Source organism: Heptranchias perlo, unplaced genomic scaffold, assembly GCF_035084215.1.
Source record: "Heptranchias perlo isolate sHepPer1 unplaced genomic scaffold, sHepPer1.hap1 HAP1_SCAFFOLD_47, whole genome shotgun sequence".
In the NCBI taxonomy this organism is placed as follows: Eukaryota; Metazoa; Chordata; class Chondrichthyes; order Hexanchiformes; family Hexanchidae; genus Heptranchias; species Heptranchias perlo.
In genome coordinates this window covers 7352349-7424437 of record NW_027139484.1, presented here as the reverse complement: position 1 = coordinate 7424437, position 72089 = coordinate 7352349, and the positions used below count along the sequence as shown (strand labels likewise).

The following is a 72089-nucleotide window of genomic DNA, read 5'->3' as shown; positions in this document are numbered from 1 at the left end:
AGATTGTCCCTGCAACTGAGTGAGGAATCATGCTGTGCATTTGTTTTTCAAAAATACTTCTTTGTTTTGGCTCCTTTAAATGTCATGAATTTGTTTTATTTCGTTGTCTAATTGGGAAAAGCCACAAACTGGAAGTTGACCACAAACTACAGGCTTTTCGTCACTGCTGATTAAAACAAGAGAAAAGAGCAAAGGTACATTTTGTTCACCTTTGCAAACTGCAATAAATAGGGATGAAGTAGCAAGAAATAGTCCAAGCTTTTTGTGCCCTGCTTCAAGAACAGAAATGGAAACAAACACAGTAACAGTTTGAGCCCTGCAGCAAATACAAGCAGACAGACTGGCACCTTATTAGGGAGGTGAGTGAGTGTCGAAGCAGGAGAGAAAACCTTGCAAACTTGTATGAGAGAGAGAGAAGCAACATGTGCTCTTCAGTCTGTCCCGAGTGTATTTCTCTCTCTCCCAACTTTCCTCTCTTCTCTTTAGATTCTCTGCTTTGTAACTGGGGATTTTATCAATGGTGTTTGCTGAGAGATTGCCTGTGGAACGGAATGAGTGTGAATGAGTGTGAGGGAGCTCTGGGCTCTTGCTGAACCTTTTCAATCCCTTGCTTTGTTTTTAATCAATTCCTTATTTCTCTCCCTCTCTCCAGTGGATTATTTTTGTGGAAATGCCGTAACATGAAGATGTGGAAAGAGAAATTTTGAGAGGAGGAGGAATCCTTGGAAAAGAAGGTTTCTCTCCAGAGCGGACTTACCGAGGCCTTCACCACAGGCTGCACCCAATGGAGCTCAGGTGAATTGTGTCTGGGTCACTGTGGGATCACTGGGAGCACTGTGGGATGACCGGGTCACTTTGGAATGACTGGGTCACTGTGGGATGACTGGTAGCACTGCAGTTTCACTGGGTCACTGTGAAATCACTGGGACACTGTGGGCTCACTGGGGCACTGTGGGATGACTGGGTCACTGTGGAATGACTGGGAGCTCTGCAGGTTCACTGGGTCACTGTGAAATCACTGGGACACTATGGGCTCACTGGGACACTGTGGCATTACTGGCTCACTGTTGGACACTGTGGGATCACGGCGACACCGTAGGATCGCTGGGGCACCGTGGAACACTGTGGGATCACTGGGACACTGTGGGGCACTGACGGCTCTTATGTTTATGATAGCCGCCATTTTTTTTCAGGTACACGGTGTTACAGGAGAAACTTCTTTACCCATTCTATAAAACATGGTATAATATATACAAATTTTATATAAACAAGTTTTTGTATATAAATATTGTCTCTCAATCTTTTACACAGTTTCAGTTTGGACACTGGGATCACTGGATGCACTATGGAATCACTGGGTGCACTGTGGGATCACTGGGTACACTATGGGATCGCTGTGGGATCATTGGTCACTGTGGGATCACGGGGTCAATGTGGGATCAATGTGGGACACATTGCGACCACTTTGTATCAATGTGAGATCACTGGGATCACTGGGTCACTGTATGATCAATGGGTCATTGTGGGATCACTTGGTCATTGTGAGATCACTTGGCCACTGTGATTTCACTGGGGACTATTGGGTTATTGGGATACGGTGGGAGACTAGGATCACTGGGACATTGTGGGATCACTGGGACACTGTGCGATACTATGGCATCATTCAGACACCGTGTGATCACTGCAACACAGTGGCATCACTGAGACACAGCGGGACAGTGTAGGATCACTGGGTCACTGTGGGATCACTGGAATGCCATGCACTCACTGGGACGCTGTGGGATCACTGGACACTGTCTGACACTGTGGGATCACTGGAATCTCTCCGACGCTGTGGGATCACTGGGACACTGTGGGCACTGTGGGATCACTGGAACACTGTGGCATCACTGGTACCCTCTGGGATCATTGTAGGATCGTTGGTTGCACTATGTATCGTTGGGACATCGTGGGATCACTGTAGGTTCATTGGGTGCACTTTGGATGACTGGGTCACTATCACTGGGTGCACTGTGGATTGTTGGGACACTCTGCGATCACTGTGGGATCATTGGGTGCACTGTGGTTCATTGGGTGCACTGTAGGATCACTGTAGGATCATTGGATGCATTGTGGGATCAATGGGAAACTGTGTAAGCACCGTGGGATACTTCTTTACTCAGTTGGGCCGAATGGCCACTGTTTTGCAAGCCGTATATGCGATGTCATTCTATATAGTATATTTATATATATATATATATATATATATATATATATATATATATATATATATATATATATATATATATAATTGTTGTAAAACACAAATAGCATTTGGGCCGAATGGCCTCTGTGCTGTATTGTGCTGTACTGTACATTCGATGTAAATTATATATAAATATATAAATATATAATTATATATTCAAGAAGTAGTTATTGTGAAATGGAAATAACAGGCTTTCCTTCAATCAATGATTGTGTTAACCCAGAACATAACTCACCTCTCTCAGGTCCATCCATTACCCAGCCTTAACATGCAAATTATCAACAAATGACGTCTGGTGTCGTCTCGTGTTGTGTTGGGTTGGCTGCATTCTCCCTCCCTCACCAAATGTGTCGCTCGCTCGCTCTTTAAGTTTTGCCTCTTCGCATTTCGTCTGTTATCATTTTACTCTTGTATGTGTATTTGAACATCTGGATTAGATTCTTAATAAAACTTTTTATTCTTTGGAACAAAGCACGCAGCCTCTTGAAATCATTCACCTTCCTTAAACACAGACAACAAATGACTGACAGACAGACAGACAAACACGCACTTTGTCCTTCCTGGGACAGGGTGAAGCGTGGCTCGGCTCGGCTCCACTCGGCTTGGCAACGTATCGGCGACCATTTGATGCGTGGCCGTTTAGGAATGTAGCAATAGAGGGAGCGGGGGAGGGAAGAACAGACGGACGATAAAAAGACCAAGGTCCATCTGGTCCTCCTTCTCTCGTCCCTGGGAAGGAGGGCATGAGTCCCACCATACAACAGTCAATAATGGAGTTCTGGACTAAACATAGCAACCCATCTCTTATCAATTCAAAGAAAGGACTTGCATTCAGAAAGGACCTTCGTTTAACCACCTCACCACATCCCTCACAAAGGACTTCACAGCCAACCATGTACTTTTCCAAGTGTATTCACTGTTGTAATGTAAGGAAAAGCTGCTGGCAATTTGTGCACAGCAAGATCCCACAAACAGCAGCAATGTGAGAATGAATGAGCAGATCATCTGTGTAGTGAATAAGAACTGAAGTTAATGGTAATATTAACTCAATCAAATATAGAGATTTTGGGACTCTCGTGGAATCAAGGGATATGGGAATCAGGCAGGAAAGGGGAGTTGAGGTTGTAGATCAGCCATGATATGATTGAATGATGGAGCATGCTCGAGGGACCTTATAGCCTACTCGTCCTCCTATTTCTTATGCCCTTATGACCCGGTACTGTACCACGGTTCAATGCGCGGTAGCCAACACATGACCGCCAGTCTCCAGGTGTCTTCTTTGGAACCATGTGCAGAGGTGACAGCCAGTTACTGCTTGAAGGTTGTATTATACCAAGCTTTCGCAACCTTGTAATGATCCGGTGCGTGACGCCATGGCCGAGCTGTGACGGGTGGTCCACGAGTGTCATTGTGATGTGTCATGGAGTGCTTGATTGACGTTTCACTGTATATCGGTCGAGTAATCTCGGCATATCCTCGAAGGAGGGTGTCTAAACTTGTGGTGTTTTCAGTTTTAACAAACATTGGGCTGATGGATGGAACACGTGAAGCGATACCTTGGACAGTCAGACTGGTCGTGGAATCAATCAATGAGCTTTCGATGTTTGATATCCACTAACAGACCGAAATGCCTCAGGAAATCAGCTCTGATGTTGGGTGTCTGGACGTCAAAACCCAACAGCAAACTCGGCGTAAACGAATATTCAGAGTTACTGACCTCTCTCCAAACGTGATGATGGAGGACTTGTTAGCCAGCTGTAGTGAATAAACGTTCGAAGTAGGGTGCCGGCGTTCTTCTGGAGTTGGAGGAAGAACATTAACCTCCTCACCCGTGTCTACCAAAAAACGATTTGCCAGAGTACTTGTCTGTGAGATAAAATAGGCGACTTTCATTGTCCTGACCAGCTGCACTCGTCGCCTTCAGCTACTGGCCTGGTCGTTTTCCTGACTCTGTCTCGGCTGGTCTCCATTCGCACAAAACACCAGTGGTACTAGCGTGCTTTGCCGGCCTGCTGTCGAGCACTCGGGCTAAGTGAAGACCATCTTTTATGTTCTTTCAAACCACCTCATTCGCGACCACAGCTCCGACGGTCTTCCTACAGCTGGCAGGTTAAGGCTTACTCTTGAGCTGTGAGTCTGTCAATTTGTGGGTTGAGTCGGTTCACCTCACTTCCAGCTGAAGTCGCTCCCACGAGAGATGCTGGAGTGGTCACTGGAGCGATGGAGGATGGCGGTACAGTGATTTCCAAGATTTTATCAGCGATGTTGGCAAGTTGTTTAATTTGACACTGACGGTGGTTGACGCCAGGATGAGCTGGACGTTGGTGGGCAACCTCTGTGAGATGAGATTCCTTACAATACCGTCCTCCGGAGTGTTCTGGCCTAACAGCTGCTTCAGGCCATGTCGGAACAGTGAACGCATTCGATCCCCAAGCTCCACCGAGAACAATATTTAGTGAAGACGTTTCTGCTCCGAAGCTGAAGTCCGTTTCACCAGTTGTTCCTTCAATACCTCATAAGGACGCTCCGTCGGAAGGTCGATTAGTCGATCTCCAACCACCTGAGTGATCTCAGTTTGCAGCGAGGCAATGACGGAGGCATACTTGGCTCCCTGAGCTGTTAAAGCTCTGGTCATGAACTGCACCACCACCTGGGTGAACCATATTGTTGGGTCGCAGGACTAAAAGAGCGCCAGTTTAAGGCTGACTACCGCCGCAGGAGCTTGGTGAGTGGAGGAAGTCTCTGCTTCCGACGCCATGATGAAAAAGTCAAAATGCTTCAAGCTGGACTAAAAGGTAATTTAAACTCAAATTCGTAAATAGCAAAAACAAACAATAATGTTTAAGCCCAGTAAAACTCTGGTAGGGTCTCGATCTAAAATCACGTCGATCACGTCGGCGTCACTAAAGTGGTGAATAAAGTATTTAAGCTAATAATAGAAGAATAGAATCAGAGAAAGTTACCACACAGCAGGAGTCCATTCGGACCATCATCCCCGTGCCCCTAGTTATACCCTCTCCTGTTGCCCATGTTTAGTAGATTGGTGCAATGTGAAATTTTGTTGGGTCTTAAACAGAGAGGGTGGAGTTAGACTGCAGGTACATGTTGAGACTAGTGATGCAGGGATTGTAGAGTCGAGTTATACTGCAGGCTCTGCATTGCCCTCTAGACAGTGATCATTTCTGGCAGGGATTCGCAATACAGGAATTGCAGTCAGTAATTCTCTAAACATTTTTGATACACAACAAACAATTTGGTTCGAATGAGTTTGCAGGATCTTGTTAAATAAAACCGATATCTTTACTGCAGTAAACTGTGGCCCGTCACATTGAGTTCCCATTGTGGCAGTAACTTAGATACCTGTGTGTTAGGCTACTGCAACCTCACCATTTGCCTGTACCTGTGCCAACGGCCATCAAAATGTATATTACCGTGGCTCTTCAGTTTTCCTGTCCCACTAGTGTGGGATTATATGAGTGAGAAGCTGGGCCTCGCTTTCATAAACGCAATTGTGGAGAAAAATGGTCTGTTGTTTTTAAAAAGAGAACATTTGAGTTATTGCTTGAGTGCAGACAGGCTTTTAAATCTTTAACACGACAATATTAGTGTCTAAAGCTGTTTGGCATTTTGCTGTCTGGGATAGAAGAAACTTTTGCAATTGAAGTGCCGCAAGCAACAAGGCTACGGACCAAGAGATGGGAAGTGCGATAAGGCTGGGTGGCTCTTTTTCCGCCGGCACAAACACAATGCGGCGAATGGCCTCCTTCTGTGCTGTAAATTTCAATGATTCAATCCTGTCCCTGTGCGGTTTGTAAACAGTGGCAGATCTCCCATGGTGATGGGCACAGTGAGCCTGAGAATACATTGCTTTTAATTACAGCTAACACCATATCATGTAACACACCATGTGGTCTAGCAAAGTAATCCCGTGTGACAGAATGAAGTTATTTTGTCTGAGATTGAACATGGTATTGGCTTCTTTAAGATATCATGGTATATAAGAGATTACAAACTAGCTTCACTCACAGAGATAATGTGCCATATTAATTTAATACACGCGATGTTGCCGGGTAGTTGCTGGGGGCACAACTCAAACATTTGATTCAGATACAAACCTCCGGGGTCATTTCTTCTCGTACAGTTTTGATTGGCAGCATTTTTTGAATTAAACAGACCATTGCTTAAAATGACTGGCTCCCAGTCACTGTTTTGAAGCCATTTATCAGCCTGTCTTTTTCAAACTGGTGAGTCTGTTTGGAATCTCTGAGAATGTTAATCAAGTCGACAGTTTCCATAGTTTATGAGAAAAAGACAACAAAGAACCAGGATGTTCGAAAGCTCGGTCACAGTTTGGTACAGCATTTGTGAATTATTTATTATTTTTTTCCATTAAGGATCTGGTTCAGCTTTACAGTAAAACTGTTGTCTTACTGCTACTATTCTGTTTCATCAATTTGTTTGGCAGTTAAAGTCTAAAACAAGCTCTAGTGTAGTGTGAATCTGTCACCCTCTGAAGAGCAGGCACTGTTCCGCACTGGATAGAACGAGTGAGCTGAGATAATCTGAATGGGTTTCATGGTTCATTACCTGGAGCCCTTCAAATGTTACATTGATATCAGGACAAGCGGAAACACTGAGACATTGGGAGTGAAGCCTCACCTAACAGAGGAGCTGCTTTTTCAAGCTTAGAAATACAGCTGATTTTAAATCAGCAATATTTCACTTCATTAAATTAGGTAAAAAGGCAACTATCTCTGAACTGTCTCCACTATCTGAAAAACACGGACATTTTACTGACCGGGGAATAATGATCTTGTTCAAAAAGTACAAAATAGAAATCAATTCTAATCTTTTTTAAAATAACGATCTGATATAAAGCATTCCCCAACCAAACAAAAGCACCAAGCATTCCCAGGACACTGAGAGATTAAGTGAGTGGGTAAAATCGTGGCAAATGGAGTTCAATGTGGGGAAATGTGAGGTCATCCACTTCGGATCTAAGAAAGATAGCTCAGAGAGTTTTCTAAATGGTGAGGAGCTCGGAACTGTGGAGGAGCAGAGAGATTTAGGGTCCAAGTACAGAAATCATTAAAAGCTAGTGGACAGTTACAAAAATAATTAAAAAGGCTAATAGAATGTCGGCCTTTTTTTCAAGAGGGCTGGAATATAAAGGGGTGGAAGTTATGTTCCAGCTGTACAGAGCTCTGGTTAGAGCCCACCTGGAGGACTGAATTCAGTTCTGGGCACTGCAGCTCAGGAAGGATAGATTGCCCTTGGAGGGGGTGCAGCTCAGATTCACCAGAATTATAGCTGGGCTAAAAAGGTTATATTATGAGGACAGGCTGCATTGACAAGGCTAGTATTCCCCTTAATATGGAAGAATAAGGGGTGATCTAATTGAGGTGTTTAAGATGACTGAAGGAGTTGTTAGGATGGATGGAGAGAAACTACTTCCTCTGGTGGTGAATCCAGAACAAGGGAGCAGAACCTTAAAATTAGAGCGGGGCCGTTCAGGGGTGAAGTCAGGAAGCACTTCTTCACACAAAGGGTAGTGGAAATCTGGAACTCTCTCTCCCAAAACTCTGTTGAGGCGGGGGGATTAATTTGAAATTTCAAAACGGAGATTGATAGATTTTTTTAGGCAAGAGTATTAAGGATTCTGGAACCAAGGCGGGTGGATGGAGCTAAGGCACAGATCAGCCATGATCTAATTGAATGGCGGAACATGCTCAAGGAACTGCATGGTCTACTCCTTTTCTTATGTAACAGGCTCGTGGGGCTGAATGACCTCCTCCTGTTAGTGTGTAACAGGCCCGAGGAGCTAAATGGCCTCGTCCTGTCCCAGTGTCATCGGCTTGAGGGACTGCATGACCTCCAGTTCCGGTATAACAGGCTCCAAGTGCTAAAAAGCCTCATCCTGTTCTTATCTAACAGGCTTGAGGGGTTGAATGACCTCCTCCTGTTACTGTATAACAGGTTCGAAGGGCTCAATGGCCTCCTGCTGTTCCTGTCTAATAGCCTAGAGATGCTTGCCGCCATTTTGTCGAAGATGGCCCCCTTCTTGCCGCCATTTTGTCCAAGATGGCTGCCGTAATTGCCGCAGTGCTGGCCGTGTCTAATACTCAGGAATCACTTTTGTTTGACAGGGTTTACTCTGGGATCCCCGGGTGCACTCTGGTATCACTCAGAGGTGACTGGGTGCATTCTGGGATCACAGGGTGCTCTCTGGGATCACTCAGGGGAGACGAGGTTCACCCTAGGATCCCTGAGTGCACTCTGAGATCTCTCTGGGGTGACTGGCTGTACTTTGGGATCCCTGGGTGCAATCTGGAATCACTGAGAGCATCTCTGGGTTAACTCTGGGGTCACAGGGATATTGTGGAGTCACTGCGAGATCACTGGGGACATTCTACGCGGCACTTGCCGACATTTTGACTGATAGCTGCAGTACTCGCCTCCATTTTGTCCAAGATGGCCGCCGTACTTACCGCCCCTTTGTCCAACATGGCTGCCGTGTGTAATTACTCTGGGAAAACACTGGGGTGACTGGTTGCACTCTCGGATCAGTGGGTGAACTCTGGGATCACTCTTGTCCAACATGGCTGCTGTACTTGCCGTCGCTTTGTCCAAGATGGCCGAACGATTTGTCACCATCTTATCCACGATGGTCACCGTACTTGCTGCCCCTTGTGTAAATACACATATACATATATACATTATAAATAGAAGTTGTTTTGTTGTAGTAGTTGTTGTGATGTTTTAAATATAAAGACTGCCACTTGGGATCTCTCTGGGTTGACTGGATGCACTCCAGGGTTAATTTGGGATCACTGGTACACTCTGGGGTCACTGTGGGATCACTGGGGACACTTTGCGCGGTGTTTGCCGTCACTTTGTCCAAGATGGCCGCCGTACTTGCGGCCATTTTGCCCACGATGCCCCCATGCTGGCCGTGTGTAAATGCATATTTAGTATATGTGTATTTTAAATACAAATTGTTGTTGTTGCAGTCGTAGTAGTGGTGTTGGTCTAATTATAAAGACTGCCAATCTGGGATCTCTGGGTGCATTCCGAGATCACTCTGGGGTGACTGGATGCACTGAGGAATCCCTGGGTGCACATTGGCATCACTGTGGTGTGACTGGCTGTATGCAGAGATCCCTGGCTGCATTCTGGGATTAATCTGTGTTGACTTGGTGCACCTTGGGATCACTCGTTTCACTCTGGAATCACTCTGGTATGACTGGGCGCAATCTGGGGTCACTGCGTGATCACTGAACACTCTGAGCGCAGTACTTGCAGCCATTTTAGACAAGTTTGCCACCGTACTTGCCGCCATTTTCCATGATGGCCGCCATACCTGCTGCCATTTTGTCCAAAATGCCGACACGCTGGCCATGTGCAAATTAGACAAATATAGTATATATACATTATATATTATCAATACAAGTTGTTGTTGTAGTAGTTGTTGTGGTGGTGGTCTAAATATAAATACTGCCACTCTGGGATCACACTTGGGGGGTCTCCATGCACTCTAGGATCCCTGGTGCATTCTGGGTGACTGGGTGCACTGTGGGATATATGGGTGCAGTCTGGGGTCACTGGGGACACGCTGCGCGGTACTTTCCGCCATTTTGTCCAGGATGTCGCCTTGCTGGCCGTGTGTAGTCGTTGTTGTGGTCGTGCTCTAAATATAAAGGCAGCCACTCTGTGATCACACTGGGGTACCCATTGCTTCCATCAGCGTGGACCGACCGAGGCCTCCTCGACAGCCTGCAACGAAATAGGGTCCACGTGAGTTCGGTCTGTTTATTGCCCTGGGCTTTAATTTCCTCTCTGGGCTCTGGTTTTGAGGCCTCGGTTTAACATGTTCCTGTTCGATTGTGACCGTTGTGATTTAACCAGGTTAAATCCTGGGGTTAAAGTAGCCCGGCCTGCAATGTTAAACAAACACGTGAACCCAGTGTGAGACAAAAGGGCCGAGAGGAGATTAACGTCTGAAACGTGAACCCCTGAACGGGCATCGAGGGTTTGTTATAATTTCAAAAAGATGCTTGTGTTTCGGGGAGATGGGACAACTCTAAGGGGACAGAGCGGCCATTTGAGGGATTTTGATGGAGTAAATAAGGAGAAACTGTTTCCAGTGGCAGGGGACACAGATTCAAAATAATTGCCTAAAGAGCCAGAGGTGACATGAGGAAGGATTTTTATTTTATGCAGCGAGTTGTAATGATCTGCAATTCACTGCCTGAAAGGGAGGTGGAAGCAGATTCAATAGTAACTTTCAAAAGGGAATGAGATAATTATTAGAAAATGAAAATGTGTTGGACACGAAGAAATATCAGGGTAATGGGATTATCTGGTTAGCTTTTTAAAAGAGTCGACACCGGCACGATGGGCCGAATGGTTTCTTTTTGTGATGTATCATTCTGTAATTTTGCGGCAGGTTCATGGCGGCCATTTTGCGTTGGATGTCGGGAGGCCAGATTGTGGGGTCCCAGCTGAGCTCTTTTGCTCACAGTCCGTCTCACCGTTTTGTGTAAACTGCACATCCAGCCTACCGGGTAAGACCCCTCCCCCCAACACACACACACACACACACACACAGTTCACTGGAACAAACAGTCAGGTCTGTGATGCCGCTTGGAGGAGGAGGGATGTAGTTTCCTGGATGCTTTATTCAATATTTTAAAACACTAACACCATTTAAAACAAATAACGAGACCAGGCCTGAGCTGAAGTAAGTGGTGGAGTTTTATTAACACAGCACACTGACAACAACTTACATTTATATTACACCTTTATAGTAGTAAAACGTCACAGGGCGCTTCACAGGAGCGATTCATGCGATACCGCGACTCACAAGGAGGTATTAGGACAAGTGACCAAAAGCTTCGGCAAAGAGGTAGGTTAAAGGAGCGTCTTAAAGGAGAGCGAGGAGGAGAGGTTTAAGGAGGGTATTCCAGAACTTAGGGTCCAGGCAGCTGAAGGGACGGCCGCCAATGGTGGAGCAAAGAGAGTGCGGGATGTGTAAGAGGCCAGATTTGGAGGAGGGCAGAGACTTTGGAGAGTTGTAGGGATACTTGTTACAGAGTCTGATTCCTCACTGGGAGGGACACATACTGCACAGAGGGACACTTGTTATTCTGAACACTTCCTGTCTGTGCACTGACCCAGTGTCCCACTGCAGCCCAGACTGAGCCCCACCCTGGGCCCTTCCTGTCTGTACATTGACCCAGTGTCCCACTGCAGCCCAGACTGAGCCCCACCCTGGGCCCTTCCTGTCTGTACATTGACCCAGTGTCCCACTGCAGCCCAGACTGAGCCCCACCCTGTGCCCTTCCTGTCTGTACATTGACCCAGTGTCCCACTGCAGCCCAGACTGAGCCCCACCCTGGACCCTTCCTGTCTGTACATTGACCCAGTGTCCCACTGCAGCCCAGACTGAGCCCCACCCTGGGCCCTTCCTGTCTGTACATTGACCCAGTGTCCCACTGCAGCCCAGACTGAGCCCCACCCTGGGCCCTTCCTGTCTGTACATTGACCCAGTGTTCCACTGCAGCCCAGACTGAGCCCCACCCTGGACCCTTCCTGTCTGTACATTGACCCAGTGTCCCACTCCAGCCCAGACTGAGCCCCACCCTGGGCCCTTCCTGTCTGTACATTGACCCAGTGTCCCACTGCAGCCCAGACTGAGCCCCACCCTGGGCCCTTCCTGTCTGTACATTGACCCAGTGCCCCATTGGGGACCATCCAGCCCCGGATATCCGGCAGAATCAGCGCTGTGGGACCGGGTGACTGAGTCTCGTGACCCTGTCGCTGGGCCTCTGACGTCACAACGGGAGACGACGCTCGCTCAGCTCGAGCGAGAAACCGTTGAAGGGGCGTTCGGATTTAAACCTGGAGCGCGGCCGGTAAAAGGGGAGGGACACAGAATCGGCCAAAAATGTTCATATAATGAGACCAGGAATGGTTAAAAATTGAAATGTTCATATAATGAGACCAGGAATGGTTATAAATTGAAATGTTCATATAATGAAACCAGGAATGGTTATAAATTGAAATGTTCATATAATGAGACCAGGAATGGTTATAAATTGAAATGTTCACACTTCCACATTCAGTCCGGGTCTCGTTCCCTGCAATGACTTCAGTTGATTCTTTCCGTTTGAACTGAACTGATTCTCCCCCAGCCTGAAACAGATTAAAGATTAAACAGGAAATAAACAGATTGAACAACAGTGTGAATAACAGGGAGACTGGGGTTAATATTTCAATAATAATTACAGACAAATATTATCCATAAAAGGCAATGAAACCCTTTGATATTTTATTTAGAACATTAAACATTTACACAGTATTATTTATATGATGATAGGTTGAGGAATGTTGATGTAAAAGGGACCTGGATGTCCTTGTACACCAGTCACTGAAAGCAAACATGCAGGTGCAGCATGCTGTTAGGAAGGCAAATGGTGTGTTGGCCTTCATTGCAAGACGATTTGAGTACAGGAGCAAGGATGTCTCACTGCAGTTTGCAGGGCCTTGGTGAGACCACACCTGGAGTATTATGTCCAATTTTGGACTCCTTACCTAAGAAATGATATACTTGGCAAAGGGGGAGTGCAGCGAAGGTTCACCAGACTGATTCCTGGGATGGCAGGACTGTCGTATGAGGAGAGCTTTGGTCGACTCGGCCTGTATTCACTCGAGTTTAGAAGAATGAGAGGGGATCTCATTGAAACATATAAAATTCTGATAAGGCTAGGCAGACTGGATGCAGGGAGGATGTTTCCTCTGGCTGGGGGGTCCAGAACGAAAGATCACCGTCTCAGGATATGGGGTAGGACATTTAGGACTGAGATGAGGAGAAATTTCTTCACTCAGAGGGTGGTGAACCTGTGAAATTCTGTACCACAAAAAGCTGTGGATGCCAAGTAACTGAATATGTTTAAGAAGGAACTAGATAGATTTCTAGAAACAAAAGGCATCAAGAGGTATGGGGAGAGAGCGGGAATATGGAATTGAGATAGAGGATCAGCCATGTTCATATTGAATGGCGCAGCAGGCTCGACGGGCCAAATGGCCGACTCTTGCTCCTATTTTCTATGTTTCGAACACTCACCGGATCCACTTCAGATTCCTGCAGGTCAGTATGAGGGAGCGGAGAGCGGGGACAGATCGGTATGTGAAGGAGTTTGATCCCAGGGACAGACCCGTCAGTGACCGGTTTGTCCTGAGAGAGGAGACGAGATCATCGGTACAAGAATCTGTGAGACCGACATTGTACAGACTGGAGATCAGAGAGAGAGAAATAACAGGAATCAGGGTAAATGCCCAGTGTTTATTAATAACACCCTTCCCTATATTAATAAACACTACATTATTAATAACACTATTACCTATACTAATAATGTTCAGTGTTTATTAATAGCACTATTACTCATACTAATAATAATGTACCGTGTTCAGCATCCAGTTATTATAAACACAATCTCACACAGTCTGGTACTTACCCCAGTTCCTGTATTTTACAGTCCGGGTTCCTCAGAGCCGCAGACAGTAGTTTCACTCCTGAATCTCCCAGTTTATGATCACTCAGATTCAGATCCGTCAGCGACCGGTTTGCATGAGAGCGGAGGAGAGATCCTCGGTACAAGAATATGTGAGACCGACATCATCCAGACTGGGGATCAGATAGAGAGAGAAATAACAGGAATCAGGGTAAATCCCCAGTATTAATTCGTAAGATGATTACTGATATTAATAATAATGTACAGTGTTTATTAATAACACTATTACTGATATTAATAAACATTGTACATTAGTAACACTATTACTGAAACTAATAATGTACAGTGTTTAATAGTAACACGATTACTGATACTAATAATAATGTACATTGTTTATTAATAACACTATTACTGATACTAATAATGTACAGTGTTTAATAGTAACACGATTACTGATACTAATAATAATGTACAGTGTTTATTAATAACACTATTACTGATACTAATAATGTACAGTGTTTAATAGTAACATGATTACTGATACTAATAATAATGTACAGTGTTTATTAATAACACTATTACTGAAACTAATAATAATGCACAGTGTTTATTAATAGTGTTATTCATCCAGTTATTATAAACACAATCTCACACAGTCTGATTCTTACCACAGTTTCTGTATTTTACAGTCCGGGTTCCTCAGAGCCACAGACAGCAGTTTCACTCCTGAATCTCCCAGTTTATTATTACTCAGGTTCAGATCTGTCAGTGACCGGTTTGTACTGAGGGCGGAGACGAGATCCTCAATACAAGAATCTGTGAGACCGATATCCCATTTTCTGGGGATCAGAGAGAGAGAGAAATAACAGGAATCAGTGTAAATCCCCAGTGTTTATTGATAACACTATTACTGATAATTATGCAGTGTTTATTAATAACACTACGACTGACACTAATAATAATATACAGTGTCAGACATCCAGTTATTATATACACAATCTCACATAGTCTGATACTTACTCCAGTGTCTTTATTTTACAGTCCGGGTTCCTCAGAGCCGCAGACAGTAGTTTCACTCCTGAATCTCCCAGTTTATTATTACTCAGGTCCAGAACCGTCAGTGACCGGTTTGTACTGAGTGCGGAGGACAGATTCTTGGTACAAGAATCTGTGAGATCGTTATCGCAGAACCTGGAGATCAGAGAGAGAGCGAGAGCGAGAGAGAGACAGAGAGGAGCAGAGATAACAGGAATCAGAGAAAATTCCCAGTATTTATTTGTATTATTATTACTTATACTGACATTAATGTACAGTGTTCGGCATCCAGTTATTATAAACACAATCTCACACAGTCTGATACTTACTGCAGTTTCTGTATTTTACAGTCCGGGTTCCTCAGAGCCGCAGACAGTAGTTTCACTCCTGAATCTCCCAGTTTATTGCTCCCCAGTCTAAACACAAACAGACAGAGAGTGAGAAACAAACTGAATCCAATCCCCGATCTGACACAATTTCTCTCTGATATTACAGGAAACACTGAAAAATCTTTAGCAAATAAATAACCAGATTTCCCTGTCACTGACAATGAATCTCACTCTGTCCAACTCCCCATATATTCAGGGACTGTCAGTAAATGTATTTATTAAATAAAGTGCTGTCTGTGTGAAGCCTTTAAATGTCCATCAGTCCGGTCTCATTCCCTGATGATCAGAATTACCCTGCTGGAGGTCAGTGACCGGTCCCGTCATGTTTGGGGAAACTTGTCTCATTTCTGCTACTTCTTAAATCCCGGATTTTATTGGAATGGGGCGATTTTTCCCGAATTAATTGATAAAGCAGTGATTACCTGTGCTTTATGCAATATTGTATTAGTATTATGTTAATCTGTATAATATCTCGGGGTGAGTTATATTGTGAAACGGCGCTAACTGCTGGTGTAAAATCCATGCCGCAGGATTTCATGTAACAAGTAGAGTTTATTCTGTCCTGTTACAATTTTTCAATGTCCCTGTACTCCTAGTTGATAGGGGAGGGGAGTCTCTCACTTTATTCCCATTAAACCGGCCCCACATTTATTTCAGGTGCAACGGTCCCGACAGTTTTTGGGGAATTTTCAGAAGTTCCCTCCCCGAGCGGGGCCTCACACACAGGGGGCAGATAATGGGAAATTCCCAGGTACACTGCCCCCTGATTGACCCAGGAGTCAACCGCTGTGTGTGAGGCCCCACCGCTGGCCGGTGTGTGTCTGTACTCCTGGGCTAATACCAGGCAAGCCGTTAGATTGGAAACTTTTTACGGGCAGATTTTCGTTCCCAAATCCCACTGAAGTGTCGGCCTCGATTAGTGAGCGAGGGGCGTGAATCCACGACCTTCTGACTCAGAGGCACGAGAGCTGCCAGCTGGGTGAAGAGCTGGTGTGAAGGGCTGTGTCATTGATGAGTTAAGATAACGGACCGACGTCCTGCGGGGAAAGCTCAGCTCGCCCACTGGCGGTTGTCCGCCCGAAAGCTGTGTTTTCCTCTTTGTTACTGAATGTTTGGTGTTTCTGCTCCCCTCTCCTACACATGTTGACAGTCCGGTGAATGTTACTTGCCCCCACACCTCGGTAAGAGGGTGGGATGATCCAACACACAGACTGCTGCAGTTAGTGTCGGTCTACGTGTAAGTCACAGTGAGAAGGAGCCTCTTCAATGGACGTATCTCAGGCAGTGAGAAAAACAGCAACAAATATCATTTATTGCAATTAAATTATCAAACTCTTTCAGTGACCTGTATTTACTGATCCGATCAAGACTGTAAAATCCCAACTTGTTCACAAGCATCCATTTTAGATTCTCCAGTCCTCAGGGATTTACCGATCCTCTTATCATTTCTCATATTTGTGTTGAATCTGCTTCTCGATAGTTTGAGGAAGCACTGATGGTAGCAAGGGCACAGTCTTCATTCTGGGTGGAGGACTTCAATGTACTTCACCAAGAGTGGCTCGGTAGCACCACGACTGACCGAGCTGGCCGAGTCCGGAATGACATAGCTGCCAGACTGAGCCGGTGGCAGGTGGTGAGAGAACCAAAACAGAGGAAAAACCTGCTTGACCTCGTCCTCACCAATCTACCTGTCGCAGATGCATCTGCCCATGACAGTATTGGTAGGAGTGACCACCGCACAGTCCTTATGGAAATGAAGTCCCGCCTTCAGACTGAAGACACCATCTAACGTGTTGTTTGGCACTGCTGCAGTGCTAAATGGGATAGATTCAGGACAGATCCAGCAGCTCAAAACTGGGCATCCATGAGGCGCTGTGGGCCATCAGCAGCAGCGGAATTGTATTTCAGCACAATCTGAAACCTCATGGCCCAGCATATTCCTCACTCTACAATTACCAACAAGCCAGGGGATCAACCCTGGTTCAATGAGGAGTGTTGAAGAGCATGCCAGGTGCAGCACCAAGCGTACCTAAAAATGAGGTGCCAACCTGGTGAAGCTGCAACTCAGGACTACATGCATGCTAAACAGCGGAAGAAACATGCTACAGACAGAGCTAAGCGATTCCACAACCAACCAATTGGATCAAAGCTCTGCAGTCCTGCCACATCCAGTCGTCAATGGTGGTGAACAATTAAAAAAATAACAGGAGGAGGAGGCTCTGCAAACATCCCCATCCTCAATGATGGCAGAGTCCAGCACGTGAATGCAAAAGACAAGGCTTAAACGTTTGCAACCATCTTCAGCCAGAAGTGCCGAGTGGGTGATCCATCTCGGCCTACTCCTGATATCCCCACCGTCACAGAAGCCAGTCTTCAGCCAATTCCATTCACTCCACGTGATACCAAGAAACGGATGAGTGTACCGGATACAACAAAGGCAATGGGCCCCGACAATATCCCGGCTGTCGTGCTGAAGACTTGTGCTCCAGAACTAGCTGCGCCTCTAGCCAAACTGTTCCAGTACAGCTACAACACCAGCATCTCCCCGACAATGTGAAAAAATTGCCCAAGTATGTCCTGTCCACAAAAAAATACGACAAATCCAATCCGGCCAATTGCCGCCCCATCAGCCTACTCTCAATCATCAGAAAAGTGATGGAAGGTGTCGTCGACAGTGCTTTCAAGCGGCACTGACTCACCAATGCCCAGGTTGGGTTCCGCCAGGACCACTCAGCTCCAGACCTCATTACAGCCTTAGTCCAAATGTCGACAAAAGAGTTGAATTCCAAAGGTGAGGTGAGAGTGACTGCCTTTAACATTAAGGCAGCGTTTGACCAAGTGTGGCACCAAGGAGCCCTAGTAAAATTGAAGTCAATGGGAATCAGGGGAAAGTTCTGCAGTGGCTGGATTCATCCCTCGCACAAAGGAAGATGGTAGTGGTTGTTGGAGGCCAATCATCTCAGCCCCAGGACATTGCTTCAGGAGGTCCTCAGGGCAGTGTCCGAGGCCCAACCATCTTCAGCTGCTTCATCAATGACCTTCCGTCCATCATAAGGTCAAATGGGTATGTTCCCTGATGATTGCACAGTGTTCAGTTCCATTCGCAACCCCTCAGATAATGAAGCAGTCCGTGTCTGCATGTAGCAAGACCTGGACAAAATCCAGGCTTGGGCTCATAAGTGGCAAGTAACACTCGCGCCAAACAAATGCCATGCAATGACAATCTCCAGCAAGAGAGGGTCTAACCACCTCCCCATGACATTCAACGGCATCAGCATCGCCGAATTCCCCACCACTAGCATCCTGAGGGTCACCATTGAACAGAAACTTAACTGGACCAGCCACATAAATACTGTGGCTACAAGATCAGGTCAGAGGCTGGGTATTCTGCGGCGAGTGACTCACCTCCTGACTCCCCAAAGCCTTTTCCACCGTCTACAAGGCACAAGTCAGGTGTGTGATGGAATACTCTCCACTTGCTTGGATGAGTGCAGCTCCAACAACGCTCAAGTCGCTCGGCACCATTCAGGACAAAGCAGCCCGCTTGATTGGCATCCCATCCACCACCGTAAACATTAACTCCCTCCACCAACGGCGCACAGTGGCTGCAGTGTGTACCAGTTACAGAATGCACTGCAGCAACTCGCCAAGGCTTCTTCGACAGCACCTCCCAAACCCACGACCTCTACCACCTAGAAGGACAAGGGCAGCATGCACACGGGAACACATCCAACTGCACGTTCCCCTCCAAGTCACACACCATCCCGACTTGGAAATATATCGTCGTTCCTTCATCGTCGCTGGGTCAAAATCCTGGAACTCCCTTCCTAATAGCACTGTGGGGAAACCTTCACCACACGGACTGCAGCGGTTGAAGAAAGCGGCTCACCACCACCTTCTCAAGGGCAATTATGGATGGACCATAAATGCTGGCCTCGCCAGCGACGCCCTCATTCCATGAACGAATAAATAATAAAGAATAATTCGCAGACCGCCTTTAACGTAATAAACATTCCCAAGGGGATTCACTGAGAAGTAAATGGAGTAAGAAGATATCAGGAGGACTGGTGAAAACCTTGGTCAAAGAGTGGGCTTAAGGATGGTGTAAAAGGAGAAGAAGTAAATGGAGAGTCGGAGGGGATAATATGGGTTTTCAAGAGTAGAATTTCGAAGTCTGAAGGATAAAAATGGATCCCCGACCAAAGAAGGAGATATTAGGAGGGATGACAAAAGCTTGAAGCAAGAAATAGTTTTCATGGAAGGCCTGAAAGAAGGAAAGAACTTGCCTTTATATCGCGCCTTTCAAGGCCTCAGGACCTCCCAAAACAGTCAATAAAGTACATTGTGAAGTGTAGTCACTGTGGTAATGTAGGAAAGGTGACAGCCAATTTGCACACAGCAAGATCCCACTCACTGCAATGCGATAAATGGCCAGGAAATAGGCCTTAGTAATGTTGCCTGAGGGATAAATATTTGCCAGGACACCGGAAAGAACTCCCCTGCACTTTTTCGAATATTGCTGTGGGATCTTTTACATCTCCCTGAGAGGGTAGATGGGTCCACGATTTAATGTATCCTATTGTCGGAACCTCCGACAGTACAGGACTGCCACAGTACTGCCCCTCCAACAGTACTGCACTCCCGCAGCACTGACCATTCAACAGATTGAGAGTCCCTCAGTACTGGCCCTCCGACAGTGCAGCACTTCCTCAGTACTGACTCTCCGACAGCGCAACCCTCCCTCCATCCTGACCCTCCGTCAGTGTCGCACTCCCACAGTACTGACCATCCGACAGTACAGTGCTTCTTCAGTACTGACCCTCCGTAAATACAGTGCACCCTCACTTGCATTTCAGTGTCTGCATGGATTATGTGTTCAAGTTTCTGGAATTGGATTTCAATGCACAGCCTTCTAACTCACAGATGAGACTGCTACCAATGATCCACATCTGACACCTGAAAGGAGGAGAGGGAGATGGAGGGGCTTCGGGAGATCATTGAGTCGCGTGGATATGGCTGAAGGCACGGTTGTCAAAAGTAGGACAAATGGACTGCGGATGCACAAGCGATCAGAGGTGGAGGAGTAGAGTGTTCCCGAGGGGCTGTCGGACTGGAGGAGGTTACAGAGGTAGGGAGGGGTGAGGCCCTGATGATATTAAGTGTAAGAAAGAATAAAAATAAACTACAGGCTGAGGAGAATGGAATCCAATGCAGGTCAGTAAGGATTTTGGTGATTGGTGAGCCGCTCACCAATCAAAAAGCCAAGGGTGTGGATGGCATCCCTGGCAAGGATGTGCCAATTTTGTGGCCAAATATCATGACTTCCCAATTTTTAACTGGAGGAAATGGTGGGTCATCTAAAACAGAAAGTGGGTCTGACATCACAAAGACATTGGAAGGGTCAAGAGAGGCGGTGGTTTTGTCAGCGTCCATCTGAAAGCTGGTCCATGTCTGTGGACTGTGTCTCCAAAGGGCAGCATGTAGATAAGGAAGAGGAGGGAGCCAAGGATTGAACCTTTCGAAACATCAGAGATAACGGTGATAGGGTGGGAAGAGAAACTTCTCCTGGCTGTGATCAGAGAGGTGAGTGGAACCAAGCGAGGGTAGTCCCAGCAAAAGAGGCCAGTGTCCGATGAATGAAGAGGTGACGGGTGGGTTGTCTGTAGGTATGGAGATGGGGAGGGTTTTTAACTCAAGGATGAGAATTTAAAATTTAACGGATATGTAACTGGGAGCCAGTGAGGGTCAGTGAGGCCGAGCAGGACCTGGTGCTGGTTGGACAACAACGTTTTGGACGAGCTCACTTTTATGGAAGGTGGAGGTTGGGTGGCCTGTCAGGAGTGCATTGGAGGAATGGAGTCTGGAGTGGACAGAGGCATTGATGAGGGTTTCAATGGCGATGTGCTGAGGAAGGAACAGAGCGTGTGAGGGAATCACGGGGCCTTTGTGATGGAGGTCAATTTGAGGAATGAGCTCAGCTCGGTGTTACACGTGGCCAATTTTACTGGAGCCGCGAACCAATGTAGAATAAACGGGTAAACTTCTGCCGTAAAATGGCGGAGAGAGGAATGTCAATGGGACACGTTCAGTGTCCGTCCCCAAATATCACCCACAGTCATTTCTGGGCTGCAATCCTCAACCTGCCCTTTAACTGTCCTCGTGGCAGTGACTCAATATTCCTATTTTAACTGGGAAACTGCAGGAACAGAGTGAAACGGGCCTGCTTGTGTCCCTGGATTCAGACTACACTGCGGAGATTCGGTAACATTCATAAATGAATCGCCAGCACTGACCATGGACAATACAATTATATAAAAACCGTAAATGAAGCCGTTTATTATTGTCGGATCAGTCCCGTTTGAGAACAGATATAAACTTTATTCCTGAGAGAGGTCTGATTAAGATAATGTCCTGGACTTTGAGGTGTTTGTGTTTTATTCACCACATTATTTACATCGGAGTCAAAGCTGCTGATATAATGTGTTTGTTAAAGTGACTGTAACTAATAGCAATGGTCAGGGGTATAACCGTGTCAGTGGAGAATTATCCCCTGTATAAATCAGGGCTTGTTGGAATGGAGCAGCTCAGAGTGCCTGACGGAGTTGTGCTTTCCTGGTCAACAGAAGTCACTGCTTCTCAAAGAAATGGATTATCCAGTAATATTTCAGATACAAGACATTTATTATCCTGTTCTTGCAGCAATTGGAGTTCCAGGTAAGCCGATATCTCAGCTGTTAATGGTGTAAATCAGTGTTGAATCTGCTGCTCTACTTGGTGTATGATTTTTTTTCTCCTAGCGCATTTAACACAGTCACCTGGTCTGTTCTATCGGTTGAATGATGGAATATTTTAAGTCTCTGCTCTTTCGGGCTTGTCGGAGCTGCATTATATCCATAATGACCCTTTTATATCCAACCCTGGCATTGTTAATGGATTATTCTCTGTACTGAATGTATTGTTGACTAATTGTATCACTTTAACTTCCAAACTTTCGATATTGTCGGAATTACATTAGATCTGTAATGACTTTGTATATACAAAGCTGGCATTGTTATTGGATTATTCTCTGTATGGAATGTATTGGAATCAGGTGTCTGGGCTAAGAGCTGGTATCAGACCATCAGGAGCTGTTAACAGTCTCATGTTGTGGAACGAACCTGTCCTGGAATATGTTTTCATCAATGTGTTTTCAGTGATTGTATCACGGTCTCAGTGTTAAAAAGGGGCAGTGCAGTGTCCTCCCTTCCTAATAACATGCTTCAGTTTAACTGAGATTTAAATGTATTTATTGATTATCACTGTTATGAAATATTATTTTATTATGTGAGTATCTGACGCCGCTTCAGATGTCTGGTTACTGAACTGAGTTTGCTGCTGACTCTTTCACATCTCCTTCTCTGCTTCACTGTGGATGAATTCACTGACTGTCACTGGACTTCACTGTAAAATGAAATGTTTTGATGTTATGTTGTCTCAATTTGCACCGTATCTGTTGGAATCAGGAGCCCATCAGTGTATCTGTACATTAACAGTGTGATTTTGGCGTTTTGTTAATTGAACAATCCCGCCAAATATGACTTTACTTTATAATTACAGGAGAAGGAATCTCAATTATTGTGAGATCTGCCTGGGAGAGGATTTCGATTCTGTTTATTCCATGATTGGCAGATGAAGTGAACAGTGTAGGTGAACAAGTGGACAATCGGATGATCTCTAGAAACATTAAACTATTCCACAGAGGCTTCACTATTTAACAAACCGACACTGAGAATAGGATCGGTGGAACACGGGACTGGTGAACAGAATGCAGGCACAGGATGATAGGATTTAATCGGATATGAAAATGGACTTGAGAAAGAGAGTAGAGTGAGTGATAGAGAGGGCGACTGAGAGGGAAAGCGAGAGGCTGTGGTGTGAATAATTCATCAGAATGAACTGCTGAAACTTCCAGTACAATTAAATATAGAAAATGTGATTTGAAGGTGTTATTATGAAGTGCTCCTCATGTTTATATCCCTGTCAGGTACTCAGTCTGTTTTTATGAATGTTCCTTGTTTTCCAAACTTAGCACTAAATATAATTGAAATTTACTTCAAGAATAGAATCAGTAATTTATTGATTGTGATGAATTATGAGGATGCTGTGATTTTAAAGCTCAGCTGAATTCAATAAACAACAAGTTTGATATAATTAATATCCAACACAGGTTCCCTGACACCAATAACCACAGAAAGGAACTGTTGAATGCATTAGTTGGATTGTGCAAGTGGGACCGATAGATAAGATTTCCTCTAACACTCTGCAGCAATCTCTCCCTGTGAATCCCACCCTCCCCTCCCACTGCATTGAATCCTCTGTCTCCCTCCCAATCTCACTCACTGGCTCGGTCTCCAGCTGACTTTCCCGTTTAGTGCCAGTCCCTGTCGGCTCACTTAACCCAGAGCAACAAACCAGCTGCACCTCCCCCTGTCCCCTCACCTTCCCGACACTTCCCTCTCTTTCCCCATCCGTCTGGAGCCCAAATCCGGCTTTAATCCACTGGATTCCCGGTGTGTAAAACCCCTTCTCCCTTCCCCACCGGCACTGTGCCCTCACTCAGTCCTTCCACTGGATCCAGTGCTCACTTTATTCACTTTCTGTATCCATCTCCCAATTCATTATTGATCATTGTGCCCGAAAGCGCTGCCCAGGTCAATCAATCACTTTCCACCCTTCGATGCAGCAACAAAGCTGGAAATTTCACCTCAGATCCTCTCAAACCGTTGCTTTGGCTCCAGGTCTGATCAATAATTTATCTGCTTCCTTTTCTCTCTCTTACAGTTAACTTGGTGGCGATTGTGATCCTGTCCCGAGGAAAGTGCGGTCTCTCCAAATGTATCAGTCGCTACCTGGTGGGAATGGCAGTGGCCGATCTCATGGTCGTTATCATTGGTGTGATATTGAATTGGATTGGTGCGATTTATTTCCCAGGTTCATTCCTGCTCATAACTCCCGTGTGTAGTTTTATTGCCTCCTTGAGTAATGCAGCCACGGATGTTTCTGTCTGGCTCACAGTCGCTTTCACCTTTGATCGATTTGCGGCCATTTGTTGTGAGAAGCTGAAAACTAAATATTGCACCGAGAGAACGGCGGCTGTGGTTCTGGGAACAGTGAGTGTGCTGGGCTGTTTGGTGAATGTTCCCTGGTACTTTATGTATGAACCTTACGATATAATTGATGATGTTCCCTGGTTTTGTGAGACTAAACCGAGCTTCCGTACTTCCCCCGCATGGGCCGCATTTGACATGTTTCACCTCATTTTAACCCCTTGTGTCCCGTTCTGTCTGATTTTGCTGCTCAATGTTCTGACAGTCAGGTGTATTTTAGTGTCCAGTCGAGTCCGCAGGGGACTCCGGGGCCGCAGCAATGGAGAGAACCAGAGTGATCCAGAGATGGAGAACCGAAAGAAATCCATAATTTTACTATTTAGTATATCGGGCAGTTTTATACTGTTGTGGCTGACACAGGTTGTATTTTACATTTATCTGCGAATTGCAGACAATCGGTATTATTACTCCGACTCTGAGCCTGGTTTTCTCTCACAACAGACAGCAATGATGTTGCTGCTCCTCAGTTCCTGCACAAACACGTGTATTTATGTCCTGACCCAGACTAAATTCAGAGAGGAGCTGAAGAACGCGGTGAAATACCCACTCAATCTAATTGTTAAATTAGTGAAATAAAAGAAAGAGCTGAAGGGTTTCGAGCACGAGAACTAAATCCCATTTCATACTCCATCGAATCATAGAATGGTTACAGCACAGAAGGAGGTCATTCAGCCCATCGAGCCCGTGCCGGCTGTTTGTAAGAGCAATCCTGTTAGTCCCATTCCCCTGCAATTTTTTCCCTTCAAGTATTTATCCAATTCCTTTTTGAAAGCCATGATTGAATCTGCTTCCACCATACTTTCAGGCAGCACATTTTGCCAATCACCTTAAATCGGTGTCCTCTGGTTCTCGACCCTTCCGCCAATGGGAACAGTTTCTCTTTATTTATTTTATCTAGATCATAGAATCATAGAATCATAGAAGTTACAACATGGAAACAGGCCCTTCGGCCCAACATGTCCATGTCGCCCAGTTTATACCACTAAGCTAGTCCCAATTTCCTGCACTTGGCCCATATCCCTCTATACCCATCTTACCCATGTAACTGTCCAAATGTTTTTTAAAAGACAAAATTGTACCCGCCTCTACTACTGCCTCTGGCAGCTCGTTCCAGACACTCACCACCCTTTGAGTGAAAAAATTGCCCCTCTGGACCCTTTTGTATCTCTCCCCTCTCACCTTAAATCTATGCCCCCTCTTTATAGACTCCCCTACCTTTGGGAAAAGATTTTGACTATCGACCTTATCTATGCCCCTCATTATTTTATAGACTTCTATAAGATCACCCCTTAACCTCCTACTCTCCAGGGAAAAAAGTCCCAGTCTGTCTAACCTCTCCCTGGTCCTTCATGTTTTGAACACATCTAACAAATTTCCTTTCAACCTTCTCTGCTATAAGGAGAACACCACCAGCTTCTGAAGTCTATCTACGTAACTGAAGTTCTCATCCCTGGAACCATTCTAGTAAATCTTTTCTGCTCCCTTTCCAAGGCCTTCACATTCTTCCTAAAGTGCAGGGCCCAGAATTGGACACAATACTCCATTTGTGGCCGAACCAGTGTTTTGTAAAGGTTCAACATAGCTTCCTTGCTTTTGTACTCTATTTATAAAGCCCAGGAACCCGTATGCTTTTTTAATCTTTAAAGATTTATGCACATATACCCCCAGGTGTGTCTGTTCCTGCACCCCTGCAATATCTTATTTAATATGGAATATTAACATTTCACACTCCAGATGAGAAACCCATTCGGAAGTCAAACGACATCAGTCCCAATCCTTGGAAGATGCAAGATAACAACTACTTGCATTTGTCCAGTGCCTGTAAAGTGGAAAAATGGCCCGAAACACCATACAGGTGTAAGATGGCATTAACTGAAATAAATATCATCTATGAAGAGGCATTTCAGTGACATATGAATTGACATTTCAAATTAAACAGGTAGTCATTTTAATTTTACTTTCAAATCTACTGTTATCATAAAAAGTTATTCAAATCCTGAAGAGGCTGAATGGAAATAGTCATAAATCTTCAAAATATAAATGTAGAGTATCTAAAACCGGAGCAATTGGTTTTCCTTTGCATTATTAAGCTGGAAGATCATTTTCTGCTTGGATACAGTTTCCATTCATATCTAAAACCAGACAGACATCCAACCACATTAAGTTTAGTGGACCATAAAGCGGCAATGATTACTTTCCTTCAATTTACTAAAATCTATAGGTTCAAACAAGCTTTTCCAGCGCTTAATATATATTCATGCATTGTGTATATGTAGCTGTGCATGAACTGGTTTGTTGTATGTATTTTCTTCCCTTTTCTCTTCCCTCAGTTGGTGACTTTGTCCCCTAAATCTATTTCATCCACACTAGGTCACTACTATTAGTCTCGTCATGTCCCATACACCAAAGAAACCACATATGGTCTCACAGAATTTTAAAAAAATTTTCATGTTCGAATTTTTTTTAATTTTATAGGTTGGAAAAATTGTGATTATTTTGAATATGAAGACTGAGGAAATGTAAAGAAAGTCCATTTAGTGAAATCTACTGCAGTAATTGGTCCATCAGTAGCATGAACAGAGCTGGCTGAATCATAGAAAAGAAACGTGGAAAAATTTACAGCACAGGAGGTGGAAAAAGAGCTACCCAGCCGAATCCCACATCCCAGCACTTAGTCTGTCGCCCTGTCGGTGAAGGCACTTCACGTGCATCTCCAAGTTCCTTTTAAATGTGATGAGGGTTTCTGCCTCTACCTTCCTTTCAGGCAGTGAGTTCGAGACCCCTACTATCCTCTGGATGAAAAAAGTTTTCCTCAGCTCCCCTCTAATCCTTCTACCAATTACTTTAAATGCATAAAATGGTCTAATAGACCAGTCCATTGATATCTTCCTGCAGTCTACAGCTTTTCTCTTCACTATCAACCACACGGCCAATTTTTGTAACATCTGCAAACTTCTTAATCCTACCCCCTACATTTAAGTCCAAGTCATTAATATATACCACAAAAAATAATGGACCTGGTACTGAGCCCTGTGGAAGCCCACTGGAAACAGCCTTCCAATCACAAAACCCATCGACCATTACCCTTTGCTTCCTGCCACTGAGCCAATTTTGGATCCAATTTGCCACTTTCCCTTGGATCCCATGGGCTTTTACTTCTTTGACCAGTCTGCCATGTGAGACTTTGTCAAAAGCCTTGCTAAAATCCATGTGGACTATATAAAATGCACTACCCTCATCGACCCTCCTTATTACCTCCTCAAAAAATTCAATCAAATTAGTCAGACATACCTTCCCTTAACAAATCCATGCCTTTCTAAATGACGGTTTATACTGTCTCTCAGAATTGATTCCAATAATTTGCCCACCACCGAGGTTAGACTGACTGGCATGTAATTAATTGCTCTTTCCCTATTCAAACAGTACAATATTACCAGTCCTCCAATCCTCCGGCATCATGCCTACAGCCAGGGAAGATTGGAAAATGATGGTCAGAGCCTCCGCTATTTCCTCCCTTGCTTCTCTTAACAGCCTGGGATGCAATTCATCCGGGCCTGGCGATTTATCTACTTTCAATGATGCTAAATCCCTTAATACTTCATCTCTCACTATGTTTATCCCATCCAATATTTCACATTCCTCCTCCTTAACTACAATCTCTGTATCGTCCCCCTCTTTTGTGAAGACAGACGCAAAGCATTCATTAAGAACCTTACCCACATCTTCCGCCTCCATACATAGGTTATCGTTTTGGTCTCTAATAGGCCCTAACAGGATGGTAAGACAATTGGCTGTTTTTTTTAAAGCAACTTGACTACTGACTAATTTGCACAAGTGCATGCTAGTACTCAAACCTTGAATTTACGCCTCTCACATTGTGTAACATGTTTTTCAAGTTTGACTTCACAAATTCCTAGTGGTGGTGGTAGGTCAAAGGTTGGTTTGCTCCTATTAGGGAATAATGGAGCTCGAACTTGCTGTTTTCTTTCTCTGAGCCAGTGTTATCTCATGATCTATCAAGAATGCTCTTTCCCCTCAAACTTAGTACAGGCTGAAAGTAGCTTCGCATCTGACAAGTTCACTTTTTAAAAAATCATACCTTGTAAGGCATTTTAACATAGTTGGCAATATATTTTTTCTCACTAATGAGTTAATGTATGTGATGCAAGACACTCAAAACACAAGGAATTAATAATATAACTGCAAACTGTGAAAGCAGTATTCATGGAATTTGTACTGAAGTCGATTTTACACAAGTATTAAATCAGATAATCATGTTTTGAAGGATTCATTTTTCCACCCAAATAAATACCATTTTACTCAACCATGAAATTGCTTTGGACTATAACTTTTCTGTAAAGGTTATCTTGCAAACTGAACAGGGGACGGAAAGTACATTTTATATTCGCAGCACAGAGTTCTGAAATGATCTTACATTTGTTTCTGATATTATATTTTATTGACAATCTGACCTATTGAGGCAGGATTTGCTGCACACACGGCACATGAACTGTTGCTCGAAATGAAGGCACTAAAGAGCTCAGCTGGACTTCAACTAAATGGCCGCCCTGATAAATAAGCAAAGCTGGTAATCAAAGCAGATATTTGTGGTCTGATCAGAATGGGTACACTCTGAATAAATGGAGAGGGAGAATGGGAGTGAGTGCAGAGAAAGAGAGACAGAGAGAGACAGAAAGAGAGAGAGGCGGAGAGGGAGAGAGAGACAAAGAGAGAGAGAGGCAGACAGAGAGACGAACAGAGAGAGGCAAAAAGCGAGAAACAGAGACAGAGGCAGACAGAGAGAGAGAGGCAGACAGAGAGAGAAGCAGACAGCGAGAAACAGACGGAGCGAGGCCGACAGAGTGAAAGAGACAGAGAAAGAAAGACAGGGAGAAAGAGACAGAGAGAGAGAGACAAAGAGAGAGACAGAGAGAGAGAGCGAGAGACAGGGAGAGAACGACAGGGCTAGAGACGGACGGAGAAAGGCACAAGGACGATTTAAAAAGCGCAGAAAATTAAGACAGATTCACATAAAAGGGTGAGAGTGTGTGTGTGAGAGAGACAGAAACAAATAGGGGCAGAGACAGTGTTACTCAGAGATGGAGAGAAATAAAGATAGAGTTATTAAGATAGGAGAGAAAAGTAAAGGCAGAAAGAAAGCGGGTACATATAATATATATTATGAGAGAGAGAGAGAAAGCAGACATGGACGGGACGAGAGTGAGACACTGATAAAGAATTACAAAGTGATAGAAACGGAGAGGTAAATAAACAGAAGAAATCAATTCAAATTAAGTAGAGACTGAGGGAGAGGCAGAGCAGGAGAGTGTAAGACATAAACAGACAGTAACAAAAAGAGAGAAAGTGGAATAGAAAGCATGGAGAATAATGGAAAACAATAAAGAGGGAGAAATACAAAGATAAAAACAGAGATTGAAAGAAATGGAATGAAATACAGAAACAGATGCAAAGACGAGATCGAGAAGTCAACTAGAAACAGAGAGAAAGAAGTCGACAGAAGCAGAGCTGGAGAGAGTGAGAAATAGACAGAATGAAATAAAGACAGATGAAAAGGGAAGGAGCAAGATATGGATAGAAAGAAAAGGGAAAAGTAGTCCCACAGAGAGAAACAAAGGCAGAGATAGACAGAGGAAAACGGAAAGAGGGAGAAGGATACGGAGAGAGAGGTGGAAAGACTAAAAGACGGATGAAGTCAGAGAGAGCGGGGGGAGACAGAGAAGCTAGAGAGAGAAGATAGGCAGCGACGAGCAGACCGAGAGAGAGAGGGAGGCGTATAGAACTAAAAGCCAAGAGCAACAGATAAAAAAAAGATGGAGAGATAAACAGTGATGGAGACTGAAATTACAGTAGAAGTGGAAATAACAAGATAGAAAAAGATGGAGACGTAAACAGCAACAGAGGCGGAAATTACAGTTGAAGTGGAAATAACAAGTAGAAAAACAAACAGAAAATAAACAGAGATCAATGAAATGAACAGGAATAGACAGAATGAAAGACGGACAAACATATAAAGTGACAGGATGGTAGAGAGAGAAGTGAGAATAGAACACAGAAAGCATTAAATAAACAAACAAACTGTGTAATCAGCCTGGAGTGTGTGAGAGTGCTGACCAGCAGAACAGCAGCAGATGAAGCAGGCCAGACAGTTCATGTTTGTTCTGGGGTAACACTCTTGTGGATTTAATTTTGACATTTCTAATGGTGATGCCTGGAGGCTGCACAATAAAGTCACTCAGTCTTGTGTCCCTGACCCTGACCATTACTTACTGCAGGAGTTTCCCAGCTGTTCTGTGTGGTAAACACTCATCTGAAAAACGAAAGCCTGAGACTAAATCGGCTTCAGCATGTCTGAAGGAAAAGGACGATAAAAAGGAGGAAGGACTGTGAAAAGAATTGTTAATGACACGTTGTAAAATACCACATAGCAGAGGATAGATCACCATAGCAACAATGACGATTCCAGGAGGGCGACAGGTCGTTTGAACACCTGCCGACTTAACTTGGTTACACTGTGGACACTGAGAGAAAACAAGTGAAGTATCAATCAAACGTGGGTTGTATTTGTAGGAATCTATTGTTGATAAGCTGCCGTCCCCAGAGGTGTGATTCTGTGTTAAAAAAGGTCTTTAAAGCTGGGCAGAAGTTGAGTGGGGAGAGACACAGATCCACCACGACTGCTCCAACCTCGCCTTTCGCTTCCTGGCAGCACCACCTCACCTGGAATCTTCATGACTGCTCGCTACCTCCCAGCTTAATGCCTCGATGCAGGTTTAGCGATTGCCTGTGAAGCAGATGACCTGACGACAAGAGAAAGCCATGCTGTACTATAACATTATCCATCAAAATACCTGGAATCTTCCCGGCAGGCTTGAGCCAACAATCAGTATAAAACTTTCGTTATGGGCTTAGTCTAAGATAGGCATTTGATTTCCAAACGGTTATGCATTTTGTTAATTCAGAATGTGTTGTTTTATTGTGGGTAAATCAATTCTAAATCGGACATAAACTCAAGGTGTTGGTTAAATTCTATTCTCAATTTTTATACTGTATTAATAACAAATGATTGTTTTCTTTGTGACGCCACGGTTTTATGCCTGAAGTTTCATTAGGAAAAAGAGCTCATTAAGTTTCATGTAAAATTAAACCTTGTGGAGATAAAAAGTCATTGCCTCAAATTAAAGTGTAAAATCACTTTATACCCTTTTGCTCCTCCATCTATACCATGTGTAACTTTCTCAGTGAGCTGCTGGATTCTGTAATAAATCACAATGTACTCTTACCCCTTCTGCTGTGTTACTAAACTGGACAGGGTCGCGCAGCACTCTCCTGATCTGTTACTGTTACAAATACTGTTATTGTTTCAGGTTAATGAAAAATATGAATAATGGAGAGATGAACCAAATCCCAGATCAGAGCTACATTCAGATTGAGGCCAATTTTACTCTGATTTATTTAACAGAAGCTAGAATTACATTCTCTGCACAAAATGGCTAATTTGACCTTTCCCTCCGAATGTCTGGTCTCTCCTTCTCGTTAACCATTAAGTTCAAATAATCAAATGTTAATCCATATTTTTGGAAGTTCACATTTTGGTGTTTAATTCCCTCACTGCACCGCTGTCTTTATGTTAAACACCAGCTAGCGCCAGTCTGACTCAGTTTGTATCTTTAATTATAGTGCAACAGTGATTTGCGACCCGTTTTACACTATCACAGTCTACCTCAATGGATCTGCAGCAGACCCAGACATGAGCTGTGAAGCTTTGTGAATCTCAGGGTATAAATTTGTCTACAGCAAGCCCAGACATGAGCTGTCGAGCTTTGTGAACCTCAGGGTATAAATTTGTCTACTGCAGACCGAGACATGAGCTGTGGAGCTTTGTGAATTTCAGGGTATGAATTGGTCCACAGCAGACCCAGACATGAGCTGTAGCGGTTTGTGAACCTCAGGGTATAAATTTGTCCACAGCAGACCTAGACATGAGCTGTGGAGCTTTGTGAACCTTAGGGTATAAATTGATCTTCAGCAGACCCAGACATGAGCTGTGGAGCTTTGTGAACCTTCGGGTATAAATTGGTCCACAGCAGACCCAAATATGAGCTGTGGAGCTTTGTGAATCTTAGGGCATAAATCAGTCTCGTGCAATTCCGTAAAACAGGTGGTAAAGAATCAGCCGCCCGTTCTACAATCCGCCCGATTTCCTTTTCCATTGAAGTCAATTGTTGGGAAAATCGGACCAACAACAAAACGGACTGCTGATACACCATCGCTCATTTTACACTATCGCTTATTTTGCACCATCGCTCATTTTGTACCATCGCTCATTTTGCACCACCGCTCATTTTGTACCATCGCTCATTTTGCACGATCGCACATTTTGCACTATCGCTTGTGATGGAACAATTTCATTCTGAAAGTGCTGTTGATGTCAGGGCTGATTCCTCGAATGGGCGCTCTGGGAGAGCCCATCCATAAACCACAAGGTCGCTGCGCTTTATTTTCTACCCACTAATTTAAATCGACTGGAGATCGAATAAACCCGTCTGTGGGCCGGAGATTTCCCCACTCTGCTACTCGACCAGTTGTGCCAGCCCTGTTGTTACGAAAGAAGAAGCCTCTAAAGTGGAAAGACTGAAAACCCTGGTGAAAGCAACTCAAAAAATATGTGGGTAAAATTCAACTTCCGTAGAAACATAGAAAATAGGAGCAAGAGTCGGCCATTCGGCTCTTGGCCTGCTCCGCCATTCAAAATGATCATGGCTGATCGTCTAACTCAGTAACCTGTTCCTGCTTTTTCCTCATATCCCTTGATCCCCTTAGCATTAAGAAATATATCTATCTCCTTCTTGAATAAATCTAATGACTTGGCCTCCACTGCCTTCTGTGGTAGAGAATTCCACAGGTTCGCCACCCTCTGAGTGAAGAAATTTCTTCTCATCTCGCTTCTAAATGACATACCCCGTATCCTGAGACTGAACCCTGGTTCTGGACTCCCCAGCCATCGGGAACATCCCCCTTGCATCTAGTCTGTCTAGTCCTGTTAGAATGTTACAAGTTTTGCTGAGATCACATGTCATTCTTCTAAACTCCAGTGAATATAGGCATAGTCGACCCAATCTCTCCTCTGCCATCAGTCCTGCCATCCCAGGAATCAGTCTGGTAAACCTTCGTTGCACTCCCTCCATGGCAAGGACATCCTTCCTCAGATAAGGAGACCAAAACTGAACACAATAGTCCAGATGTGGTCTCACTAAGGCCCAGTATAACTGCAAATCCTCTTACAATGAAGGCCAACATACCATTCGCCTTCCTAATTTCCTGCTGCACCAGAATGCTCGCTTTCAGCGACTGGTGTACAAGGACACCCAGGTCTCGTCGCACCTCCCCCTTTTCCCAATCTATCACCATTCAGATAATAATCTGCCTGTCTGTTTTTACAACCAAAGTGGATAACCTCACATTTATCCACGTTATACTGCATCTGCCATGTTCTTGCCCACTCACCCAACTTGTCTAAACCACATTGGAGCCTCTTTGCATCCTCCTCACAGCTCACACTCCACCCCAGCTTTGTGTCGTCTGCAAACTTGGAAATGTTACATTTAGTCCCTTCATCCAAATCATTGATATATATTGTGAATAGCTGGGGCCCAAGCACTGATCTCTGCGGTACACCACTAGTCACTGCCTGCCACCCGGAAAAAGACCCGTTTATTCCTACTTTGTTTCCTGTCTGTCAAACAATTCTCAATCCATGCAAGTACATTCCCCCCAATCCCATGTGCTTTAATTTTGCACACTAACCTCTCGTGTGGGACCTTATCAAAAGCCTTCTGAAAATCCAAGAACATCACATCCACTGGTTCTCCCTTATCTATTCAACTAGTTGCATCCTCAAAAAACTCCAGTAGATTTGTTAAGCAAGGTTTCCCTTCCATAAACCCATGCGGACTTTGTCCAATCCTGTTAATGTCATCCAAGTGTTCTGTTATCACATCTTTTATAATAGACTCGAGCATTTACCCCCTACTGATGTAAGGCTAACTGATCTGTAATTCTCTGTTTTTTCTGTCCCTCCTTTTTTAAATAGTGGGGTTACATTTGCCACCCTCCAATCTGTAGGAACTGTTCCAGAGTCTATAGAATTTTGGAACATGATCATCAATGCATCCACTATTTCCAGGGCCACTTCCTTTAGTACTCTGGGATGTTGATTATGAGGCCCAGGGGATTTGTTAGCCTTTAGCCCCATAAATTTTCCTAGCACTAAGTTTTTACTAATACTGGTTTCCTTCGGTTCCTCCCTCTCACTAGACCCTTGGTTCCATAACATTTCTGGGAGGTTATTTGTGTCCTTCTTTGTGAAGACAGAACCAAAGTATGTGTTTAATTGTTCTGTCATTTCTTTGTTCACCGTTATAATTTCCCTCATTTCTGACTGTGAGGGACCGACATTTGTCTTCACTAATCTTTTTCTCTTGACATATTAATAGAAGCCTTTACAGTCAGTTTTTATGTTCCCTGCTAGTTTACACTCATACACTTTTTTCCCTCCCTTAATAAATCTCTTTGTCCTCCTTTGCTGAATTCTAAACTGCTCCCAATCCTCAGCATTGCCGCTTTTACTGGCAATTTTATATGTCTCCTCTTTGGATCTAATACTATCCCTGATTTCTTTTATAAGCCACGGTTGATCCACCTTTCCTGTTTTATTTTTGTGCCAGAAAGAAATGAATAATTGTTGTAATACCTGCACACGTTCTTTAAATATTAGACATTGCCTATCCACTGTCATACCTTTCAGTAAAGTTCTCCAATCTATCCTAGCCAACTCGCACCTCATACTTTCGTAATTTCCTTTATTTAGATTCAGGAACCTAGTTTCGGATTCAACTACTTCACTTTCGATCTTAATGAGGAATTCTATCATGTTATGGTCGCTCTTCCCTAAGGGATCCCGCACAACAAGATTGTTAATTAATCCTTTCTCATTGCACAATAGCCAGGCTAGGATCGCCTTTTCTCTAGTTGGTTCCTCAACATATTGGTTTTGAAAACCATCACTTACACACTCCAGGAATTCCCCCCCCCACAGTATTATTGCTAATTTGTTTGACCAATCTCTTTGTATATTAAAGTCACCCATGATTATAGTTGTACCCTTGTTGCATGCTCTCTAATTTCCTGTTTAATGCCCACTTCTACATCTCCACTACTGTTTGGGGGCCTATAGACAACCCCCACTAACGTTTTCTGCCCCTTGGTGTTTCTTAGCTCCATCCATACAGATTCCACATCGTGATTTTCAGAGCCAATATGCTTCCTCACTATTGCATTGATTTCCTAACTTTACTAACAACGCTACACCACCTCCTTTCCCTTTTTGCGTGTCCTTCCTAAATATTGAATACCTCTGATATTCAATATTTCGACCAGGGCACAACGCAGGCGGTAGCGGATGGGCCGCCTATTATACACCCCACTCAGTTCTCCTTCGCATTGAAGTCACGGTGTGTAAAACAGGCGGTCGATGCGCTACCGACTGTAATTCCGCTCCACTGAAGTTACATTTCATCCCTGATAATCCACAGGGTGCAGCCACCAGCCTCCGACCTGATCCGGGGCACTCAGCAGGTTCATTCCAGATTGAACTCACTGACCATCTGTCAAGCAGCTCAAAGTGTCCTCAATTTCCACAACTCGAATAGTCCAACACGTTGCCCCATTAGCAATACACTGTTTATGTCTGGGTGCCTCGGTAAATTTTGGTATAAGGAATTTGCCTTTTTATTCCTGTTATCAATGTAACGCAAACTATCTTCCCCCCAGTCATTTTATGTCAGGTCCAATGGGACTTGGACCTGTTTCTGCTCTCATCTCACTTGTGCGTGTAATGCCTACTGGGTTCAGTCCAGAACCACACACTGGAATGACACAACCTCATTATCCACGCCATCAGAAACAGTGAAATGTGCAACCACTCCTTGCAGGTCACTGGTGCTGGGAATGGGCTCGGTTGGACTGAAGGTCAGCGTGAGACTGACCGAATTGTTACAGTGAAGCTGTGAAAGCCTGAAATATGCTGCTATTGAGGGCATCAGACTAGTAATCTATGGAGGCGGTAATGACTGTCACTCCAGAAGTAACGAACGCCCTTAGAATCTCCACCAGATCCCTTGTTGCAACAGGAATCACCTGGACTGCCATATTGTCCGGGGTGCTCTGAATGGCCTTACATACCTCCTGCGTTGTCTTACAAATGCAGATCTTGAACTTCTCCAACTGATCGGTCATCTCCAGAATGTGAGAGGTGACTGTCTCCACGGCCTGCCCTTTAGGTCTGTGCTGCCAAGTCATAGTTCTGTTGAAGACTGGCGTCCTCAGCTCTGGGGCCTTGGGCCCCTCAGCCAAGGACAGTTGTTCCTCGGCCTCCAAACGGGAGAAATATATTATTTCAAGCTCCTCCTGCTCACTGGTGCTCTGTGCTTAACCCTGTCATATACCCTCAGTCTCACTATAAACATCCTTTCGAGAGGGTGCATCTGGGCTGGTGATGGGAACGGTGAATCAGGTATAGCAATAGATGCTTTAGCGATTCAAAGCTTACTCTCATATCCTTACTTTATTAAATGGTGGGAGACTTTACAATTATCAACAACATGCGTTTATATAACGCCTTTAACGTAATGAATCCTCCCAAGGTTCGAGTCACTATTTCATTCTTTTCATCAAATGCACTCATTTCGCTGAGATGAAGTTTTTTCTTTAATGGCTTAACATTTCATCTTCAAATCCAGTAAATTTCCGTTGTGCTTGTCACTTTTTGATTGTTTTTAACAAGTGTACCTATTTCACTGAGATAAAGCTTTTTCTTTAATGGCTTAACATATTATCTTCAAATCCAAAAAATAATCGTGGTTCACCTTAATGTTTTCTTGTTTTCAATAAATGCACTTATTTCATATTGTCAACTCATTTAATAAGTACCTTAACCTATATGGCTACGGACCAATTGCTGGAAAATGAGATTAGGCTGGATGGCTCATTTTCGGCCACAACGGACACGATGGGCCGAATGGCCTCCTTCTGTACCGTAAATTTTCTATGATTCTGTGATTATAAGGCACGTCACAGGAGCTTCTCAGATCAAATCAGAGGACAGCAGCTTGATGACTGGTTGGTGAGTGATACACTTTCTTGCTCTCTCGGTTAGGGGAGTGGTTTAAACTAGAGACCTATAACTTACTAATACTTTATTCAATTATTAACTTAAACTAGATCAATTAATTAATTAAAAAATTATCAAAATAAACCAAGTGAATTAATTACATAAAGACTTTAATGAAGTAAATAAATAAAACAAGGTTAGGTAGAGATGGCAGAGCAGGTGATGTGCTGTAACTGCAGCATGTGGGAGTTTGTGGAGAGCAGCGTGATCCCAGGGATCCACATTCGCAGTAAGTGTCTGCAACTCGAGGAACTTCGGCTCAGAGTTGTTGAGCTGCAGTCCGAGTTGCAGACATTGAGATGCATAAGGGAGGAGAGAGTTATATGGATACTTCGACCCAGGAGGCAGTCACACCCCTTAGGTTAGGTAGTGGTTTAGATTTGATTAGTGGTCAGGGACAGGAGGATGTGACTGCGAGTCAGGCAGTTAAGGGGACCCCAGATGCAGTGGTGTAGGAGTCTCATCATTTGCTTTGTCCAACAGGAACGAGGTGCTTGTTGCCTGTGTGGATGAGAATAAAGATTGCAGGGAGGAAGGGCAAATTGACCACGGCACCGTGGTGCAAGGGGCCATTCAATTTCCAGAGGGGTGGAATTAAAAGAAATATGCTGGTGTTACGTGATAATATACTCAGTGGGATAGATACTGTTCTCTGCAGCCGTGACCAGGAGTCCCGAAGGCTGTGTTTCCTGCCTGGTGTCAGGGTTAAGGATATCTCCTCATGGCTGGAGAAGAACTTGGAACATGAGGGGGTTGGGGTATGGAATGTAGTTTTCGTGGTCCACGTAGGAACCAACGACATAGCTAATGCTAGGAATGAGATTCTGCTGAGGGACTTTAAGGAGCTAGGGTCCTAATTAATGAGAAGAACCACAAAGGGAATAATCTCTGCATTACTAACTAAGCCACGCCCATATTGGCATCGGGTCAAACAGATCAGAGATTTAAATGCGTGGCTCCAAGAGTGATGTGGGAGACTGAGGTATCAATTCATGGGGCACTGGCACCAGTACTGAGAAAAGAGGGAGCTGTTCCGTTGGAACTGGCTCCATTTAAACAGGACTGAATAACTAGGGCGGTAGATAGGGCTTTAAACTAAAAAGGGCGGGGGAAGATTCAAGTAAGGTTAAATTTATAAATATGAAGAGGAAAGTCAAGTCCAGAGAGCAGTGTAGCGATTTGGTTAAAGCTAAGCAGAGTTTGTGAAGAAGGGACAGAGAGTGTAACGGGAATAGTACCTCAGTGAATAAGGTCAAATCAGGGGAAAATACTAAAACGTTAAAATTAAACGCTCTTGATCTGAATGCATGAAGCATTCGGAACAAGATCGACGAATTAGTGGCACAAATAGAGATAAATAGGTTTGATCCAGTAACATAGAAAATAGGAGCAGGAGTTGGCCATTCGGCCATTCGAGCCATTTAATATCACCCTGGCTGATCTTCCATCTCAATAGCATATTCCCGCTCTCTCCCCATACCCCGAGATGACTTTTGTGTCTTTTGTGTCTAGAAATCTATTTAGCTCCTTCTTATACATATTCAGTTACTTGGCCTCCACAGTCTTCTGTGGTAGAGAAGTCCACGGGTTCACCACCCTCTGAGTGAAGAAATTTCTTCTCATCTCAGTTCTAAATGTCCTACCCCGTATTCTGAGACTGTGCCCCTCGTTCTGGACCTCTTGGCAGGGGAAACTTCCTCCCTGCATCCAGTCTCGAGCAATGTGAGGATTTCATACGTTTCAATGAGATCACCTCCCATTCTTCTAAACTCTAGTGAACACATACGACAGTGCTGCCATACCAGGTATCAGTCTGATGAACCTTCGCTGCATTCCCTCGATGGCAAGTGTATCCTTTCTTATGGAAGGAGACCAAAACTGCACGCAATACTCCAGGTGTGGTCTCACCAAGGCCCTGTATAACTGCAATAAGACATCCCTGCTCCTACACACAAATCCTCTTGCAATGAAGGCCGACATACCATTCGCCTTCCTAACTGTTTATAAGAACATAAGAAATAGGAGCAGGAGAAGGCCAATCGGCCCCTCGAGCCTGCTCCGCCATTCCATAAGATCATGGCTGATCTGATCCTAACCTCAAATCTAAATTAATGTCCAATTTCCTGCCCGCTCCCCGTAACCCCTAATTCCCTTTACTTCTAGGAAACTGTCTATTTCTGTTTTAAATTTATTTAATGATGTCGCTTCCACAGCTTCCTGGGGCAGCAAATTTCACAGACCTACTACCCTCTGACTGAAGAAGTTTCTCCTCATCTCAGTTTTGAAAGAGCAGCCCCTTATTCTAAGATTATGCCCCCTAGTTCTAGTTTCACCCATCCTTGGGAACATCCTGACCGCATCCACCGATCAAGCCCCTTCACAATCTTATATGTTTCAATAAGATCGCCTCTCATTCTTCTGAACTCCAATGAGTAGAGTCCCAATCTACTCAACCTCTCCTCATATGTCCACCCCCTCATCCCCGGGATTAACCGAGTGAACCTTCTTTGTACTGCCTCGAGAGCAAGTATGTATTTTCTTAAGTATGGAGACCAAAACTGTATGCAGTATTCCAGGTGCGGTCTCACCAATACCTTATATAACTGCAGCAATACCTCCCTGTTTTTATATTCTATCCCCCTAGCAATAACAGCCAACATTCCGTTGGCCTTCTTGATCACATGCTGCACCTGCAAACTAACCTTTTGATTTTCTTGCACTAGGACCCCCAGATCCCTTTGTACTGCAGTACTTTCCAGTTTCTCGCCATTAAGATAATAACTTGCTCTCCGATTTTTCCTGCCAAAGTGCATAACCTCACATTTTCCAATATTGTATTGCATCTGCCAAATCTCCGCCCACTCACCCTGCATGTCTATATCCCCCTGTTGGTTTTTTATGTCCTCCTCACTTTCTACTTTCCCTCCCATCTTTGTATCATCTGCAAACCTCGGTCCCCTCCTCCAAATCGTTAATATAGATTGTAAAGAGTTGGGGACCCAGCACCGACCCCTGCGGAACACCACTGGCTGCAGGTTGCCAGTCCGAGAATGTACCATTTCTCCCAACTCTCTGCTTCCTGTTAGATAACCAATCCTCCACCCATGCCAGAATATTACCCCAATCCAGTGATTATTTATCTTGAGCAATAATCTTTTATGTGGCACCTTGTCGAATGCCTTCTGGAAGTCCAAATACACGACATCCACTGGTTCCCCTTTATCCACCCTGTACGTTATATCCTCAAAGAACTCAAGCAAATTTGTCAGACATGACTTCCCCTTTGTAAAGCCATGCTGACTTGGTCCGATTAAATTATGTTTATCCAAATGTTCTGCTACTGTCTCCTTCATAATAGACTCCAAAAGTTTACCCACCACAGATGTTAAGCTAACTGGTCTATATTTTCCAGCCTTCTGCCTACTACCCTTTTTAAATAAGGGTGTTACATTGGCAGTTTTCCAATCTGCCGGGACCTTTGCCGAGTCCAGAGAATTTTGGAAAATTATTACCAAAGCATCCACAATCCCTTCTGCCACTTCCCTCAAGACCCTCGGATGTAAGCCATCAGGTCCAGGGGATTTAACCGCCTTGAGTCCCATTAATTTACTGAGTACCAATTCCTTAGTGATTTTAATCGTATTTAGCTCCTCCCCCCCTAGAGCCCCCTGTTTTTCCAGTGTTGGGATATTCTTAGTGTCCTCTACCGTAAAGACTGAAACAAAATATTTGTTCAGCATTTTTGCCATCTCCATGTTTCCCACCATTAATTTCCCGGTCTCATCCTCTAAGGGACCTACGTTTGCCTCAGCCACCCTTTTTCTTTTCATACAACTGTAGAAACTCTTGCTATCTGTTTTTATATTTTTTGCTAATTTATTTTCATAATCTATCTTCCCTTTCTTAATCAATCCTTTTGTTACTTTCTGCTGTCTTTTGAAGACTTCCCAATCTTCTATCCTCCCACTAAGTTTGGCTACCTTATATGTCCTTGTTTTTAGTCGGATACTATCCTTAATTTCTTTACTTGGCCACGGATGGCTGTCATTTCTTTTACACCCTTTTTTCCTCAGTGGAATGTATATTTTTTGAAAGTTGTAAAATAACTCCTTAAATGAACACCACTGCTCATGTACCGTCTTACCCTTTAATCTATTTTCCCAGTCTACTTTAATCAATTCCGCTCTCATACCGTCATAGTCTCCTTTATTCAAGCTCAGTACGCTTGTTTCAGAACCAACCTTCTCACCCTCTAATTGGATATGGAATGTAACCATATTATGGTCACTCATTCCAAGGGGATCCTTAACTAGGACATTATTAATTAATCCTGGCTCATTACACAGGACCAGGTCCAAGGTTGCTTGCCCCCTTGTTGGTTCAGTTACATACTGCTCAAGAAATCCATCCCTAATACACTCAATGAACTCTTCCTGAAGGCTACCCTGCCCAATTTGATTTGTCCAGTTAATATGATGGTTAAAATCCCCCATAATTATAACTGTTCCCTTATTACATGCCCCGACTATTTCTTGATTAATACTTCTTCCAGCAGAGTTGCAACTATTAGGAGGCCTATATACTACGCCCACGAGTGTTTTTTGCCCCTTATTATTCCTTATCTCTACCCAAACTGTTTCATTATCCTGATCCTTTGTCCCAATATCTTTTGTCTGTATTACAGTGATTCCTTCCCTTATTAACATAGCCACCCCACCTCCCCTTCCTTCCTGCCTGTCCTTCCTGATTGTTAAATACCCTGGCATATTTAATTCCCAGTCGTTGTCACCCTGCAGCCATGTTTCTGTAATGGCCACAAGATCATACCCATCCGTTGTTATTTCTGCCGTTGACTCGTCCATTTTGTTACGAATGCTACGTGCATTCAGATGAAGAACTTACAAATATGTTTTGTGACACTTAGTTCCTGCTTTTTCCTTTTTTAACACTTTACCTTTTACTCCATACCTTCTGTCCCTTCCTGATATGCTTTCCTCAGTCTCCCTGCTCAGGTTCCCAACCCCCTGCCACAGCTTTGATGCTGGGTTAATCGCCTTACGCCTTCTAGTTTTCATTTTATCTGTCGTGCCTCAAGTGCCTAAAGTACACTTTCTTTCCGCTGCTCTATGCTTTTCCCTTTCATTTGTTCTTGAACAACTGTTTGTACTATTCGTATTGTAGATTTCCCCTGGGTCTTCCCCTCTCTTGCTGCTCTCAACTTTATTCCCTTCTGACTCCCCGCTCAGGTTCCCATCCCCCTGCCATTCTAGTTTAAACATTCCCCAACAGCACCAGCAAACACCCCCGCGAGGACATTGGTCTCGGTCCTGCTCGGGTGTAACCCGTCACGCTTGTACATGTCCCACCTTCCCCAGAACCGGTCCCAATGTCCCAGGAATCTAAATCCCTCCCTCCTACACCATCCCTGCAGCCACGCATTCATCCGGTCTATTCTCCTGTTCCTATGCTCACCAGCACGTGGCACCGGTAGTAATCCTGAGATCACTACCTTTGAAGTCCTGCTTTTTAATTTATCTCCTAACTCCTTAAATTCACCTTGCAGGACCTCATCCCTTTTTTTACCAATGTCGCTGGTATCAATATGGACCACGACTACTGGCTGTTCACCCTCCCCCTCCAGAATGCCCTGCTACCGCTCCGTGACATCCTTGACCCTAGCACCAGGGAGGCAACATCCCATCCTGGAGTCACGTTTGCGGCCGCAGAAACGCCTATCTGTTCCCCTTACAATGGAATCCCCTATCACTATAGCCCTGCCACTCTTCTTCCTCCCCTCCTGTGCAGCAGAGCCACCCGTGGTGCCCCGAACCTGGCTCTTGCTGCTTTCCCCTGATAAGCCATCTCCCCCAACAGTATCCGAAGCAGAATATCTGTTTGAGAAGGAGATGGCCCCAGGGGACTCCTGCTCTACCTGCCTCGTCCTTCTACTCTGCCTGGCGGTCACCCATTTCCTTTCTGCCTGCGTATTCTTTACCTGCGGTGTGACCACCTCACTGAACGTGCTATCCACGATAGTCTCAGCATCGCGGATGCTCCACAGGGGGCATAACCTTAAAATTAGAGCTAGGCCGTTCAGGGGTGATGTCAGGAAGCACTTCTTCACACTAAGGGTAGTGGAAGTATGGAACTCTCGCCCACAAAAGTCTGTTGAGTCGGGGGGTCAATACGAAATTTCAAAATGGTGATTGATAGATTTTTGTTAGGCAAGGGTATTAAGGATTAAGGAACCAAGGCGGGTAGATGGAGTTAAGATACAGATCAGCCATGATCTAATTGAATGGCGGAACAGGCTCGAGGATCTGAATGTTCCATTCCTCTTCCTATGTAACATGATCGTGGGGCTGAATGGCCTCCTCCAGTTTCTGTGCAACAGTTTGGAGGGGATGAATAGCCTTCTCCAGTTCCTACCTAACATGATAGAGGGGCTGAATGGCCTCCAGTTCCTGCAAAACAGGATTAAAGGACTGAATGGCCTCCTCCTGTACCTGTGTAACAGGCTCGACGATCTTAATGGCCTCGTCCTGTTCCTGTGTAACAGGCTTGACGGGCTGAATGGCCTCCTCCTGTTGCTATCTGACAGGCTTGAGTGGTTGGTATGCCTCCAGTTCCAGTATAATAGTCTCGAATGTCCGTATGGCCTCCTCCTGCTCCTATGTGACATGCTTGAGGGGCTGATCGGCCTCAGTACTGATGTAACTGGCTCGAGGACCTGAATGGCATCCACCTTTTCCTATATAACAGGTTCGAGGGGATGAATGGCCTCCACCTGTACCTGTGTAACAGCCATGAGGGGCTGAATGGCCTCCTCCTGTTCCTGTCGAACTGCAGTGAGTTACTTGCAGCTATTGCATCCAAGATGGCTGCCGTAATCGCCGCCATTTTGTCCAAGATAGCCACCTTACTTGCCGCCATTTGTCCCAGAGGGCCGCCAAACTTGTGCCCATTTTGTCCAAGATGGCTGCCATACTTGCTGTCATGCTGGCCTTGTGTAAATACGCATATATGATATATATATTACGAATTCAAGTTGTTGTTGTTGTACTAGTAATAGTTGTGTTCGTGGTCTAAATATAAAAGTTTGCCATTCTGTGATCACTCTGGGGTGTCTGGGTGCTCTCTGGGATCATTGGGTGCATCCTGGGATCACTCTTGTGAGACGGTGTGCAATCTGGGATCCCTATGTGCGCTCTGGCATCACTCCAGGGTAACTGGGTGCACTCTGCCACCATTTTTTGCAGGATGGCAGCCACACTTGCAGTCACTTTGTCCAAGATGGCCACCATATTTGCCGCAATTTTGTCCAAGGTGGTCGCTGTGCTTGCCGCCATTTTTTTTCCAAGATGGCTGCCATTCTTACCGCCATGTTCGCCGTGTTTAAATATACATATATATATCATATATATACTATGAATACAAGTTGTTGTTGTTGTAGTTGTTGAGGTGATAGTCTAAATATAAAGACTGCTACACTGGGATCAAATTGGGGGTGACTGAGTACAGTGTGGGATCATTGGGTGCAATCTGAGGTCCCTGGCTGCACTCAGGATTACCTGGCTGCACTCTGGGATCACTCTGGGTGCAATATGGGATCCCTGGATGCACTCTGCGATCAATCACGGGTGACTGGTTGCACTCTTGGATCACTGGGTGCACTCTGGATTCACTGTGGGGTCACTGGGACATTCCGGGGTCGCTGTGGTGTAACTGGGGACACTCTGCGCGGTACTTGCCAGCATTTCGAACAAGATGACTGCCGTACTCGCTGGCGATTTGTCCAAGGTGGCTTCGGTACTTGGGGCAATTTAGTCCAAGATGGCCACCACACTAATTCACGTCCTCGTCGTCGTCGTTTGTTGTTGTTGTTGTTGTTGTTGTTGTTGTTGTTGTTGTTGTTGTGGGGGTTGCTCCAGGGGTCTAAATATAAAGACTACAACTCTGGGATCACTCTGGGTGACGGATGACACACCCAGAAGGGACCGACCAAGGCCTCCTTCCCTGAAGGGGATGGATGGTGGCTTCCCTTAGAGCGCCTGACCAAGTCCTCCACCAGAGTGGACCGACTAAGCCATCCCCCAAAGGGGACCAACCGAAGCCTCCTCTACAGAGTGGACTGACCGAGGACTCCTCCAGGGGGTACCGAATGCGGCCTCATGAAGAGGGGACTGACCGAGGCCTCCTCCAGAAGGGACCGAGCCAGAGATCCTGCACAGGTTGCACCCAAACAGGGCCCACATGAGATCGGTCTGTTTATTGCCCTGGGGTTTAATTTCCATTCTGTGCCCTGGTTTTGGGGCCTCGGTTTAACACGTTCCTGTTCGATTGTGACCGTTGTGATTTAACCGGGTTAAAGTCTGGGGTTAAAGTAGCCCAGCCTGCAATGTTATACAAACACGTTAACCCAGTGTGAGACAAACAGGGGCCGAGAGGAGATTAACGTCGGAAACATGAACCCCTGTACGGGCTTCGAGGGTTTGTTATAATTTCAAGATGATGCTTGTGTTTCGGGGAGATGCGACAACTTTGAGGGGACAGAGCGGCGAATTGATTCGGTTTTGATGGAGTAAATAAGGAGAAACTGTTTCCAGTGGCAGGGGGTCGGTAACCAGAGGACACAGATTCAAAATAATTGTCAAAAGAGACAGAGGTGACATGAGGATTATTTTTTATGCAGCGAGTTGTAATGATCTGCAATTCACTGCCTGAAAGGGAGGTGGAAGCAGATTCAATAGTAACTTTCAAAAGGGAATTAGATAATTACTAGAAAAGGAAAAATGTGTTGGCCACGGGGAAAGATCAGGGTAATGGGACGATCTGGTTAGCTTTTTAATAGAGTCGACAATGGCACGATGGGCCGAATGGTTTCCTTTTGTGAGTATCATTCTGTGATTTTGCGGCGGGTCCACGTCAGCCATTTTGCGGCAGGTGCATGGCGGTCATTTTGTTTTGCATTTCGGGAGGCCATTTTGTGGGGTCCCAGCTGAGCTCTTTTGCTCACAGTCCGTCTCAACATTTTGTGTAAACTGCATATCCAGCCTCCGAGTAAGACCCCTCCCCCCAACACAAACATAAACACATACAGTTCACTCGACCAAACAGTCACGTCTGCGGTGCCGCTTGGAGGAGGAAGGATGGAATTTCCAGGATCCTTTACTCAATAATTTGAAACACTAACACCATTTTAAAAAATAACGAGACCAGGCCTGAGCTGAAGTAAGCGGTGGAGTTTTATTAACACAGCACACATTCAATAACTTACATTTATATTGCACCTTAAGAGTAGAAAAACGTCACAGGGCGCTTCTCAGGAGCGATTCATGTGACACCGAGCCACACAAGGAGGTATTGGCACAAGTGACCAAAAGCTTTGGCAAAGAGGTAGGTTTTAAGGAGAGTCTTAAAGGAGGAGAGAGAGGCGGGGAGGTTTATGGAGGGAATTCCAGAGAATAGGGCCGAGACAGCGAAAGGCACGGCCGGCAATCGTGGAGCAAAGGGAGTGGGGGATGTGCAAGAGGCCAAAACTGGAGGAGCACAGAGATTTTGGAGGGTTCGAGGGTCAGTTGTTACAGAGTCCGACTCATAACTGGGAGGGACAGAGACTGTACATGGGGACATTAATTACCAGGAACACTTCATGTCTGTACATTGAACGAGTGTCCAACTGCAGCCCAGACTGAGCACCACCCTGGGACAATCCTGTCTGTACATTGAGCTGTGTCCCACTGCAGCCCAGACTGAGCCCCTCCCTGGGCCCTTGCTGTCTGTACATTGACCCAGTGCCCGACTGCAGCCAAGACTGAACCCCACCGCTGGGCCCTTCCTGTCTGTACATTGACCCAGTGTCCCACTGCAGCCCAGACTGAGCCCCACCCTGGGCCCTTCCTGTCTGTACATTGACCCAGTGTCTCACTGCAGCCCAGACTGACCCCACCTTCGGACAATCCTATCTTTACATTGACCCAGTGTCCCACTGCAGCCCAGAGTGAGCCCCACCCTGGGCCCTTCCTGTCTGTACATTGACCCACTGTCCCACTGCAGCCCAGACTGAGCCTCACCCTGGGCCCTTCCTGTCTGTACATTGACCCAGTGTCCCACTGCAGCCCAGACTGAGCCCCACCCTGGGCCCTTCCTGTCTGTTCATTGACCCAGTGCCCCACTGCAGCACTGAATGAGCCCTACCCTGGGCCCTTCCTGTCTGTACATTGACCCACTGTCCCACTGCAGCCCAGACTGAGCCTCACCCTGGGCCCTTCCTGTCAGTACATTGACCCAGTGTCCCACTGCAGCCCAGATTGAGCCCCACCCTGGGTCCTTCCTGTCTGTACATTGACCCAGTGTCCCACTGCAGCCCAGACTGAGCCCCACCCTGGTCCCTTCCTGTCTGTACATTGACCCAGTGCCCGACTGCAGCCCAGACTGAACCCCACCGCTGGGCCCTTCCTGTCTGTACATTGACCCAGTGTCCCACTGCAGCCCAGACTGAGCCCCACCCTGGGACCTTCCTGTCTGTACATTGACCCAGTGTCCCACTGCAGCCAAGACTGAACCCCACCCTGGGCCCTTCCTGTCTGTACATTGACCCAGTGTCTCACTGCAGCCGGACTGAGCCCCACCTTCGGACAATCCTATCTTGACATTGACCCAGTGTCCCACTGCAGCACAGACTGAGCCCCACCCTGGGCCCTTCCTGTCTGTATATTGACCCACTGTCCCACTGCAGCCCAGACTGAGCCTCACCCTGGGCCCTTCCTGTCTGTACATTGACCCAGTGTCCCACTGCAGCCCAGACTGAGCCCCACCCTGGGCCCTTCCTGTCTGTTCATTGACCCACTGTCCCACTGCAGCCCAGACTGAGCCTCACCCTGGGCCCTTCCTGTCTGTACATTGACCCAGTGTCCCACTGCAGCCCAGACTGAGCCCCACCCTGGGTCCTTCCTGTCTGTACATTGACCCAGTGTCTCACTGCAGCCGGACTGAGCCCCACCTTCGGACAATCCTATCTTTACATTGACCCAGTGTCCCACTGCAGCACAGACTGAGCCCCACCCTGGGCCCTTCCTGTCTGTATATTGACCCACTGTCCCACTGCAGCCCAGACTGAGCCTCACCCTGGGCCCTTCCTGTCTGTACATTGACCCAGTGTCCCACTGCAGCCCAGACTGAGCCCCACCCTGGGCCCTTCCTGTCTGTTCATTGACCCACTGTCCCACTGCAGCCCAGACTGAGCCTCACCCTGGGCCCTTCCTGTCTGTACATTGACCCAGTGTCCCACTGCAGCCCAGACTGAGCCCCACCCTGGGTCCTTCCTGTCTGTACATTGACCAAGTGTCCCACTGCAGCCCAGACTGAGCCCCACCCTGGTCCCTTCCTCGCTGTACATTGACCCAGTGTCCCACTGCAGGCCAGACTGAGCTCCACCCTGGGACCTTCCTGTCTGTACATTGACCCATTGTCTCACTGCAGCCCAGACTGAGCCCCACCATGGGCCCTTCCTGTCTGTACATTGACCCAGTGTCCCACTGCAGCCCAGACTGAGCCCCACCCTGGGCCCTTCCTGTCTGTACATTGACCCAGTGTCCCACTGCAGCCCAGACTGAGACCCACCCTGGGTCCTTCCTGTCTGTGCATTGACCCAGTATCCCACTGCAGCCCAGACTGAGCCCCACCATGGGCCCTTCCTGTCTGTACATTGACCCAGTGTCCCACTGCAGCCCAGACTGAGCCCCACCCTGGGCCCTTCCTGTCTGTACATTGACCCAGTGTCCCACTGCAGCCCAGACTGAGCCCCACCCTGGGCCCTTCCTGTCTGTACATTTACCCAGTGCCCCATTGGTGACCATCCAGCCCCGGATATCCGGCAGAATCAGCGCTGTGGGACCGGGTGACTGAGTCTCGTGACCCTGTCGCTGGGCCTCTGACGTCACAATGGGAGACGACGCTCGCTCAGCTCGAGCTGGAAACCGTTGAAGGGCCGTTCGGATTTAAACCTGGAGCGCGGCCGGTTAAAGGGGAGGGACAGAGAATCGGCCAAAAATGTTCATATAATGAGACCAGAAATGGTTATAAATTGAAATGTTCATATAATGAGACCAGGAATGGTTATCAATTGAAATGTTCATAAATTGAGCCCTGGAATGATTACAAATTGGAATGTTCATATAATGAGACCAGGAATGGTAATAAATTGAAATGTTCATATCATGAGACCAGGAACGTTTATAAATTGAAATGTTCATATCATGAGACCAGGAATGGTTATAAATTGAAATGTTCACACTCCCACTCTCAGTCCGCGTCTGGATTCCCGCAGCGACTCCAGGTGTCTCTTTCCGTTTGAACTGAATTGATTCTCCACTAGACTGAAACAGATTAAAGATTAAACAGGAAATAAACAGATTGAACAATAGTGTAAATAACAGGGAGACTGGGGTTAACATTTCAATAAAAATTACAGACAAATATTACCCACAAAAGGGACTGAATCCCATTGATATTTTATTTGTTAGATTGAACATTAACACAAACACTCACCAGATCCACTCCAGACTCCTGCGGGTCAGTATGAGGGAGCGGAGAGCGGGGACAGATCGGTCTGTGAAGGAGTTTGATCCCAGGGACAGACCCGTCAGTGACCGGTTTGTACTGAGAGCGGAGACGAGATCCTCGGTACAAGAATCTGTGAGACCGACACCATCCAGACTGGGGATCAGAGAGACAGAAATAACAGGAATCAGGGTAAATCCCCAGTGTTTATTAATAACACTATTACTGTTACTAATAATAATGTACAGTGTTTATTAATAACACTATTACTGATACTAATAATAATGTACAGTGTTTATTAATCACACTATTACTGACACTAATAATAATGTACAGTGTTTATTAAAAACACTATTACTGATGATAATAATAATGTACAGTGTCAGACATCCAGTTATTATAATCACAATCTCACACAGTCTGGTACTTACTCCAGTTCCTGTATTTTACAGTCCGGATTCCTCAGAAGCGCAGACAGTAATTTCACTCCTGAATCTCCCAGTCCATTGAAATTCAGATCCAGGACCGTCAATGACCGGTTTGTCCTGAGAGCGGAGACGAGATGCTCGGTGCAAGAATCTGTGAGGTCGTTATTCCATAACCTGGAGATCAGAGAAAGTCAGAGGAGAGAGACAGAGGCAAGCAGAGATAACAGGAATCAGAGTAAATTCCCAGTATTGATTTGTATTATTATTACTAAAACTTACATTAATATACCGTGTTAGACATCCGGTTATTGTAAGCACAACCTCACACAGTCTGATACTTACCACAGTTCCTGTATTTTACAGTTCGGGTTCCTCAGAGCCGCAGACAGTAGTTTCACTCCTGAATCTCCCAGTTTGTTGCTCCCCAGTCTAAACACAAACAGACAGTGAGAAACACATTGAATTCAATCCCCGATCTGACACAATTTCTCTCTGATATTACAGGAAACACAAAAATCTTCAGGAAATTAATAACCAGATGTCCCTGTCACTGACAATGAGTTTCGCTCTGTTCAATGCCACATATATTCAGGGACTATCAGTAAATGTATTTATTCAATAACGTGCTGTCTGTGTGGAGCCTTTAAATGTCCCTCAGTCCGGTCTCATTCCCCGATGATCAGAATTACCCTCCTGGAGATCAGTGACCGGTCCCGTCAGGTTTGTGAAAACTTGTCTCATTTTTGCTGCTTCTTAAATCCCAGATTTTATGGGAATGGGGCGATTTCCCTGAATTAAATGATAAAGCGGCGATTACCTGTACATTATGCAGTATTTTATTAATCTGTATAATATCTCGGAGTGAGTTATATTGTGAAAAGGCGCTAACGGCTGCTGTAAAATGCGTCCCACAGGACTTTATGTATCAAGGAGAGTTTATTCTGTCCTGTTACAAGTTTTAAATGTCCCTGTACTCCTAGTTTATAGGGGAGAGGAGTCTCTCTCTTTATTCCCATTAAACTGGCTCTACATTTATTTCAGGTGGAACGGGCCCGACCGTTTTTGGGGAATTTTCTGAAGTTCCCTCCCCGAGCAGGACATCACGCACAAGGGGACAGATTCTGGGAAATTCCCGGGTTCACTGCCCCTGGTTCACCCAGGAGCCTCCGGCTGTGTGTGAAGCCCCACCGCTGGCCAGTGTGTATTTGTTCTGCTGGGCTAATATCCCACAACCCGTTCGATTTCAACCTTTTTACCGGCATATTTTAGTTCCCAAATCCACTGAAGTGTCGGCCTGGATTAATGAGCGAGGGGCCTGAATCCACGACCTTCTGACTCAGAGGCACGAGTGCTGCCAGCTGGGTGAAGAGATAGTGGATGTATTGGAGAGTGTGAAGGGCTGTGTCATTGATGAGTTAAGATAACGGACCGACGTCCTGTGGGGAAAGCTCAGCTCGCCCACTGACGGTTGACTGCCCGAAAGCTGTGTTTTGCTCTTTGTTACTGAATGTTCGGTGTTTCTGGTTCCCTCTCCTACACACGTTGACAGTCCGGGGACAGTCACTTGTCCCCACACCTCGGTAAGAGGGTGGGATGCTCCGACACACAGACTGCTGCAGTTACTGTCGGTCTACGTGAAAGCAACAGTGAGAAGGAGTCTCTTCAATGGACGTATCTCAGGCAGTGAGAAAAGCTACAATAAATATCATTTATTGCAATTCAATTGTCAGACTCCTCCAGTGACCTGTATTTACTGATCCGATAAAGACTGTAAAATCCCGACTTGTTCACAAGGATCCATTTTAGATTCTCGAGTCCTTAGGAAATTACTAACCGATCCTCTTATCATTTGTCATATTTGTGTTGAATCTGCTTCTCTCTGGTTTATCTGAACTGTTTGTTTCCCTTCATTACGGAGCAACAATATAATTCGTGACTGTTCTACAATTGGTCTAACAGTTAGAGACAAATGAACAGTTACCTCAACACCTGGCATTTGTGCAGTGCGGGTCCCAGCCGCTGGAGTCCTTCATACCGAATGGAGCAGTTCTCCAGATTGAGGTGTTTTATAGTATCGCAGAGTCCAATGACATGAGACAGCACCGCACAGTCAATCGGGGTCAGTCGCAATTCACTCAATGTAAGTGTTTCCACAGATCCCACTGTGACCCGAGCCAGTGTTTGATTCTGAGACTCAAACAGGTAGTGGAATGTGTTCAGGAGGTCCGTTTTACGAGTTTCTCTCCCTATGTTTCCAATCTCTCCTTCAACCTTTTCCTTCACCCAGTCAATCACTCCACAAATTGTGTGATGAAGAAATGGACCCAGAAACTCCTCCAGGGGCCGAGCTGACCGTGAGGAGGAGAGACCAACAACAAAACGGAGAAATATCTCAAATCGCCCATCTTCCTTGCTGTGGGCTTCACTGAGGAGTTTCCCGATGTCCCCTGGATCTGGAGTCAGGAATTGGGCGAGTGCGGCTACAAACTCTTGGATGGTGAGGTGCGGGAATGTGTAAACCATACTCTGGGCAGAATCATCTCTCTCCAAAAGTTCCACCATGAACCCAGACAGGAACTGGGAAGGTTGCAGATTGTTCTTGATCAAATCTCCATTTCTAAACACAATCTTCTTCTCGGAGACTCCAGTGAAGGCCATCTCACCGATCTTCAGTAACACATCACGGGGGGATTCAATCTCTCGGCCATGGTTTTTAAGAATGTTGTAAATATAGTAGGAATATAGTTGGGTGATGGTCCTGGGAACTCGCTGCTGTTTCCTGTCTCTTTGTGTGAAGAAGGGACCCAGTGACAGACCGAGGATCCAGCAGTAGGAAGGGTTGTAACACATGGTGTACAGGATCTCGTTCTCCTCCACATGTTTGAAAACAGCTGCTGCCACCGCCTGATCTTCAAAAAACTTGTTGAAATATTCCTTCCGTTCTTCACCAACAAATCCCAGGATTTCAGCCCAGACACTGATCTCAGCCTTTTCCAATAAATGTAATGCAGTGGGGCGGCTGGTCACGAGCACTGAACATCCTGGGAGCAGCTTGTGCTGTATTAAACTGTACACAATGTCAGACACTTCACACCAGTCTTCAGGATCTGTGCACATGTACTGAGGTTCTGTATTTCTCCGATTGTCAGCAAAATCGATACTGTCCTTGAATTCATCTAAACCATCGAATATAAACAGTAATCCTACTGGGTTCTTCCAGAGATCTCCCAGAATATTCCCAAAGTAAGGATACATATCCAGTATCAGATTCCTCAGGTTTATTCTACAGTTAATAGCGTTCAAATCCCGGAATTTAAAACTGAAAACAAATTGAAAGTGTGGGTATATTTTCCCAGTGGCCCAGTCATAAACAATCTTTTGTACCATTGTTGTTTTTCCAATCCCCGCGACTCCGCTCACTGCTGCTGAACTCCCAGAACTGGATCGCTGGAAGAAACTTTTCATTTTCTGGAACAAACTGCCTCTCTGAGAAAAACTGCTCTGGAACAATTGATCTGTTCGGATTTTTTCCAGTTCTCTCCAGAGATGTTTCCCTCTCCACTCTTCATGGTCTCGGCCTCTTGCCAGCAGTTCATGTTCTACAAGTGTCCGATCTCGAACAGTAGAAATAACCGTTAGCTCAGTGTAAAGAGTGACCAGCTGGAAAATCTTAACCTTCTCCTTTATTAGGATCGTGTTCACTCTCAGTGTTTCAGTTTGGACCCGGAGTGTTTCCTTGTGTTTCTGTTGAACATCTTCAATGAGAACAGACAGAAAGTGGTTCTCAATGTTAGTTATTTTGAAAAAAGTAACAACTTCTCATTATCACTTTACTCGTCAGTGTCATTTCGTCAGTCCTTGGGCAAGTTATCTTGATTATTGTGGGCACTGGGAGAGAGACAGACTGTGAATGGACAGAAGTCCCACTGTTATTGTATCATGTCTAGGGCAGGTTATCTGGGATACTGTGTGTACTGAATAGACTGAAATGGGCAGAAATCTATTGTTTAACCTCAGTTGTGGGGAAGCTTTTAGAAACGATAATCCGGGACAAAATTAGTATTCAATTTATTAAGTGTGGATTAGTTAAGTAAAGCCAGCACCGATTTGCTAAAGGTAAATCGTGTTTAACTATCTTGATTGAGTTTTTAAATGAGGTGACAGATTGCGTTGAGGAGTGCAATACGATTGATGTTGATATGGACTTTCAAAAGGCGTTTTATAAAGTGTCGCAAAATAGGCTTATTAGCAAATTTGAAAGCCATGGAATAAAAGGGGCAGTGGCAGCATGGATACGAAATTGGCTCAGTGACAGGAAACAGAGAGTCGTGGTGAACGTTTGTTTTTTGGACTGGAGGAAGGTTTACATTGGTGTTCCCCAAGAGTCGGTACTCGGACCATTGCTTGTTTTGCTATATATTAATGACTTGGATCTGGGTGACGCAAAACGTGAAAGTGCAGTAAACAGTGAGGAGGATCGTGATAGACTTCAATAGGACATAGACAGGCTGGTGGAATGGGCGGACATATGCAGATACAATTTAACGCAGAGAAGTGCGAAGTGAAACATTTTGGCAGGAAGAATGAGGAGAGGCAATATAAACTAAATGGTATCATTCTAAAGGGGGTGTAGGAACAGAGAGACCTGGGGGTGTATGTTCACAAATTTTTGAAGGTGACAGGACAAGTTGAGAAAGCAGTTTAAAAAGCATACGGGATACTTGGCTTGAAAAATAGATGCATAGACGACAAAAACAAGGAAGTGATGATGAAGCTTTATAATTCCCTAGTTTGGCCACAACTGGAGTACTGCGTCCAATTCTGGGCACCGCACTTTACGAAGGATGTGAAGGCCTTAGAGATGATGCAGAAAAGATTTATTCGAATCGCTCCAGGGATGAGGAACTTCAGTTACGTGGATAGACTGGAGAAGCCGGGGTTGTTCCACTTGGAGCAGAGAAGATTGAGAGGAGATTTGATAGAAGTTTTCAAATCCATGAAGGGTTTAGGTCAAGTAAATAAGGAGAAACTGTTCCCATTGATCGGACGGTCGAGAACCACAGGACACAGATTGAAAGTGATTGGCAAAATAACCAATGGCGACAGGAGAATAAACTTTTTTTAAGTAGCGAGTAGTTATGGTCTGGACTGCTCTCTCTGAAAGGGTTTGTGGAAGCAGATTCAATCGTGGCTTTCGAAAAGGAATTCGATAAATACTTGAAGGAAAAGTTTTGCAGGGCTACGGGGAAATAGCAGGGGAATGTGGCGAACTCGGTAGCTCTTGCAAAGAGCCGGCAGGGGCTCGATGGGCTGAACGGACTTCTTCTGTGCTGTAAAAATTTTATGATTCTAATGTATCAGACCGTGGGCAGGTTATCTGGGGTATTGTGGGCACTGCGAGAGGGAGAGTCTGTGAATGGACAGAAGTTCCACTGTTATTGGAACGGACCTCGGGCAGGTTATCTGGGATATTGTGGGCACTGGGAGAGGGACAGACTGTAAATGGACAGAAGTCCCACAGTTATTGTGTCAGACCTCGGGCAGGTTATCTGGGATATTGTGGGCACTGGGAGAGGGACAGAATGTAAATGGACAGAAGTCCCACTGTTATTGTATCAGACCTCTGGCAGGTTATCTGTGATATTGTGGGCACTGGGAGAGGGACACACTGTGAATGGACAGAAGTTCCACTGTTATTGTATCAGACCTCGGGCAGGTTATCTGTGATATTGTGGGCACACGGAGAGGGACAGACTGTGAATGGACAGAAGTTCCACTGTTATTGTATCAGATCGCGGGCAGGTTATCTGGGGTGTTGTGGGCACTGGGAGAGGGACAGACTGTGAATGGACAGAAGTCCCACTGTTATTGTATCAGACCTCGGGCAGGTTATCTGGGATATTGTGGGCACTGGGAGAGGGACAGACTGTGAATGGACAGAAGTTCCACTGTTATTGTATCAGACCTCGGGCAGGTTATCTGGGATATTGTGGGCACTGGGAGAGGGACAGACTGTGAATGAACAGAAGTTTCAATGTTATTGTATCAGACCTATACTTCTTCAGTCACCTGATCACAGGTAAATATTACTGACATTCTGAAGGTACAGGGGGGATTAAGAAAGACAATTTAAGGTATTAGGAGTTTAGGTTGAGGGAATGGTGAGAGGGTTTGATGTATCTTGTTAGTGTAAGAGACTTCGGTATTGACTCATTTCAACGTAATTCACAACTTTAATGCAGGAAAAAGGCTTACACTCACGAAAATAATTAGAGACGGAGAAAATTTAAAGTCAGAAATAAGAAGAGAAATCAGGGTAATTTTCTCACTGAAGGGTCAGAGAGCGGGGGACACAGTTACCAGGGAAACACACTGAAGGGGCAGTGTAAGTGGGGTTAAAAGACAATTGAACGTGTTTCTGTGGATACACTGAGAGGAGGAGTAGGTGGGGCCATCTCTCTAAAAGAGGCAGGCTTATTTGGGCCAAATGGCCTTTTCCTGTCTCTAATCATTCTCCCGTTATATTGTGTTTCAGAAATTGTGAACAATATTTCAGCAGCTTTGCACCTATATTTAATGTGTTTTTATAACAGTCCTTTCATAGAATTAGAATTAGAACTACTGCCCACATCACTCAGTGTAATGTTAGAGCAGAAAACATTCACAGTTCATATCAACTGTTCTCCCAATAATTATACTCTGTTGTTTCATTTTGGTCTGAATTTCCTACAATGCAGGATTGGGAAATTACAAATCTGTTTCCATCAGTCATTCCATTGGGTCTAAAAAGACCGTGAGTTAAAGGATTATTCTTTGAGTAGAATAAGTTCTCTCTTTCATTGCCATTAGTCATTCCATTGGGTCTAAAAAGACCCTGAGTTAAATGACTATTCTTTGAGTAGAATAAGTTCTCTCTTTCATTGCCATTAGTCATTCCATTGGGTCTAAAAAGACCCTGAGTTAAATGACTATTCTTTGAGTAGAATAAGTTCTCTCTTTCACTGCCATCAGTCATTCCATTGGGTCCAAAAAGACCCTGAGTTAAAGGACTGTTCTTTGAGTAGAATAAGTTCTCTCTTTCACTGCCATCAGTCATTCCATTGGGTCCAAAAAGACCCTGAGTTAAAGGACTGTTCTTTGAGTAGAATAAATTCTCTCTTTCACTGCCATCAGTCATTCCATTGGGTCTAAAAAAGACCCTGAGTTAAAGGACTATTCTTTGAGTGGAATAAGTTCACTCTTTCACTGCCATTAGGAAGCCAGCCCAGAACTTCCGAATTACCCTGAATATTGTCTTTCCCTCACATTACTCCACGGATTAACGATCTATTGTTTGAACATCTGAACATCTTCTCAGATCAGATCGAACACCGACGTCTCATTCTGTGCTGTGTAATGAAAACATTTTAATATTTTGCATTTCTCCACCTCTTTCCCTACCGTTGATGGTGGGCCAGATTTCTAGAGCAGTCGGTCAACCTTAAAGTCTGGCTTAAGGCACTGCTCATTAATTCTGATCCCAGAGCTTCTATGTGCCTCATAGGAGTTGTGTATTGGGATTCACGGTGTATCAGGATCATGCCAGGTGTGTATGGGTATTCACAGTGTATCAGGATCCTGCCAGCTGTGTATGAGGATTCACAGTGTATCAGGACCCTGCCAGGTGTGTATGGGGATTCACGGTGTATCAGGATCCTACCAGGTGTGTGGGGATTTAACAAGTGCTGGCGATCATCAGCTGGATTAAGTGAAATAATGCAACCTCCGCATATTCCTAACGAGGTTTCATTTCTGTTCCCTCCACCCTATGAATTTCTGATTCCCAGATTCTGACAATCTCTAAACAAAAGTCTACAGTCAAACATTCTGATTCTCAGAAGTGAAATAAACGGTTTGAAATCCCCATTTCATCACTTACCTTTCAGGTGACTGGGTATTTCAGATAAACCTCGTCCGATGTTCATATAATCAAATGGATCAGGACCTGTTTAAATCAATGAGCTTTCATGAAATCTGATCTGTGTAATATTAAAGTAAATTCTGCAGTTTTTCAATCTGAAATTGAATTCAATGTCTGATTTTACTGTACCAAGTTCCTGCATCTCTTTCAGTATTTTGTCCAACTTTGGTACCACATGGTGCATTTTCACAAAGGATTCCCACATCACCCTTCGGGCCCGAGAGCCTTTCTCCATCACCAGATTTAGGAGAAGTTTGGAACTGTCCGCCCTGTTTCCCTTCTCCACGAGATCAACGACTTTCTGCAAAGAACAATATTTAATATATTGGTCTCTCCTTTTCCCAGTCCCACTGAAACTATTTCCTTTTTTTTCATTCCACAGAAAAGTTATACCCGAAGCGTTCCTCTATCCTTTGTGCAAGCACTGACCGATCCACTGGGTATTTTCCTCTCATCGTATCATTGTTTCAGATTTACTGTATTTTCAGTTTGATCCATTTATTTCCTATTTGGCCTGTTTCTGTTCTGTAACATTGTTTGATTCTAAGATCTCATATCCTGTTAGTTCCCTGATGTTGAAATAATTCAAACTCATTCTGTGTCCCTCCCACTTACCCGATGTTCCTGTCCACTGAAATGCCACTCGTATGTTAACAACGAGCTGACTCCGTCCACCCCTTCTTCAATCGCCTGTTCCAGTCTGTCCCGGTAGAATTTCGTCAACTGGAACAGATGATAGTCGTCGCAATTTGTCAGGAACTCAGTGATTGCAGTGTTCGGATCTGTGATCAAAAATGGAGAAAACTAAACACATTATCGACTTTCTATCCGGGCGGTTACATTTCCTCTTATAACAAACGGCTAAAGCCTCCTGTGAGCCACATTATCAAACACCTTCTGAAAACCCAGAGACACCGCATGTGATACATTCCATCGACCTATATAGTCACCTCTCAACAAAGCTGCATCAGATTTGTCAAATACAGCTTGTCTGCAGCGAATCATTTCCAGCCTCCCCTGATCATCCCTTGTATCTCTCAATGTTCACGAATTCGACCTGGAATTACAGATTCTAGGAGTTTGCCCACTACTGACGGAGACTAATTGGTCTCCAGTTACCCGTTGACCCTCTCTCCCTATTTTACCAGAGACATTACTTGGGCTCCTTCAGTCCACCTGGATATTTTTGATAACAAGCGAGGATTGAGAAATTGGGGTCAGAATCCCTCCTATCGCCTCTTTGACTTCCTTTAACAGCCTCGGGTGTGTTATCTCTGGGCCCAGTGATTTATCCACCTCGGCGATGTTTCTCAGATACAAATCCTTCTCTTTACCTCTCTGTTCTCCTTTTGGAATATCCTTGAAACCTACCTCTTTGACCAAGCTTTCCGTCACCAGTTCGAATATCTCCTTATTTGACTCTGTGTCAAATTTTGTTTGATAATCGCTCCTGTGAGGCCCCTTGGGTAGATTTACTATATTAAAGGCGCTATATAAATGCAAGTTGTTATTGTTCTAGCTCTGTCATAGAAGCTTTATTAATACTGGCGACCAGAGGTATTTTTCTTTCTCCTCAAAATGTGATAACCAAGAACGTTTTGCTCTGAGTCCTGTGAAAACTCAGGCCCTGTCTTGCAGATACTAGATCACATCTCTCATGATTCTGATTTTCCAAATGTGTTTGGAGTGATTTGTATATTTAGAGATAAAATTCAACCATAACTCCGATTTTTTGGAAAGTTGACCCGTTTCCGTTTATTGTGTTTTTTTAATACCAAGTGACTTTATCTCTCAATACTTCAAAACCACCTTCCTTTTTACCTGCCAATAACTTTTCATTATTTCATAAATCTTCTGTTCCTGCTCCAACAGTTTTATGAATTCCGTTCTCTCATCTCAGACCCGGATATTTCCCACCCTCCAGATTATCAGCTGAAACCCTCCCGCTGCTCCATTCACCCAGTCTGTAAAACCATTGTTGTTCGATTCAGACCGTGACCGTCCCTTCCCTTCTCCCTGAACTCACCCTCGTGCCCCGAGACCGTGAACCCTTCCCTCCTGCTCCATTCACCCAGTCTGTAAAACCAATGGTGGTCGGTTCATATCGTGTCCGCCCCTTCCCTTCTCCCTAAACTCACTCTATTCGCCAAGACCGTGAACCCTTCCCTCCTGCTCCATTCACCCAGTCTGTAAAACCATTGTTGGTCAGTTCATATCGTGTCCGTCACTTCCCTTCTCCCTAAACTCACTCTATTCGCCAAGACCGTGAACTCTTCCCTCCTGCTCCATTCACCCAGTCTGTAAAACCATTGTTCTTGATCGGTTCAGATCGGGACCTGCTCAGGGCTGCAGAAGAGCCTGTCTATTCCCTGACTATGGAATATCCCATCACTATCACTCTCCTATTCCTGTGTCCCACCTGCCTCTCACCCCCGCCCCACTCGGGGTGTCCCCCTGCTCCCTGGCCTCACACTGTTACTCAGGAAGACCATCCTCTGAGTCACTGTCTCTGTCCACCTTACAGTCCCCACCATCAGGTATCAATTGGACAGTTCCAGTACTCAGGAGATCCCTACACCTGTGACTGCACTATGCCTCTAGATGGTCACTCACTTCCCTCTATCTACACGGTATCTGTACTGTTACATCTTCCTGTGTGAACTGCAGGTTCTTGCTCCTGATCTGGACCCTTTGTCAGGACGGAAATTGTATTGTGAAGAATTTTCTGAACCTACCTGTGTACATTCTCATTCTTGTTGAAGATGTTGGAACTTCTCCCCTGTTTGAACCTTCAGCCATGGTGGTGACAGACGTTCCCAGATTCTGATGCCCTGTAATAAATATAATATAAATAGGAGGGTTAGACGGAAATATTAAAATAAGCAGGAGAGCATTGCCTTGTTAAACATGATTCCAAGTCTCTCCTCCCCCATCAGCACAACAGCTGTTCGCTCTGGGATCGAGCATTTCCCGAGTGTTATGATCAACGCTCCACATCAGGTGTGACATGGACAGCTGCCCAGTGAAGTCCAGTGAGTCCCGCTGATCTCCACAACCCAGTTCCAGACGGGAACCCATCGGCAGAGACTCTGAACTGGGAGCGTCCCTTGGTAAGATTTACTCACACAGTACAGGTCAGAACCAGCCTTATTCCTGAGGCAGTGAATATTCTGGAGGGAAATCTGGAGCGGGGTGATCATTGATGGATTAAATGACCCTTCACTCGGTTTAACACAGTCTGAGGCAATTGTGTTATTTTTATTCACAAATTGTGTAGAATATTTTTGATTTGTTGAGTTTCGTCATTAAATTCAGATACTTTATGAATATGATATCTATCCTCATACACAATATATAGCTGGGTGGGATTCCTCTGGTGCCTTTGGGCAGTGAAAGTGTCCGTGTGTTCATGGAGAGGTGTCCTGGTTGGTGTTTCTACTGGAATATATTTACCACATCCCCATGGTGTCAGCACCTGACAATCACTGTAGGAGGTGAGGAGATTTACCACTGTTCTAATATTAACACTAATGAGCACTGTGTGAGGTGAGGAGATTTACCACTGTTCTAATATTAACACTAATGAAAACTGTAGGAAGTCAGGAGATTTACCACTGTTCTAACATTAACACTAATGAGCACTGTAGGAGGTGAGGAGATTTACCACTGTTCTAATATTAACACTAATGTATAATGTTATGAATCGTGTAACTTTAAACATTCAGGTGATGCACAATATTTATTTAGAGAATGTCGTTCTGGGTTTTACAGTCTCAATGTTCAAGTGGTGGATTTGATTGTTTTTATATAATCACGTTTGTGACTGGCAGTTGTATGTGTGTCTCACGAATGTGCTCCCAATCAAACTATCAGTCCCAGTGCCATTTCCTTTCCCCACTGTGGAAATGTAAAAATGATTAAATCTCGGATCAGTAATTTCTCCAAACTATATTTGAAGTTATTCTCCGGCATTAATTTATAACCAAGTTTGAGACTTTGTAAAATTCAATTCCTGCTGTTTCACTCACACTGACACTAGTATAATAAACACACAACAGCAACAACTTGCATCACCACAGAGCCTTTAACATCGAAAAAACATCCCAAGGCGCTTCACAGATGCCGAATCAGACAGAAAATGGCCAAAATTTTTTGTCAAAGAAGTGAGTTTTAGGATGGTCTTTATTGTGACACCGCACACAAAATAATCAAATGGAAGAAATTTTACAAATCTTTATTAAAATTTAAGATCTACATATCATTTTATCACCAAATTATATCGAAATGGTAATCATTTAATTCAACTGTAATTTTGAAATTCAGAAATAGATTTACTGATGGGAAATAACATTAAGTAAAACCCAGTAAGATGATTGATTTTGATAGTTGGATCTGAAATATATTTGAATTCGGTAACACTGTCTGGTACTACCTTAACACACAGCGTAATATCGATATTATGAGGGCTATCAAGGTGGGTTCATTCCGATTTGATGCTGGGGGCGGGGAGACACTGTTTTTCTGCTGGGCTCTGCCTCGGACTGGAGCCACTTCTTCGATCAAACCCCTTCACTCCAAAACACACACAAGATTCATCAGTGACTGTGTGTTTTGAGATAGAAACTGATCTCACTTCACATTTCATTGCACGGCCTCATGCTGGATAATTGTACTCGGTGATCAGACTCTCCCAGTCTCATTCTCACCATTTCCCCCATTACCTTGTAACCTTTGTGGACCGTCAACAGGACCAGTGTTTATCTGAGTAAGTGAGACTTTCTCTTACCTTTCTCCCCAGTCCATCTATGGAAGCTCTTTGAATCGGAAGGGTTCTCTCTGGTTGCTGCTCTCACAATCCTGTGCTGATTCACCTGCTGTTGTTCCTCAGTCGACAATCCCTGTTTACTTCCAGCTGTGGGCTTTTCTCAATCACTCCGTCATTCACCGGGAGATCTAATGATGGCAGGGCAGAAAATGAGACAAACATTGACTGTGTGAAGGAGAATGTAATCTGCACTTTCCCTCTAATGTTGAATTAAAATAAAAGTAATTGAAACTTAAACAATTGAACAACAAATATTTGATTGAATAAACACACTGTTTGAGGAACTCTGTTCCCACATTCCATGTCTCTTTCCCACCCCGACCACAATATGTGATCGTTTCATTCTCCAGCCCTAGTTAGAGGCAATTCCTTCTCCATGTCCCGCCCCTGGTTTTAGGATCACATTTGCTATTTGTGAATCAGTGACCATTCCTTTATATTTTCTGGCTGAACTCCATCCAGGGGCGAGACCCCCAGTTTCCAAGTGTATTTTAGTAGCATCATCGACAAACAGGGAGAGTTGATGGGACAATATCCTCAGGGATATGGTTCTACCCACAGAAGGCAGCTGTACTGCCCCAACACCGTGACTGGGAAGTGTGACTATTACAGTGAGTTCACTTCACTGAATATTTACAAAACATAACATAACATGGGACTGATTTATCACAGAAAGAAGAGATTTCCCCTGCTGTGAGTGTTACTGTTTGGACACTGCGATGAGTATAAGTCCTAGTAACAACTGTGGACCGGGTTTCTAACCGTCTTGAATTGACAGTTCCTGACTCAGAGGCTGGATGTGTCTCCAGTTAGCTGCAAACTCCAAAGTTCTGGCACGTGGGGGTGGGGAAGGAACGTTTGTAACTACAAGTGAGACATTTTAATAACAATATTTAACTGTCAAATAGGTATTAACTGTAATAACAACACCTCAGTGTGGGAATGTGGTGGGAACTTTGACCATATTTAAGAGAACAAGAGAAAATAGAAGCTCTCAGCAATTAACTTGTTTCTATTTTGCTATAAATGGTCATTGATGTACAGAACTGGACGATAGATTACAACTCATTCTCATGCCTGTAATAAAATATCTCTGATTAGATAAAATCACGATCAGTAACGAAATGATTTGAAGTAGAGTGTGTGAACAAATATGGCCCATTCTTAGTTTTAGGATAAATCAAATCACTATCCCCAAAAATATCAATAGTTGAATGCGTAATTGGAATTGAAAGATTTATCAGGGCCACTGTCCAAACACAATGGATATGATCGAAGGACTCACACTTCAGGGAGGGCACGGTGTCCCCAATGATGACATTGTACCATGTCTGATACAACGGGGCGGGGAGGGCACTTTGTCACCACAGGATGGCAGTGTACCGTGTATGGCACAATGGGGCGGGGAGGGCACCGTGTCACCACAGGATGGCAGTTTACCGTTCCTTACACAATGGGCGGGGCAGGCACTCTCGGGTACCGACCCCAAAAGATGGCAATGTACCATATGAGATATGGAGGAGGCGTGGGTATATCAGTCAGTGATTCTTTGTGTGTTTGATAGAGAGAGATAGGGGAAGTGAACTCGTGTCTATTTCAGTGAGTGAATCTCAATGTTTGTGTGTACATGAGAGAGAGGGAGAGTGAAACAGATTTTATCAGTGAGCAACTGAGGATTGTATGAGTATGAGAGAGAGACAATGGACGCCTCTGTCTAACTGTGAGACTCTGAATGTGTGTTTATGTGATGGAGCCAGATACATTGTGCATCAGTGAACAACTGAGTGGGTGTGTGTGTGTGTGTGTGTGAGAGAGACAGAGAGAGAGAGAGAGAGAGAGAGGATGTGTCTGTATATCTGAGTGACTCTGAGCAGGTGTGTGTATACGTGACGGAGGGAGACACACTGTGTATCAATGTGGGACTGACTGAGTGTTTGTGTATGTGAGAGGCAGAGAGAGAGAGAGAGGGAGAAAATGGCTCTGTATATCTGAGTGAGTTTGTGTGTGTGAGAGGGAGACAGAGGATGCCTCTGTATATTAGCGAGTGACTTAGTGTCTGTGTGTATTTTCTGTTGGGGGAGAAGCGGCAGGATGATGAAATCTAACCTTTAACCATCAACCACTTCTAAAATCGTACACGGACTGGTATTTAACAAGTTATTTTGCCAGAAGACACATGTCCATATCAAACGTTCAATCAGACACAGCAAGGGCAGACCACATGCAAAGTGCAAAAGCGTCTTGTTCTTATAGATTAAAAGGTTGAGGAAGTGAGTTAACACAAACGGAAACCGTTCGTCTCTGTCTCTGCAAGTTTCAGCATGTTGCTGTTACTTTCTGTCACTCAGAGGCAGACATTTTGAGACCCACTCAGTTCCCCCTTCAGTTTAATGTTTACCAAAAGGTTTATTCAATTCCACTGTGTTTTGATTAAAGTCGCTCTGGGTTTCAATTCGACCCTATCATCCAACTGAGAATAATGGGGTCACCCGTATTTGGTGTTGATTGATTCTCTGCATTAGGTTTTATCTTTAATTCTGATCACCACCTGGTTTCCACCCAGAACCGTGTGTGTGACGAGAGAAAGAGGAGAGATCTGCACTAAATGCAGACATGTGTTTCCTTCGATATAATCCCCCACTCTCATCATTCTCAGTCACTCACCCAATTCGTCCATTGAAAAGACTGAAGCGACATGTGATCTGGTCCGCACGGGCCCTGTCGCCAGTCAGGACTTGGTACTCGGGGATCAGGCTGAACTCCCCGCCTTGCTCTCCCTGTCCCCAGTGAAGATTCTGGTACTTGTAGATTCGGCTAATCTCTCCGCCTTGCTCTCACTGTCCCCAGTCAGGACTCTGGTACTCGGGGATTCGGCTGATCTCTCCGCCTTGCTCTCCCTGTCCCCAGTCAGGACTCTGGTACTCGGGGATTCGGCTGATCTCCCCGCCTTGCTCTCCCCTTGACACAATCTGAGTGGAGCCCTCCAGGAAGTGTCAGCGCACATCAACCTCGCTGTCACCTCTTCCGCTAAATGTTACTGACATATAAAGATCATGTGGGACAGAACCCGAAACCTCGCGTTGCCTTTACTCTTCCTACCAGCTGTTTCACGTGGGTTTGATGCGAGTTAAGTTTCGTATTTAGAGCTCAAATGACGTAAATGCTTCGATTTACAATCCCCCCATTGATTTGAAGCAGACAGCACAGAAGGAGGCCATTTGGCCCCTGCTGTCCGTGCTGGCTCTTTGAAAGTGGTATCCATTTAATCCCACTCCCCTGCACTTTCCCAATAGTCCTGCAACCTTTCTCCTTTACAAGTGATTAACCAATTCCATTTTGAAAGTTACTAAACAAATTTGTTCACCGCGAGCGACTGGACAGTCGGAGCATCAGTTATAGACAGAGTCATTGGGGTAGATTTTAAACACGAATCTGCTTCCACAGCCCTATCAGGCATTCGGTTCCAGATCAGAACAACTCGCTGCGTAAAGAAAATTCCACTCATCTTCAACCTGGCTTTTTTCCCAATTCTCATCAATCTGCGTCCTCTGGTAACCGACCCTCCTGCCAGTGGAAAGAGTTTCTCCCGATCTACCCGATCAAAACTCCACTATTAAATCTCCCCTTTACCTGCTCTAAGACGAACAAACCGAGCTTTGAAGTCCCTCGGGCCAGACGCAGAAAATTGCAGGATATTCGCTGGAAGTTAATGTCATTTAAGTCAATGCAAGCAGCTCAGGAATGTGGGAAATCTGAACAGTCAGCATTTTATATTAAAACAGGAAACAAGTTGGACTGTTCAAAGTAAGGGGCTCTCTGTCATTCTCCCTCTCCCACCCATCACTGATTAAAGTAAGGGGCTCTCTCATTCCACCTCACCCCCTCCCCCACACATCACTGAGTAAAGTAAGGGGCCATCTCTCATTCTCCCTCTCCCACCCATCACTGATTAAAGAAAGGGGCTCTCTCTCATTCTCCCTCTCCCCCTCCCCCGCCCATCACTGATTAAAGGAAGGGGCCATCTCTCATTCTCCCTCCCCCCCTCCCCCCACCCATCACTGATTAAAGTAAGGGGCCATCTCTCATTCTCCCTCTCCCACCCATCACTGATTAAAGTAAGGGGCTCTCTCTCATTCTCCCTCTCCCCCTCCCCCGCCCATCACTGATTAAAGGAAGGGGCTCTCTCTCATACTCCCTCTCCCCCTCCTCCGCCCATCGCTGATTAAAGTAAGGGGCGCTCTCTCTCATTCTCCCTTTCCCCCATCCCCCCGCCCATCACTGATTAAAGTAAGGGGCTCTCTCTCATTCTGCCTCTCCCCCTCCTCCGCCCATCGCTGATTAAAGTAAGGGGCGCTCTCTCTCATTCTCCCTCTCCCCCATCCCCCCGCCCATCACTGATTAAAGTAAGGGGCTCTCACTCATTCTCCCTCTCCCCCTCCCTCGCCCATCACTGATTAAAGTATGGGCTCTCTCTCATTCTCCCTCTCCCCCGCCCATCACTGATTAAAGGAAGGGGCTCTCTCTCATTCTCCCTCTCCCCCGCCCAGAACTCATTATAGTAAGGGGCTCTCTCTCATTCTCCCTCTCCCCCTCCCCCGCCCATCGCTGATTAAAGTCAGGGGCTCTCTCTCATTCTCCCTCCCACCCTCCCCCGCCCATCGCTGATGAAAGTAAGGGGCTCTCTCTCATTCTCCCTCTCCCTCTCCCCCTCCCCCTCCCCCGCCCATAACTGATTATAGTAAGGGGCTCTCTCTCATTCTCCCTCTCCCCCTCCCCCGCCCATCGCTGATTAAAGTAAAGGGCTCTCTCTCATTCGCCCTCCCCCATCCCATCATTGATTAAAGTAACGGGCTCCCTCTCATTCTCCCTCCCCCAACCCATCGCTGATTAAAGTAAGGGGCTCTCTCTCATTCTCCCTCTCCCCCGCCCCCGCCCCCGCCCATCACTGATTAAAGTAAGGGGCTCTCTCTCATTCTCCCTCTCCCCCTCCCCCGCCCATCACTGATTAAAGTAAGGGGCTCTCCCTCATTCTCCCTCCCCCGCCCATCACCGATTAAAGTAAGGGGCTCTCTCTCATTCTCCCCCCTCCCCCGCCCATCACTGATTACAGTAAGGAGCTCTCTCTCATTCTCCCCCCTCCCCCGCCCATCTCTGATTACAGTAAGGGGCTCTCTCTCATTCTCCCTCTCGCCCATCCCCCCGCCCATCACTGATTAAAGTAAGGGGCCATCTCTCATTCTCCCTCCCCCCCACCCCGAGATTACTGATTAAAGTAAGGGGCCATCTCTCATTCTCCCTCCCCCCCCCACACATTACTGATTAAAGTCAGAGGCTCTCTCTCATTCTCCCTCTCCCCCATCCCCCCGCCCATCACTGATAAAAGTAAGGGGCCATCTCTCCTTCTCCCTCCCCCCCACATTACTGATTAAAGTAAGGGGCTCTCTCTCATTCTCCCTCTCCCCCTCCCATCACTGATTAAAGTAAGGGGCTCTCACTCATTCTCCCTCCCCCGCCCATCACTGATTAAAGTAAGGTGCTCTCTCTCATTCTCCCCCCTCCCCCCAGCCATCACAGATTAAAGTAAGGGGCTCTCTCTCATTCTCCCTCTCCCCCATCCCCCCGCCCATCACTGATTAAAGTAAGGGGCCATCTCTCATTCTCCCTCCCCCCCGCCCATCACTGATTAAAGTAAGGGGCTCTCTCTCTCATTCTCCCTCTCCCCCTCCCATCACTGATAAAAGTAAGGGGCTCTCTCTCATTCTCCCTCCACCGCCCGTCACTGATTACAGTAAGGAGCCATCTCTCATTCTCCCTCCCCCCCCCCCCCCACATCACTGATTAAATTAAGGGGCTCTCTCTCATTCTCCCTCCCCCCGCCCATCACTGATTAAAGTAAGGGGCCATCTCTTATTCTCCCTCCCCCCTCCCCCACATCACTGATTAAATTAAGGGGCTCTCTCTCATTCTCCCTCCCCCCCATTCCCCCGCCCATCACTAATTAAAGTAAGGGGCTCTCTCTCATTCTCCCTCTCCGCCTCCCCCGCCCATCACTGATTAAATTAAGGGGCTCTCTCTCATTCTCCTTCCCCCCGGCCATCACAGATTAAAGTAAGGGGCTCTCTCTCATTCTCCCTCTACCCCATCCCCCCTCTCCCCCATCCACCCGCCCATCACTGATTAAAGTAAGGGGCCAACTCTCATTCTCCCACCCCCCCCCGCCACGACATCACTGATTAAAGTAAGGTGCTCTCTCTCATTCTCCCTCCCCGCCTCCCCCCACCCATCACTGATTAAAGTAAGGGGCTCTCACTCATTCTCCCTCCCCCGCCCATCACTGATGAAAGTAAGGTGCTCTCTCTCATTCTCCCCCCTCCCCCGCCCTTCACTGATTAAAGTAAGGTGCTCTCTCTCATTCTCCCTCCCCCCGGCCATCACAGATTAAAGTAAGGGGCTCTCTCTCATTCTCCCTCCCCCCATCACTGATTAAAGTAAGGGGCTCTCTCTCATTCTCCCCCCTCCCCCGCCCATCACTGATTACAGTAAGGAGCTCTCTCTCATTCTCCCCCCTCCCCCGCCCATCACAGATTACAGTAAGGAGCTCTCTTTCATTCTCCCTCTCCCCCATCCCCCCGCCCATCACTGATTAAAGTAAGGGGCCATCTCTCATTCTCCCCCCTCCCCCACATTACAGATTAAAGTAAGGGGCCATCTCTCATTCTTCCCCCCCCCCTACATTGCTGATTAAAGTAAGGGGCTCTCTCTCATTCTCCCTCCCCCCCTCCCCCGCCCATCACTGATTACAGTAAGGAGCTCTCTCATTCTCCCTCTCCCCCATCCCCCCGCCCATCACTGATTAAAGTAAGGGGCCATCTCTCATTCTGCCCCCTCCCCCGCCCATCACTGATTACAGTAAGGGACTCTCTCTCATTCTCCCTCTCCCCCATCCCCCCGCCCATCACTGATTAAAGTAAGGGGCCATCTCTCATTCTCCCTCCCCCCCACATTACTGATTAAAGTAAGGGTCTCTCTCTCGTTCTCCCTCTCTCCCTCCCATCACTGATTAAAGTAAGGGGCTCTCTCTCATTCTCCCTCCCCCGCCCATCACTGATTAAAGTAAGGGGCTCTCTCTCATTCTCCCTCTCCGCCTCCCCCGCCCATCACTGATTAAATTAAGGGGCTCTCTCTCATTCTCCCTCCCCCCCCCCGACATCACTGATTAAAGTAAGGGGCTCTCTCTCATTCTCCCTCCCCGCCTCCCCCCACCCATCACTGATTAAAGTAAAGGGGCTCTCTCTCATTCTCCCTCCCCGCCTCCCCCCACCCATCACTGATTAAAGTAAGGGGCTCTCTCTCATTCTCCCTCTCCCTCTCCCCCTCCCCTGCCCATCACTGATTAAAGTAAGTGGCTCTCTCTCATTCTCCCTCTCCGCCTCCCCCGCCCATCGCTGATTAAAGTAAGGGCCTCTCTCTCATTCTCCCCCCTCCCCCGCCCATCACTGATTAAAGTAAGGGGCTCTCTCTCATTCTTCCTCTCCCCCTCCCCCTCCCCCTCCCCCGTCCATCACTGATTAAAGTCAGGGGCTCTCTCTCATTCTCCCTCTCCCCCATCCCCCCGCCCATCACTGATTAAAGTATGGGGCTCTCTCTCATCCTCCAACTCCCCCCATAGATTTTGTACCCATTGGATCAAACCCGATTGACAAGTCCGTTCCCCTGTCCTCTCCAACCGTCTCCTCCCCCGGGGCCCACCCGGAGCGGGATATGCGCACTGCGTACTCGGGACAAATGAACGCCTCCCCCACAGACACCGCCCTCTCTCACTTGATTGACCGACCGCAGAAAGGGTCACGTGTCCCCAGATTTTTAAACCCTTTTGGCTGTTTCATCGACTCAGCACGGGCCCTGATGCAGCGCGCTTGCGTGATGTCAGCAATCCGGCGGGGTCGCGACCTGATGGATGGAAGAGTCCAGGGGACTGGAGACGATCAACCGGTCCCCATCCACCGCCATCCTCTCCATCCACCGCCATCCTCCCCCTGGAGACGATCAACCGGTCCCCATCCACCGCCATCATCTCAATCCAACGCCATCCTCCCCCTGGAGAGGATCAACCGGTCCCCATCCACCGCCATCATCTCAATCCATCGCCAACTCCCCCCAGAGAGGATCAACCGGTCCCCATCCACCGCCATCATCTCAATCCACCGCCATCCTCCCCCGGAGAAGATCAACCGGTCCCCATCCACCGCCATCATCTCAATCCACCGCCATCCTACCCCTGGAGAAGATCAACCGGTCCCCATCCACCGCCATCATCTCAATCCACCGCCATCCTCCCCCTGGAGAGGATCAAACGGTCCCCATCCCCCGCCATCATCTCAATTCACCGCCATCCTCCCCCTGGAGAAGATCAACCGGTCCCCATCCACCGCCATCATCTCAATCCATCGCCACCTCCCCCTGGAGAGGGTCAACCGATCCCCATCCACCGCCATCATCTCAATCCACGCCATCCTCCCCCTGGAGAGGGTCAACCGATCCCCATCCACCGCCATCATCTCAATCCACCGCCATCTTCCCTCTGGAGAGGATCAACCGGTCCCCTTCCACCGCCATCATCTCAATCCACCGCCATCCTCCCCCGGATATTAGTGTGAATCAGACGGTTAATCAGACTCATCCATTCCTTTCTCACCTCCAGACTCCACTATTCCAATACTCTCCTGGCCGGCCTCCCA

General features: G+C 45.7%; 1 protein-coding gene across 1 annotated transcript; it reads right to left on the bottom strand.

Annotated features, from left to right (window-relative positions):
* Window positions 1–12351: 12351 nt before the first annotated feature.
* Window positions 12352–66577, bottom strand: LOC137313366 (NACHT, LRR and PYD domains-containing protein 3-like). The gene is given in 17 exon segments (XM_067979492.1): window positions 12352–12439; window positions 13371–13538; window positions 13762–13876; window positions 13879–13931; window positions 14427–14597; window positions 14779–14949; window positions 15123–15209; window positions 47753–47759; window positions 50218–50294; window positions 50909–50995; window positions 52548–54321; window positions 58485–58550; window positions 58656–58827; window positions 59142–59308; window positions 61262–61357; window positions 63313–63479; window positions 66016–66577. Coding segments are annotated over 15 exon segments (3267 nt in total). The 5' UTR covers window positions 61326–61357; window positions 63313–63479; window positions 66016–66577.
* Window positions 66578–72089: the final 5512 nt, after the last annotated feature.